The sequence below is a fragment of the Lissotriton helveticus genome, chromosome 11 (genome assembly GCF_964261635.1).
Source record: "Lissotriton helveticus chromosome 11, aLisHel1.1, whole genome shotgun sequence".
Taxonomy (NCBI): Eukaryota; Metazoa; Chordata; class Amphibia; order Caudata; family Salamandridae; genus Lissotriton; species Lissotriton helveticus.
The window spans coordinates 100,433,707-100,505,795 of NC_136072.1; positions in this window are offsets into that span (position 1 = coordinate 100,433,707).

Consider the following 72,089-nt stretch of genomic DNA (forward strand, 5'->3'; position numbering starts at 1 on the left):
AAGGTTACTGTTGGTTTTCAAACAATACAGTGGCTATGAAAAATTAGATGAAAAGGATATGAGCCATTTTATTTATAGATTTGTTTATGGTCTTAGACCAGAAGTTGGAGAAATGATCAGGAATAGTATTGTCGGATGGCAATCACTTTCAGTTGATGATATACTGAGAAAGGCAAAATACTGTAGTGATGAGTTAGAGGTCAAACAAAAGAAGTTAAAGGAGAAGGCGATGTGGGCTCAAGTGAAAGTAGCTGAGCAACAAATTGCCAGTCTTGAAAATAAAAATGCTAATTTTATTCAAAATCAGAATCAAAATCAAGGACAAGGAAAATTTAAATTTAATAATAATAAAAGGTATAATGCTAAAGTTGAAGATTTGAAACAGAAATTGCCTTGTTTTAATTGCGGCGAAATTGGACACTGGAAAAGTGAGTGTAAAAATCCACCTAGGAATTTTAAAAATCCATTGTTAAACCCACAGATGCAGAACGATGTTGATCTGCAGCAACAGCTACGATTACAGCGTAAACTGAATGACCTGAGTCTTCAACGACAGCTACAAAATCAATTGATTCAGCAGCAGAATCAAATTCCACAACCTCCCTTTCCTAATTCTGGGGGAAGTCAAAAATATAATCCAGGTGTGGGATTTGAAGGAGATGATCTGGTAATAAGGACTCAAAGACAAAATTTACAAAGTGCTTCAGGACAATTTTTTTTAACAGAAAATTAAGGAAGTGATTCCGATGACTATTTCTGACGGTGCCCGAGAGAGGGGGAAGAGTGTGTGATTGGAGCCACTCTTGAGGTTGACCAGTCTGGTCCATTTGTAAATGGGAAAGTTAATGATGTAGACATCACTTTTCTAGTGGACACTGGTGCTACCCGTTCTACTGTTAGATCAGTGGAAATTGAAAACCTACCTCTCTCTGGGGAAACCATCCAAGTAGTCGGAGTAAGTAATCAACAAATTAAAACTGACTTAACAGATCCAGTGCAAGTTGAGATTGGAAATTTTAAAGACAAGCACAGATTTGTGGTTTGTAATAGCAGTCCAGTGAATTTGCTAGGGAGAGATATATTGTGCAAGATGAATTGTAGAATATATTGTTCTCCTGAAGGAGTTGAATTACAAACAATGGAGGAAGATGGTTTATATAGAATGACAATGATGTTAGTGGAAACAGAAGAAACTAAATTGTTTCCTGCATTTGAAAAAGAAAAATTACCTGAAGAACTAAAAGATACAGTCAAAGCTGAGATTTGGGATTTGACTGGGAATGAGATGGGTCTGATGAAACATATCGATCCAGTCAAAGTTTCATTGAAACAGGGAATAGAATTTCCTAACATTCCTCAGTATAAAATGAAAGCAGAAACTATAGAGGGTTTTATTCCTGTGATTGAACAGTTCAATAAACAAGGTGTTTTAAAAGAAATTGAGAGCAGCGCTTGTAATTCACCGATTATGGGAATTAAAAAATCTAATGGAACATATAGAATAGTTCAGCATTTGAGAAAGATTAATCAAATTGTCGTTCCATGCTGTCCAGTTGTTCCAAACCCAGCAGTCATTTTATATCAGATTCCACATGATGCTGAGTGGTATACTGTCATTGATCTTTGCAATGCATTCTTTACTGTTCCATTACATCCAGAGAGTCAGGAAAGTTTTGCTTTCAGGTTCCAAAATAGGACCCTCGCATGGTGCAGAATTCCTCAAGGGTATACTGAGAGTCCTTCTATTTTTAATGAGTTGTTGAAAAGATCTTTAGAAAATCTAAATCTACCTGGCAGATCGACATTGGTGCAATACATTGACGATCTACTAGTTGCAGCAAAGACAAGAGAAAATTGTGTGTCAGACACAATTGTACTTTTAAATCATCTAGCAGATGAGGGACATAAAGTGTCTCCTGCAAAATTGCAGTTTTGTAAACAGGAAGTGAAATATCTTGGTCATAGAATTGCAAAAGGAATAAGACAGGTTACAATTGAGAGAATTAAAATGATTCAAGCAATGCAACCTCCAAGAACTCAAAGACAGGTCAGAATGTTTCTAGGAATGGTTGGTTACTGTCGAAAATGGATAAGTGGATTTTCAGTAATTGCGAAACTACTACAGAAATTGACTAAGTCAGATGTAAAAGATCCAATTGTCCTTAATGAATCTGAGTTGGAAGCTTTTGAAAATTTAAAGAGAAGCTTGTGTGAAGCTCCAGCTCTAGGCATGCTAAATTACAAAAAAGATTTTGAACTACATTGCAGTGAGAGAGAAGGATGTGCATTGTCTGTGTTAATTCAAAGACATGGGAATCTGAGAAAACCCATTGCATACTTCTCAGCAGTTCTTGATCCTGTTGCAAAAGCTTTACCAGGTTGCTTAAAAGCAGTTGCAGCAACAAGTGTTAGTTTAGAGCAGAGTGAAGGGATCATAATGGGGTTTCCTGTAAAAGTATATGTTCCCCATTCAGTTGAAATACTCCTAACAAGGAGTAAAACACAACATTTGACCAGTAATAGGTTGACAAAATACGAAAAAATCATTCTAGGAGCAGATAAGGTTTCTATTGCAAGATGTGTGAATTTGAATCCTTCTACATTATTACCTGATTCTAAAATTATTGATGAAAATGATGTGGAGCATGAATGCGTGGATGTTATGGAATACTGTACCAAGCCAAGGCAAGATATTAAGGATGAACCTTTGCCTGAATCAGATTTTGTCTACTTCGTAGATGGCTCCTGTTTAAGATCAGAGGGAGGTGTTTTAAAAGCAGCATATTCAGTCTTTACAGTTGCAGATGTTGAAGAAGCATCATGTCTTGAAGGAATTCATTCAGCACAGGTGGCTGAATTGATTGCTTTAATTCGTGCTTGCGAGATATCAAAAGATTTGAGAGTTACTATAATAACTGACAGCCAGTATGGGTACGGAGTTGTACATGATTATGGACAGCTCTGGTCTCAGAGAGGCTATTTAACTTCAGCAGGATCTCCAATTAAAAATGCAGTATTTATTAAAAGACTAATCGATGGCATACAGTTACCAAAAGAAATTGCTGTCGTGAAGTGCGCAGCTCACAAAAAAGGTGAGGATTATATTCACCAAAGGCAATGCTTATGCAGATGAGACGGCAAAGTATTGCGCAAGAAATGGTCATGCATTTAATCGGGAAAAGAGTAAAGAACGTGATTCGAATTCATTAATGCTAACAACAGTGGTTGAAACATGGCAGGAAATCAGAGATTTGCAAAATGAAGCTGATGATGAGGAGAAAGACACATGGTTAAAGGCAGAATGTAGACCACGAGATGAGGATGGAGTTTGGACTTACAAAGATGGCAGAGTAGTTTTACCTAACTGTATGATTGCTGATATGGCCAGATTGTATCATGGCCCTGGTCATATTGGAAGAGATTCTATGATCAGACTTTTTAAAGAGACATGGTTTAATACCAAATTCAGAACAATTGCAGAGTCTCTTTGTCAGAGGTGTTTAACTTGCCAACAAATGAACCCAAACAGGAAATCAGTTGTAGGTACAGGAATTATAGGTCGGGAGGGTGGCCCTTTCACCAGATTACAAATGGATTTCATTGAAATGCCCTTACACAATTGTTTAAAATATGTTTTGGTGATTGTGTGTTTGTTTTCTAGATGGGTAGAGGCATTTCCAACACGTCATTGTGATTCGATTACAGTGGCAAAATTGCTTCTTCGAGAAATTATCCCAAGATACGGTTTCCCTGTCACTATTGAGAGTGATGGAGGGGGACATTTTGATAATAAACTTTTGAAATTGATCTGTGAAGCTTTGCATATTGAGCAGAAAATACACTGTGCATGCAGACCAGAGGCATCTGGAGTAGTTGAGCAAATTAATGGAACAATCAAAAACAGGATTGGAAAAATGTGTTTAGATACAGGTATGAAGTGGACAGATGCTCTTCCACTTGTTTTAATGTCTCTGAGAAGTATACCTGATAAAAAGACAGGTCTGAGTCCTCATGAAATTCTTATGGGCAGAGTCATGAGACAAGCTTTTGTACCAGTGGGAAAATTGTTGAGCATTAATGACAGTGCTATTTTGGAATATTGCAAAAGACTATCTGACGTAGTGACTTCTGTGTCTAATCAGGTGGGAACAGAAGTACAATCGAATGACAAAGTACAGACACCTGATCTGAGGCCTGGAGATTGGGTCAGAACAAAAGTACACCGAAGAAGAAATTGTCTAGTTCCAAGGTGGCAGAAAGCTAGACAGATAATTCTGGTTACAACGAATGCAGTCAAGTGTAAAGGATTGAAAAGGTGGATACATGCCAGTCACACTATTCCAATTCCTACTCCTGAAAATTCTGATGAAGAGAGTGATTCTACGGATGATTCAGATTCTGAAGTAGAAGGTGAAAGAATTCCAGATTCTGAAGATCAACAAAGAGGTCGACATCTGGAAAATTTGCAAGTGAATGAAGACTTGAGTAGAAAAGATTTGGAAATCATTGAAATAGACTCTGAAAGTGATGAAGACCTGCTAAAAAGGAAATCAGCAGAAGAGTCTGTCAGAAAAGTAAATGGAATAGAGACTACTGAAAATTTTGAAGACAGAGAAGCTGAATCAATAGAAATTTCTGACCAGGAGAGTATCGAAAAGCAGAAAATAAACTCTGGAAGAAGGAACAGGGTACCAGAAACTGGGAAGCTGAAGGTAATTGAAGAGGAGAATGAAGATGAATTGCCAAGTACCAGTGATGGAAGACTGAGTATGGTTCCTAACAGAGTGAGACTGCCGATTAGAAAAGTTCCTGAGTCAAAGAATAGAAATTTCTGACAGCAATTCCGAAGAAAGTGATGTAGATGGTCAAGAAGGAAGAGTAAGAAAAAGATCTTGGAAAACTGAAACAAACGTAGCTGAACCGAAAAGAAAGATCTTGAGAAAAGGAGAATCTTGGCCAAGTGAAAATGGAGGATTGAGAGCCAGGTTAATTAAAAAGTCAAAGGAGCAGGTGAACGAAATCACTAGTCAAAAAGAACCTGAAAAGAAAGTTGAAAAAGGGAGGAAAATAGAAGTAGTGACTAGAAAGACTAAAAGAATTTTGAGACCTAATCAGAAATATAAATCTCCTGAGTGGACATATCTGATTATTCCTCCTGTTATCGAAATAAACAGCAGTAGTCAGGAGGAGGTTGAGGAAATTAGTGACAATGATTGAAGTACTAATCTGGTAAAAATTTATTGGTTTTTATTTTTTGGCATAAGGCTGAAGATATTGTGTTAGATGACACAAGGTCGAAGAAAATTTGTTTAGATGGAAATTGACTTGTGACATAAGGTCGAAGAAAAGTTGTTAGAGGATAATATAAAAAAAAAAGATTTTAAAAAGGGGGGTATATATTTTAGTCTGAAATTTAGATAATTTTAAAATGTTGTTTTCTTTTATTACCTCTTTGAGATAAGATTTTCTTTTCAAAGATGCCTTATGTTATGGAACGGAGTACTTCAAAATGTTCCATTTTCAAGAAATGCTGTAAGATGACTCTGGTGTGTGTGCTCATGTTAATTCTGCTCTGGTTAGTTTTGGCTGTTGTCATTCCTTTTGAAATTAGTAAAGATTTATATAAAGTTAACATGACAAGCAAAGCTTCAGTTAGTCAAAACAAACATAGTGCAACAGATATAGCTAACAAAGTAATTGTTCACAAACCTGAAATTCATCAAGATACATCTGTTAGTGACTTTTCAAGCAATTCATTCTCAAGGCTTTTAGGAGAATATGTTAAAGTAATGGGCGTCAAAGATTGCTACGTCTGTGTAAAATTACCTGCTTCTGTTTCTGAGGGAGTGACATACAATATGCTTCCTCTCACATATGGGATAACTTGTAGTGTGTTAGCTAGCTTATTTTATCAGACTGGTCGTTTAGAATATTACTATTCAAATTTCGATGAGATTTTTGCGAATTTAAAAATTGATAGTGCTTTGAATAAACATAAAAAAGCTAAACAGATGAGGGAATTCTTTTTAGTTACTAATGAACTTACTTATGAGTATGCTTACAAGAATAATTTAACCTGCAAATTAAGAGCTGAAGAAAAGTCTTTTCTGAATCTTGTTGAAGAGAGAAGAGCAATCTATAAGAGAAATGAAATAGTCAAACAGACTAAATCTAAATTCTGGCAAAAAGAGGATGAGAAGCTTAATGGCAAGACTTTTGATAATGTTGCAATTCACATAGACAAACCAATTAGTGGTAAGCTTTGCATTAGAAGGGATAATACACTTTTTGATAATTATTTTGTAGGAGCTAGCAATTGTGAGGACACTTATCAAATCATGGGAGGTTGGGGATTCAAAGGTGGCAAAGATCCAATTTTTCCTGGGATTTATTTTATTTGTGGTGACAAAGCTTATTATAATCTTCCAGATCATTGGTACGGGACATGTTTTGTTGGGCTTGTTTTTCCAAAAATATTTCCTGTTGACAGAAATGCGGAAGGATCATTTGAAATCAGTAACCATGCAAACAGATATAAAGGAGAAAGCTTTTCAGACATTTTGGGAGATATTTTTGAAGCAGTAATACCTTTAGTAGGTATAACCTTGAATGCAGGAAGGATCAGAAAATTATCCACAATTGTTGACAGATTGTCAACTGACACAGCAGATGGTTTTCAATTAGTGAATGTTGAAGTCATTGCAATTAGATCTATGGTGATGCAAGATCGCCTTGCATTAGACATACTCCTGGCAAAAGAGGGAGGAGTCTGTGGTATTTTACATGTTCAGCACTGCTGTACTTATATCCCTGATGAAAGTAAGAATATTGAGATGTATATCAAAAACATCACAGAAATGCATTCAGAAATAGTTCCATTCGAAGAAGATAATTTTTCAGAACGACTTTCAAAAAGATTTCAAGTTATTAAAACCTGGTTTCAAGAAATTGGTGGTTCAGTTCTTGGCAAGATTTTAAACACCTTTGTTTGTAATAATATTTATAGTAGTCTTGACAAAAATCAGTTGCATGTTACACAAGAGAAAGAAACACATGAAGGAAAAGAAACGAATTTATAAGATCAAAAAGGAACAGGAAAAGGAAATTGAGTTACCAGAATTACGTAGGGTTCAATATGACAGTTGCAAAGATTTTGCAGAGACAAACTTTTAGAAATACTAATACAAATGAATTCGAACCATTTTCGGTTAGTTAAATTTTTCTAAATTTTGGGTGTGGTGTGGTGATTTGTTAATCACCGGATGAGGGAGTTGATGGAGCGAGATTTAGAAATAATTTTATTTCAACTCGTGAAGTCACACTTCCATAATGAAAAATAATTCTACTAACGTTTAGTGCTGTGTTTGTATTAATTCAACCTAGATTAAAGTCACATTACACGCTGGATATTAACATGTGTGCTCATAAACGTGCATTAATGTTGCATCTTTTTGTTCGTGCAAAATAATAAATTAATACTGTCCATTTGTCATGTTATAACTAATTGCAGCCGTTTTAAAAGTAGCATGTGCTTGTTTTGATTTCCCTGTGTATGTGGTGTCATTCTATTCTCTATAGGTGCATAAAGAATTTCGATGGATTAATGAAGACTGGTAGATATAAAATGCTGCTTTATTTGTTCGCTTCAGCTAGGTAATTTAGACTAATGGGTTAATCATTAGCAATGGTGGGTGGCAACAGAACAAACTATATTTCTCGCATTAATTATTCTTTTGTGTTTGTTTATATAATAGTTACCGATAAATTGGCTGCTTTGGGCCTAGTTTACATGTGTCTGCTAAAATTCTGCACGGAGCAAGAAAAAGTCCATTCTGAGAAAAAGTTTCCATCACTGTATCAACGCTTGGCGAATGTTATGATGGCTCTGACAATTTCCTTGTCGGACAAGGCCAAGGCCAGGAACCGGCAGGAGGAACATTTGATAACTTTGCATCCGAGGAAGCCAAACATGATGACAATTTTATGCAAGAAAATGTTGCAATTCGAGGAAGCATCGTTGTGCGAATGTTAGAGACAATGGACTCTAAGAAAGTTACGGAACTGATATTTTGAATAATGAGGTGACACGTCGCCTGTCACTTCTAATCCAATGGGACTCCGAGTTTGCAGAAAAGTATTTCTTTTACTAAGATTAGTTAGCTTAGAAAGGTATAAAAACCCATTCCCCGTGGAAGGGTTATGTTTGCTGCTACTTTTGCTGACCTTTGGATGAGGGTGTCGTGCTGACGGACTTCTCTTGGAGCACGTAAGAGCCCTTAAAGACTTTACCTTTTTTTTTTTCATTTATTTAGCATAGTTAGGGACTTAGGTTTTTTAAAATGCCAAACTAATAATTTCAAATTGCAAATAATAAATTTCTAAATATCATGATGCTATCGATTTTCTTGCAGTGATTCTAATAAAATGCATTAATAAAGATTTTTAAATACAAATCCAAAATAAATAGCTAATAAAAATCTTACTTCTGAAATCAAGCCGGTCTTGTAATTTCATGAGTTCAGGTTATCATTAGTTAGATTCTATCGCCATAAGTGGCTTAATAGTTAGTGAGGTTTGTTGAATAATGATTTTCATTTACCGCGGTTGTATATAAATGTATATAATTTGTGAATAGGTTTATTAGGCCACATGATTCAGTTGGTCAAAATATGTCATGTATGATTAATAGGGCCTTGGGTTTGATTTATAATTCATTGGGTATACTACGGAGTTGGGTAGTGTAGTTTATGACATATTTCCTATAGGCCGCTGGATCAGTGTCAGTTGTAACTTGTTTGGTGATCGAGTGATACCCTCGAGAGGCTAATATACAGAAGTACACGCAACAGTGTCCTGGCATTAAAGCACAAGTACTAAGGTCTGTACTGTGCCTCCTTCATCTGCCTTGATCCTACAAGCTACTGCTCCCAATCTAGTGGCTGCTGCCTGCCTTAGTGGTTACCTAAATACATTTTAATCATGCAAGATTTCCATGAGAGATGACCCTTCTGATCAGTCATCACCGCCTCATGGTGTTTAGGTGTAGTCACAGAAGTTAGTGCTGGCATCTCCTAGTGAGAAAACAAAATGGCGGCCGAGGCCGGAATCACAATTTGAAAAATTCTAGCTTAGGACACTGCATACCACTGCAAAATGTACTGCATGGAGTAAAAGTAAAATAAATTTTTGCTCTCATACCTGCTACCATTTCTGAAAGAAAAGTTGGGTGAACTCAAAATAATAGTCAGGCCCGTCTCGTAACACCAATCTCGTAATGCGGAGGCTCACTCCACCGGCCTACTCTCCTCATTCTGCATCATTTCATAGTGGTTCTAACTCAAACACAACTATAGCATCATAGCGACTGATGATACCACCAACAAACATCTCAGTCCTCTAGGCTTACTTGCGAAACCCAACAGCATATCACCACAGTCTTCAGCGAACTGCAGAATGGATGATTACAGTAGTAAAGACTCTAAACACACCACATAAAACAAATCCTTTCTAAAGCGCACTAAGGAGGATCCCTCACTCCCAGATTCCCCTATCAAACCAAAAACAGACCCAGGTGCCTGCATGGATATGATCTTACAATGCCTTAATGCCCTACATGGCCTAGCACAAGACACTAACGGGAACACGGATGCTATGTTCCTTGACATTCAAGCTCTAAGGAATGACTTGCAGAACATGTCAAGCAAGATCTCCGAAACAGAAACTAGGATAGGTATGCCTGAGGACGCCACATGAAATTAAAAAACTAAAATGGACATGGTTATCAGCAAGATCAGATCCCTTATGAAAGAAGTTCCTGAGCTGGAAGATCACAAACATGGAGCCAATCTGCACATTTTTGGAATACCATGAAAAGTAGAGATGTCGCCAATTCATGTGTTGAATTTTTGAAGGCCTGATTACCACGCACCCTGGGAATCAAATTTGTCAGAATGGTTTACCTATGGGTAAACCACTCTCCAATACACATAACCAGCATCCCAGGGCGATGATATTTAGGCCACTGCAATATCATCACTAGGAAATCATACTTGCTCATATGAGAAAGGCTTAACATATCCTTTGGAATGACTCCAAAATTACCATTGCGCAAGACTACTCAAAAGATACCAGGAAAGGCTTTTTAGCCCTCCGTCAAACTTTGTAGGAACATAACCTCCTGTATGGATTCTCAGGACCCTCAAAGTTTCAGATCGTCTTTAATGGGAAAACTTTAATCTTCACAAAACCAAGTGACCTTCAAAAATTTCTAGACTACTCAGCCCTGTCGGATATGAACTTTTAATTTCCTTCTTATATCTAAATATACTGTGGTGATCTCTAATCTACCACTGCCCCATTGTCCTCAGTTTATGATTCATCGGTGAGCTCTCAGGGCTACTACAATATTTATCACCATGTCAGGGTTCAGCTCACATGATCCACTACTTAGGACCCTGCCTGCTTTTATTGTGCCTGACATACCAATGTGATCCTGTTGCCGGATCGTCCACAATGGTTACTTATGGTCGCTATGCTCATTTGATTGCTTTTTTATTACACTTCCAATTGACACAAAAGAAAGGTTTTTGTAACTATCATTAATGTTCAGTGCTAGCTGTTTACCTTTAGACCGTCCTGTCTATTTCTGCGCTGCGACCCTCCTGACTCGCTCAGAAGCGGTCGCTCCCCTCGCTCCCAAGGATATTGGTATCGTAGCGCTTCAAGCTCATCCTGATCTCCGCTGCTGATAGTTGATCTGCGCTTCACTCGCTTTGCTGCCATTATCATTTGCGCTATTTCATTGTTATTGTTTCTGATTTCGTAGCACTATAGTGCCTTTGCATTGCTCTCATTGTCATTTGTATTGCTCGCATTGTCATTTGTATTGCTCGCATTGTCATTTGTAGCAGCCTGGTAGCGCGAACTCACATGTTATTGCACTGCTCGCATTGCTTTTAAAGTTATTTGTGCCCGATTGCGCCTCTGCCCATATCTAGGAGTCACCACAGATTGTGCCCCAGTCTCGCCCTGTTTCGCTTTCTTTTTTGCTGCCATTTTGTTGTTGTTGTGCCCCATAGCCCGTCTCTCCACCCCGCTCCCGCCTCCCAGCTGCTCCTCCCTCCCACAGATAGCTGTAGACCGTCCTGTCTATTCCTGCGCTGTGACCCTCCTGACTCGCTCAGAAGCGGTCGCTCCCCTCGCTCCCAAGGATTTTGGTATCGTAGCGCTTCAAGCTCATCCTGATCTCCGCTGCTGATAGTTGATCTGCGCTTCGCTCGCTTTGCTGCCATTATCATTTGTGCTATTTCATTGTTATTGTTTCTGATTTCATAGCACTATAGTGCCTTTGCATTGCTCTCATTGTCATTTGTATTGCTCGCATTGTCATTTGTAGCAGCCTGGTAGCGCGAACCCACATGTTATTGCACTGCTCGCATTGCTTTAAAGTTATTTGTGCCCGATTGCGCCTCTGCCCATATCTAGGAGTCACCACAGGTTATGCCCCAGTCTCGCCCTGTTTCGCTTTCTTTTTTGCTGCCATTTTGTTGTTGTTGTGCCCCATAGCCCGTCTCTCCACCCCGCTCCCGCCTCCCAGTTGCTCCTCCCTCCCACAGATAGCTGTAGACCGTCCTGTCTATTCCTGCGCTGTGACCCTCCTGACTTGCTCAGAAGCGGTCGCTCCCCTCGCTCCCAAGGATTTTGGTATCGTAGCGCTTCAAGCTCATCCTGATCTCCGCTGCTGATAGTTGATCTGCGCTTCCCTCGCTTTGCTGCCATTATCATTTGCCCTATTTCATTGTTATTGTTTCTGATTTCGTAGCACTATAGTGCCTTTGCATTGCTCTCATTGTCATTTGTATTGCTCGCATTGTCATTTGTAGCAGCCTGGTAGCGCGAACCCACATGTTATTGCACTGCTCGAATTGCTTTTAAAGTTATTTGTGCCCGATTGCGCCTCTGCCCATATCTAGGAGTCACCACAGATTGTGCCCCAGTCTCGCCCTGTTTCGCTTCTTTTTTTGCTGCCATTTTGTTGTTGTTGTGCCCCATAGCCCATCTCTCCACCCCGCTCCTGCCTCCCAGCTGCTCCTTCCTCGCCCCGCCCCCCTCCACTATCCACTTATGACAGATGCTTTTGCGCGCAGCGTTCACACGCAGCGGTCGCGCCCCATGCGCGCCGAAGGCGCGCCAAAGGTAAGCCCGTCTACGCCCGTTCGCCACTGGACAGTGCCCAGCGCCAGACCCCCTGGCCCCCACAAAATCCTCTCCACCCACGTAAAATACGACGGCGCTACCCTCTTAGCACTTAACCCCGGCCGACTCCCAAACTGCTACCAAGCCGCCCCAGGACACACCAATGGATCCTTCACCTGCCACTCCTGCAAGTTCGACTGCATAAGGACCCACACCAAATCCACAGACTCCAAACAGAGATCCGACACTAACCACCTGAAGTGCATCCTACTCAACACCCGCTCGATCCACAGACACGCCATTGAACTTTGGAACCTACTCGACACCACATCGCCGGACGTCGCCTTTCTTACAGAAACCTGGATGAACGCCTCATCAGCGCCCGACATCGCCATAGCCATCCCGGACAGCTACAAGATCATCCGAAAGGACCGCATCAACCAAACAGGAGGAGGAATCGCCATCGTTCATAAGAACACCATCCGCATCACTACCAGTTCCGATGACAACCTCACAACCGCCGAACACCTTCACTTCCAGATTCACACCAACCCTAAGACCACACTCAGAGTCACCCTCATCTATAGACCACCCGGACCCCGTACACAATTCAGCGAAGACCTCACAGACTTCATCAGCCCTCATGCCCTCCCCTCCGAGGACTACATTCTACTGGGAGACCTCAACTTCCACCTGGAAAAGATCAATGACAACAACACCACCACCCTTTTAGACAACCTCGCCAATCTCGGACTCAAACAACTTGTTGACACCCCCACCCACTTCGCCGGGCACGCGCTCGACCCAATCTTCACCTCCAGCAAGCACATCTCCTTTAATCACACCACAGCTCTACATTGGACGGACCACAGCTGCGTGCACTTCAACTACAAAAAGACCACGACCCACAACCACCCACAAACATTTCCCCGGAGAAACTGGAATAAAATTACCACCGACCAGCTCTTCACATCGCTTCACCAAAACCCTCCTGCAAAATCATCGGACCCAAACCAAGCAGCCACCAACCTCACACAATGGATCACCCACAGCGCTGACGAATTAGCACCCTTGAAAAACCATCAAATCAAGCAAGGCAGCAAAAAAGCCCCTGGTTCAATGATGACATTAAGAAATCCAAGAAGATCTGTCGCACCCTCGAGAAAGCCTGGCGAAACAACCCAACCACTGACAACCTGACCACCCTCAAGAACGCCACCCGCAAACACCACCAACTGATCTGATCCACCAAGAAATCAGCATTCAAGGATCTACTCGACAACAACGCCCACAACAGCAAAGAACTATTCAACATTGTCAAAGAGTTTACGAACCCCACCGCCGGCACCAACGACATCACTCCCTCCCAAGACCTCTGCGACTCTCTAGCCTCGTTCTTCCACAACAAAATCGCTGACATTCATAACAGCTTTGGAAACCAGCCCACCCCATCTACCTCCGAACTAAAACCCCCCTCCAACAACCTTTGCGCCTGGAACCCAATCACCACTGAAGACACCATCCGCCTAATGAACACCATCCACTCAGGATCGCCAACCGACCCATTTCCCCACCACATTTTCAACAAAGCAGACTCCATTATCGCACCCCATCTCCGAGACGTCATCAACTGCTCCCTCAACTCCGCCACCTTCCCGGAAAGCTGGAAACACGCCAAACTCAGCGCCCTCCTGAAGAAACCTACAGCAGACCCCACCGAACTTAAGAACTACCGCCCCATTTCGCTCCTCCCATTCCCTGCCAAAGTCACTGAGAAAGCCGTCAACAGTCAACTCGCCGCCTTCCTCGAATCCAACAAATCCCTCAACCCTTCACAGTCCGGCTTCCGAGCCAAACACAGCACCAAGACCGCCCTCATCGCAGCAACAGACGACATTCGAACTCTACTGGACAACGGAGAAACAGCTGCCCCCATCCTACTTGACCTCTCCGCAGCCTTCGACACAGCCTGTCATAGCACCCTTTTACAACGCCTCAGCAACGTTGGAATACAAGGAAAAGCCTTGGACTGGATAATCTGGTTCCTCTCCGGAAGAACCCAGAGAGTCCGCCTCCCCCCTTTTAGATCAGAGGCCACCGAAGTCATCTGCGGCGTACCCCAAGGATCTTCACTCAGTCCCACCCTCTTCAACGCATACATGAGTCCCCTCGCATCCATTGCGCGCCAACAGAACCTCAACATTATCTCTTACGCAGACGACACTCAGCTGCTCCTATCCCTCACCAAAGACCCAAACACCGCCAAAACCAACCTACACGAAGGGATGAAAGAAGTAGCCGAGTGGATGAAGAACAGCCGTTTAAAACTAAACTCGGACAAAACGGAAGTCCTCATCTTAGGATCATCCCCCTCCGCCTGGGACGACTCATGGTGGCCACCGGCCCTGGGAACCGCACCCATACCAATGAACCACGCACGTAACCTGGGCTTCATCCTGGACTCCTCCCTATCAATGACCAGACAAGTCAACGCCGTCTCATCATCATGCTTCAACATCCTACGTATGCTCAAAAAAATCTTCCGCTGGATCCCCACCGAAACAAGAAAGACGGTCACCCATGCACTGGTCACAAGCCGCCTGGACTACGGAAACACCCTTTACGCCGGCACCACAGCCAAACTACAAAAAAAACTCCAACGCATCCAAAACGCCTCAGCCAGACTCATCCTAGACATCCCCCGCCAAGCTCACATTTCCGATCACCTGAAAGACCTCCACTGGCTCCCCATCAACAAGAGAATAACATTCCGCCTCCTCACCCACGCACACAAAGCCCTCTACGACCTAGGACCCGAATACCTCAACACGCGCCTGTCCTTCTACACCCCCACCCACCAACTTCGATCGTCCAACCAAGCCCTCGCCGCAATTCCACGCATCCAAAGATCCACCATGGGAGGAAGATCCTTCTCCTACTAAGCGGCCAAGACCTGGAATTCCCTCCCCACCCACCTCCGCCTCACACAGAACCACCTCTCCTTCAGAAAACAACTAAAAACTTGGATATTTGATAAGTAAAGCTCCCCCCCCCTCCCTCAAGCACCTTGAGACCCTCTGGGTGAGTAGTGCGCTATACAAATTTTAACTTGACTTGACTTGACTTGACTTGCTTATAACAGCTTTACTGCACTTCTCTCTCTATTAATATCAACTGACTTATTTGTTGCTAAATTTCACCTGGTTAGGTTATGCTTAATAACACATAAATCAACATCCTGATTACCTTAGGTACAACGCACCGTATATAGTTTGCTTATATTACATGATGCTAAACAATGTTCATCATGACATTGAATCTGTTTTTTTCGAATGCTGTTTAAGACACTTCCAACAATATGTCTTTGAATATACTGGTGTTCTTGTTTTTATGGTAGTTATGTTGCTTATTTCCTCCCACAGGAAACACCTACTGTAATGAGTACTATGTTGGATGCATCTTATTTAGGGTTCTGGTATCTTATTTGAGTTGATATCTAAGAGAATAGCTGTAGATTCCCCATAGACACCAACTACTGTCTTCTTCCGCACATCCATCAAACCATCTCCCAAGATCAGAGAGCATACCCTAGCTTATCCCCACAATATATCTCATCACTAACATAACAGCAGCTCTACATAGCCAACCGAATGGTCAGACTCACAGAGGACCTCTCTTGTGGGATACTGGACCCCTCTTTTTTCTTTTCTGTTACCACTTACCTTGCAGGGCTGGATAGCTTCCCAGTCAGATTAGGACAAGACAACTTGTGGCTCAGTGTGTCCCGGATAGAACATGGGTGGAATGCATCTAATACACATTACCTGGGTGGGGTGGAGGGTGACGACTGAGGTTTTTTTTTGGTTTTGCTGATTGTGGTGCAGTTTTAATGGTAAATCCTGTTCTGCTGGTCCTTTCTGCTCCCTCTGTCACTGTAGATTCTTCTATCCTTTCCCTTTCCCTTGACACTTTTGGCTCTCAAATTTGGCTACCGGTGCTGTTCCCTCACTCACATCATATTGCTGCTTCTACTAGTACACTTTGGAACTACGGTCTTATCCTGGTCCCAAGACCAACATGGGTAAACACACACCCACCAAACAATCCTACAGGCCGCATGTCCACTGTGCAGAACAGACTCTGCTAACCTGATTCCATCCACTTGACCTGAGCAACAATAAATGCTCCCAATGACACATGCCCTAAACATACTCTTACTAAACAGAAAGGGGCTTAACCAGCCCGTCAAACATAGAGTTGTGGCTGATTACTGCAATAAACTGAAAGGAGACATCATCCTACTTCAGGAGACACACCCGAAATTCATTCATGATGCAAAATTTTACAGCCCGTGGATTGCTGGTACTGGTGTCTCCCCAACCTCTCAGAAGAAAAATGGTGTGGTCAAGCTATTCTCTCAAAAATTGGGTATATCCGTTTTTTCACTTACCCATGATCAGTTGAGTAAGTGGCTTATTTCTAAAATTAAGAGGAGTGAGTTGAAGTTTTTCGATTCAAACATTTATGCACCAAATGGTAATGCATTCTAATTTTGGAGGGATTTGGTCAACAACTATCGGACCTCCTGGATACCTCTGGCATCATATTGGGCAGTAATTTTAACATGCCTATGGATGTTAATTTGGGCAGAATGACTACTCACACATTTATAGGCAATAAAGTGCATACAAAATGAGAATATGTTGTAATAATAATGATCTGATAGATGTCTGGCTTCTTTGTAATCCCACTGGGAACAACTAGACTTTCAATTCCTCACCACATCACTCATTCTCAAGAATAGATCACATCTTGGTGAGTTAATCGAAGCTCCACCTTTCCCAATCACCTAAAATTGAGCACATCCTGGTCTCCGATCATGCATGTGTGTCAATCCAATAAATCTGTAACGTCACTGCCATGACGTTAATGGAATCTAAATGACGACCTCCTCGATGACCCCAATAACAGCAGAGATCAAGATAGCCATAGAAAACTTTCGCAATGACCATCTCCCAAATGACACATCTCCCACTATTCATTGGGATACCCTTAAAGCAACATTGAGAGGGAAACTGAATAAGATTGCCTCCCTAAAAAACAAGGACATTGCTAGCCGACTCAAGGAACTCGAATGTTCCAATCAAAATCTCAAAAACCAACTCAGACAATCCAAGGGCTCCTTGTGGCTTCCCAAACAACACTCTGTACAATATGGATACAATCAAATCATGAGTCAGAGAGCCCAAAAATGGATTGACGTAGTCAAGCAGGTGGGCTCAGTAACAACAACAAACCGGGTAAAGTGCTAGATAATTATGTAAAATATGCCAAAAAATAATTGCTATAGTGGCCATAAAAAACAGAATGAAGAGATTACCACATCCACCACAGACATTCTTGATTCATTTAAGTGCTTCTATGAGGAACTATACTACTTAAATGCCTACACTCCTCTCACCAACATCAACCAATACCTCAATTTCATTAACCTTCCTACACTATCACTGCAAGCTTCTTAGCTAGCAACAAACCCATCACTGTAGAAGTGTTTGTTGCGGCTATATGCTCCCTCAAAATGGGGAAAGCCCCCAGGTCAGATGGCTACATAGCTACATTTTATAAAACCTTTACAAAACCTTTGCCCACAAAGTGACAGGGCCCCCACATGCAACTTTCCACTAATATTCCTCCAAAGGCCTCATATCTGGGTCTGCCACGGAAACTACCGTCATAGTGATATCTAAAGAAGGGAAAGACCATCTAAATGTTAAAAATACAACACCAATCTCCCTTATTAATATTGATTGCAAATTTAGGTGAAAATTACTGCGCATAGACTTGATGCAGTTATCCAACAACTGATTCCAAACCATCAAACGGACTTCCTTATGGGCAGACTTGATGCAGTTAACATCAGGACCTTCTGCTACATTCTAGAAAAAGCCAAACTAGTCCACTCCCCAACTGCAGCCTTAGCTCTTGATGCAGAGAATGCCTTTGACAAGGTCTCTTGACCCTTTCCTCATGCCACCCTACACAAATATCACCTTGGTAAGAATTTTATATAGATGTCTAGGGCCATCTACTCAGGTCCATCTGCTAGAATAAGCGTTAATGGCAATTTATCCCAACCATTCACTTTCTCAAAAGGCACTTGCCAAGGATGCCCGTTATCTCCCTTACTCTTTCTCTTAGTAATTGAGCCACTAATCTCCACATTCAGAGAAACCCAGCAATGACAGGTATTCACTTTAACACAAGTAAGCATATTGTAGCCGCCTATGCTGATGATATCTTATTATTCACACAGAATGCTCCCCAGGCCACTCCAATTTTCATGTTCAAAATAGACAGATATTTGCAAGTGGCGGGCTATTCCCTAAATAAAGATAAAACCAAGCCATTCCTATTAAATTTACAGTGCACAGCTGCTGTCATTGGCAATCTTGGATCAAAATGGCAACCGCCAGCCATTAAATACTTGGAAATCCGGTTCTCTTCAGACATTAAACAATCTGTTGATCTCAATGAACAAAAAACTTTTCTAAAGTGTATAGACATTTTTTCAACGTGGTCTCCAAAGCATACCATATGGTGGAGTTGTGTGAGCATACTAAAAATGATGATAGATACCTTGATTAATTTAATTTCAGGCATGATCCCGATATTCATTTCCATTTCCACTACCTTTTTCAAATCAGTGGATACTGCTATTTCAGAATTCATTTTGAACAAAATAAAAAAGCAAGAATCTCCATAAAAGTTCAGAAAAGGAATACATGTTTTGGTGGTATATATACCCCAGATAACCCCCCCCCACACACACAAAAAGGTTTTTCTAATTTCCCAGGACTCTTTGTGGCTGAGACCACATGAACCCAACCCCCCTCCATGGCTCAACTTCGAGACTGGCTTCACTGCACCTTTACCCCTTAGCTCCATTCTCACTATTCCCAACTTATCAAAATTCTCGTTGGAACACTACAGGCAACTTTATTGGACACTACATCCTCACTCCTTCTGCTTGGCAGGCGGCTACAACAATGAATACAGGGTTAAACTGTCAGATTAAACTTGATGGGAAAACACAATTTTGGTCTACCTGGGCCCATAAGGGAACTAATACCATACGCAATGTGGGCTCCCAAGCCAACCCTACCCCCTTTGTTTTAACCCTACAAACAAAATTTGACCTAACGAATATTGACTTCTATAAATGTTCATGTCTCAAACGTGTTCCGGGTAAACTACCCCTCCCTCAAAAAACCCACCAGACCTGCAAACCTTGTTAAATGCCCTTAAAATGAGAGGTCATACTGACTCCCTCCAGTATAAAGTCCTCGATACATACAAAGGTCCATCTTTGAGATTATTAATTAAAAATTGGGAATCACACATCCAATCATCCAACAAACTACACCTTAATATAACAACCTGGCAGCAGAACTTGAAATGACCCCCGCCATAACACAAGCCAGGCTCTGGTCTATTCATAAAACATATTGGACCCCAGCTAGACTCCAGAAGCTAGGGATGAGGGACTCTCCCTTATGCTGGAGGAGTAGAGAAGCGAGCAAAGCAAACACAAGGTGATGATGGACAGAGCGCTGAAACTTTTCAGACACTCACCCCCAGTCACAGATCTGGGTTGAATCCATCATCATTCTTTAGCTCACTTTGTCACCCCAGTTCAGACAGAGCTATATGCAAATCAGTCTTGACCCTGTGCCTCATGGGAACAGTCCAGACCGAACTGTCAAGCCAGGGGCTCTTCCTCACATGTAAAATGACACATTCATTCTGAAAAATCCAAGAAATGCTACTTATTTGTTATTAATTATGAAAAACATTTGTCAAAACCAGTGAACCTTTGACAGTTTGTTATCACATTGTGTTACAGGTATTTTTTGGTACATGTAATCTCATATATTATGCTAGGTGACCATAGTTCGGCATTAGCCAGCACCCACCAACCACTGTAACAAACACTGAGCTTTTCAATGTGATTATTCTTGTCCTGTAGAGAGGAGTTTACATACTTTTTTGCAAGCAGTAATTTACTACAAAATTGTAATTTTAAAATTGTATGAATAATTGCTGCTAGTGTACATGAGTTTAAATAGGCAAGTATTTGTTAGGGTGTATTGACAATTGTAAATGGGAAAGTCTTCCATTGTTCACTGAGAAAGGTCATGCCAGATTTCATAGGTATTATCTGTTTTTTATGGAACCCTATGCTTTTACTGACTGATTGTTGTTACACTGAAGTAAAGCATGTAGGCAGGTATTTTGTTTCTTGAAATCTCACAGATTACTATAGTGGGCAAGGGTTTTGGTATTGGTGTTTCACCCGAATAAACCATGGGGATAGATGTTTAGCACAATGGTATTCATTAAGATAGATTTTATAGTGTTTTCAGACATGTATTTTGTACATATTTGTAATTGTTTGCATATATCTGATGGTTGCCTTGTGGGGGGCCTGACAAATGGTGTAGTAGGTATGCCTTGGTGATGGTGACAATGCATTGATACAGGATATAGACTTAATTATTTATAATGCAAAATTACAGAGAAGGATTTGTGTTGCTTACTGCCTTTTACAAACAATAGGGGGAGAAGATTGCACTGTAATTCTTCTTGCTGGAATCTTTTTGTTGTGATCTTAACGGATCTTGTAATAAAAGATAATTAAATAATACATACATCCATGTATATAAATGTATATCTAAATGGAGACATAGAAAGCCTTTGGATCAGTTCTGTTTTGCAATTGGTGTTTCGGTAATGGATGGGGTTATGGTTCAGTCCACATCAGTCTTTGGCTCTTTTTTTTCCTGCGAATGATGCCATTTTCTGATCAGATGTGTACATTCATTTGAAAATGAGCATGCTTCAGTGTTTGAACTGGTTGGACAGTCTTTTTGTTTTGATTGTACTCGTTTTATAGTTTCTTCTTTTGTTTCTTCTGTTTATTTGATTGTTCCTTCAGAGGATACAACAGCACTTCAGGAGGTGTTAATGGGCCGCTTGATTGCTGCTCATTTCATCTGCCATGTGGCACATTCCATGTGGCCCCTTCCTCTAAACAAGGAGACCATTATTGAATTCTGCTATCCGCAGTGTCTCGTTTTATTAATCAAAGATGTCCCAACCTTTTTGGCTCTAAATGTGATTTCCATATTGGAACTTTAAAACAACAAAGGCTACTCACAATACCTTTGCAAGGTGGACACATTCAGCTATGTTTAGTTTCACTTTGATCTAGTTGGCAACATGTTTATTTTTTCAACTCAAATTCTTTTAATCTATCTTTCATATGTTGTTGAGTTTGTCTGTGTTTTACTGTGGTTGTGTCAGAGAGTGAATGCAAAAATTAGTCAATGGAAGAATCAATAGAACCATGGGTGCAAAGATGACTGACTGAGCGCATGTATAAACACTTATTGAGTGCCTAAAACAATCATTGACACTAAATGCACTTTCAATCATAAGTCAGATCTATTGGCACTGCAAATGCTTGTTAAACAATAATTGCTGGTGAAAGAGCAAGACAAAGTGAACGATTTACTAAAACAATGTAATTTTCTTAAAGTAATTGGACATACATTCAATATGTCCCTAGACTTATTGTGGAACAGAGTTTGGGTTCTGGCCTTCTGTCACCCAAACCACCAAAGAAAACATCGAGCAATCAGAAAAGTGTATGTAAACAAGTGGAAAACAATACTCTCTTCATGATTAAATCATCTTTGAGGCCTACTTTTTAGATCACCTGAAGCAAATTTCTTCACACACTAAAACCTCAAATCAATCCATGTTAATAATGCAAAATAAATACAACTAATACATGGTGGAAGCCCTTTGTTCTGACCCTTTGTTTCAAGTGTAAGTATGATAATACAGAAGGTGACCTGCATTCTGCTTTGACAAAGTTCTGGGAGAACAGATCCCGCTGCATTTTGTTGCCCCATGACCATAGCATAATAAGGTATGGTTCCTGCCTTCTGTTGCAGTAGTGATTAGACAACATGTTGTGGTTGGCACACATCCCAAAGAAAAGGACATTTTACATCTACCCTGGGTGTGGATTGAAATTTGAGATCCCTAAGGGAATAACAAACAAAGAATACTCATCTTCTTCACTGCATAGAATATAATTCAGTGTAGGAGATGAGCAAAACTATCAATAGGTCATGGAATTACAGACCATTGAGGTACTTCCTGACATCAATCAATACTTGAAACATTACTCAAAGAATGACAATCATACTTAACTGAAGGTCACAAGGATTGAGTACTTTAGAATAAATGGCTTTTCTGGTTATGAATATAGGGAATATCTGTTTAAATTCCCGACATATATATATGGGAACTCTTCCATTTAGCAGTCATTTTAAATTCAGGTAGGCAAAAATGTTATTCAAAATCTGGCAAGGACAGTGCACTTGATCTTAAACGCCACCTGAGTGTTTCCGCTGCAACCTGCCTTATTTGAAAGTCAATGCAAGCTCATGAACTGCAAGCCAAACAGTCTACAGAAGATGTACAAATAATATCTGGGGAGTGTATTAAATAAACAGATATCTTTATAGAATTCAGATATTTATTTGTTTAACGCATCACAATTCAATCAAATGGAGAGAGGCACGGATTTCAAAATGAAACCTAACTTCATAAAACACACTATTGCATTTGATCTCTGTAAGGAATGGTAGTATTAATTGAGGATGGTAACTATTGACCTCGAGCAGTAATAACAGTCCTTGTCAGGGTGACCCACTAAAGTCAGCAAATAAACCGCAACTCCCTGGAAGCTATAGTACAGAGCAGACAGGGTTAACTTAGAGGCAACTTATGAAGTATTAATGAAGTAATAGTAATAAAGTAAAAATACAAGACAAAAAATATCTCAAGCCAATAAAAAAAAAAATACACTTAATAGATAAAATGCCACCAATATGACATAACACAAATAAGTGGAACTGGAGATATGTATGTTTAGTATTTTAAATAAAAAAAACCAAAAAGCATGAATGACCAAGTGCGGTCAACTGTTCGTGGTAAACTGACACATAGGCGAAATGTGAGGCCAACTTTGATGAATTGCAGGTTTGCTAAATAAACCAGGTTTTGCATTGATTCTTAGGGCCATATGTAGGTAGCTAAATACTGGTCGGTAACGGACGAAATTCTGTAGATTTCCCGTTACCGACCGGTATTTAGGCAATTGAGATGTAGGAGGCCAAAAATAAGGATTCGGTAATTATGAATTGGTAAATACAAATTCATCATTACCGAATTCTAAATTACAGAATCGGTATTTACCAAATTCTTATGTACCGAATCAGTAAATAAGAAACAGTAAAAACAGTTGGTAATTAACACTGACTGAAAGCAGGTGGTACTCATCAACAGTGTATATAAGCAATCCCAAAATGCAACAGTGGGATCACCATGGCGGCTTACTATGTGATTGCAAGGTGGCTACATCTACAGGCAGCAGGAGTGAGGATCTGGAGACAGGAGGAGCGCATTTATAGACAGCGCATCACACTCTTCCAACAGACTGAGGCTGAGATACATGAAAGGAACCGGCTACACCCCACACCATCCTGGACTTGATAAGGGACCTGCACTCACTCCTTGAGCACCCAACACCAAGGGCGCACGCCATACCACCACATGTGCAGGTGCTCTGTAGCCTACATCTACTTGCATCTGGCAGTTACCAGGGGGTGATAGCTGCGGTAGGCGGGGTGTCTCAGAGTTGCCTGTCCCATTTCTTTAGAAAGTTCCTGGAGGCCATTATGCAGAGAATGTATCACTACATTAGCTTCCCAAACACACAGGCGGAACGGCAGAAAAGACAGACTTTTACCAGATGGCACAGTTCCCGCACGCCATAGGCTGTCTTGATGGGACACACATTCCAATCTGCCCACCTGCAGCCACTGAGTACATCTACAGGAACAGAAAGTCCACCCACTCCATAAATGTGCAGGTAATTTGCGATGCTGGCAACATATTCACTGACATTGTGGCCACATTTCCTGGGAGCACCCACGACTCCTACATCTTCGAGAAGAGTGGGATCTACACACGCCTGGCTGTGGGAGAATTTGGGGAAGGATACCTGCTAGGTAAATCACTGTGACACACCCTGATAGATACTGCAGCTGAATGTGTTTTGGTGTATGTAACTAATGGCACTCTCTTTCTTACATAGGTGAAAGCGCATATGCTGTGCGGTCATTTGTCCTCAATCCCTACCTAAACCCATCAACCTGATGTGAGAAACGTTACAATGTGGTACACGAATCAACACGCAACATTGTGGAGCGCACCTTTGGACTATTGAAACGCAGGTTCCGCTGCCTCCACAAAAGCGGAGGCGCACGTCAGTACACACCCCTCATCTGCTGCAAAATCATTGCTACCTGTGCTATGCTGCACAACCTTGCCACAAAGAAAGGTACAGAAGTAGAATTAACTTATTTTGAGGACAATGATGATGAACTTGCACAGCCAGATCCCAATGCAGCAGGAGTAGTGCCAGCAACAGATGGGAGACTAAGACAGGCAGAGATCACAAGCAACTATTTTTAAGTAAGTAACGAGACACAGCCTGTTGTTGTATGTAGATGACGTAGTTTTAATATCTGGGCACTACGCCACAACTCAAACTGCCAAACTTGCAAGCCCAATATGTGACATCCCTTGATGGAAGTCATGGGTTACTTCACCCAATTCAGTTATGAACATCAGCGTCTGCGGCCACGCACAACAGTGCTGGATGCCATCAGCTGGCTGTCCTCACTGGCTGTGGATCCAGTGCCAGTTTCGTGCCGTCTGCTGCTCCTCTGGGTGTCTTTTACGGGGGGAGGGGGGTAATGATGCTCCGACTGGCCATCTCCAAGCTGTCCACAACTTCCACAGCACCAGTAGTGGCCGACTGTGCTGTCAGCAGCACTTCAAGCGCACTGGTTACCCTCACCAGCCCCCTTGAGACATCAGTGCTGCACTGTGCCAGCCCCTCCTGCATGAACACGGAGCGCCTGCATAGCAGAGATGTGGCAGTAGCTAAGCGGTTCAATGCCCTTGTATGGCGTTCAAACTACTGCCTCTCCCTGCGCCGTGTTTGCCTGTCCTCGTCCATCTTGCTGCACAGCAGCATCACTGAATGGGACATGTCCAGCATGCCCTCCGCCATCTCCTTCATTCCCTCAGCCATTGAGCTAATACCCTTACCAATGTTGCTCATGTTTAGGCGCTTCATCTGTCGCTGGACTGACTGAATTGCCTTTCCTTGTAGGCGCTGAACCTTTACTGTGGTCGACTCCAGCCCTCTGAAGACACCATGGCTATCATCCTGTGGAGGTGCACTGCTCTCACGAGCCCTGCGGCAGTGTCTGGCACCTGTGGGTGCTCCCTCAGCAGTGGACAGCAAACCAGCATTGCTGCCATCCAGTGGCACAGTAGATGTTCCCCCCCCGGAGTCTTCTGAGGAGGACTCAAACTCCTGCGGTCTGACAGCTGCACGCCTCCTAGGTCAAACCACTGCAGGTGGTTTTGCGGATGGTGAGGCTGATACACTTGAAACAGCTTGGGACTTGCCACCCATTATAGGACATGCTAAATGTGGAAGGTGAAATGTTTGCGACTTCACGGTGGAGGGCACAAAATTCACTCACCAGCACATCACATTTGAAAGACGATCTTTTTCAAATTGTAACACATCAAATGTGATTTATGTTATTGAATGCCCCTGTCCCAAACTCTACGTGGGACAAACGACGCAGAAGTAAAGACCAGAATCTGCCAACACAGGAGCCGCATTAGATGCAGGACTGCAAATGCCCCCCTGGTGGACCACTACAATGCGGTGGGACACACTGAAAATGACATCAAATGGTCCATCCTTAAAGTCGTGAAACTTCCTCCAAGAGGTGGTAATCTGTGTCAGCTACTGAATAAGGAAGAATTAAGAACAATGATTCAATTTGATACCATTCGGAATGGCCTAAATCGGCTAGAAGATTGGACAAGTCTCCTCTGAATGACTTAAATAATTACTGCACTTTTCTAAATTCGCCGTCTGACCAATATTGATAATGAATCGTTTACTGCTCTAACAAATTATGTAGTGTTCAAACACAATGAGAAGTTTTTCTAAAGAATGTCACCAAATATATTGGCACTCGCACAATAACTAAGCACCTGTTCACCTTGTAAATATCGTTATTTGCACAAATGTCACTGTTTGTCTTGACCCCTCAATATGGCGCTCATACTTAGCCCACGGGATCCCATCTTATAGATGGCGCTCCGTCATTCCCCTGCCCACCTTCGTAGGACAGGGCTGCCAAATTGCCTTGCCGCGCACTGACCCACCCAACATGGCGCTTAGCTCCTGCCATCCACTCCCATTCCAAGATGGCGCCCATTGGTGCCGTCTCCCCACCGACGCCTTGCACGCCTACTTTAGTGCAATGGCTCCCATTGAGTATCCAGCGGTGTACCGGACATTGTCTTCCACTCGCCTCCACTATGCCGATCGCGACATAGGGATAAAACCTCGCCTTAAGGTAAGAATCCGCCCAGACCCGCAGTGCGAGAGTTCCTTTTCACTTAACTTATAGTGTGTTTAATTTTTGGTAGAACAATCTCCTGACCACAACCCGTTTCCCTACAGGGAACGATAATAATTAAAGCAGTCCAAGGCTACCCAACGCGGAGCACGGACCTGACTAGCCCTTCAAGGTAATTCGCGTCCCTGAGCCTGGGCTCCACTCAGCCCCGTCTTTAGCAGCAATTCATTCTAAATTCCCCGTTTTATTCTAGGTGGACGACCCACATCTCTCCCCCCCACCACCCCGTACAGGGTCGGTATTGTCCGCCGACTCAGGGTAAGCGCATTCCCTCCACACTGTCCGCCCCTCCGATCACCCCACAACGGATGCCGACTGCATGTGTTAAACACGGAGAGTTTTTTCATAATAACTGCTCGCGTCAATGTTTATTTTTACGACCAGAAACATTCTTAATTAGGCATTGTTTTATAAAAGTACATAAAGCTTTTCACAAGTCACTACCACGTCGGTTTACCTAAAAAAAAAAACCCACGAGTGTATCACATGTGTAAGCACTAGTAAGTCGAATCCGAGTACATGAGTTTGTTATCTCAGGTGATCCAACAACCTTCAGGTCTAATGAACACTCTTTTATTGTCAAAAATTGTTTATTTTCTAAAAACAGTTTTCTTCTCGCTTTTTCCTCCTTTTATTTCTACAGGCGGTCAAAAAATTGTCAAAAAATTGTAAATATTTTATTCTGACAGGCAAATACTGTAAATTTGTCAGTCCTGATGATGGTCCCAATTAATTGAGCACTAGGGATCGAAACGTCGACTTTGTAGATTGCCTTCACAACCTAAACCATTGTGTTGAATCCTGTTGTGTTTTGGCAGTTGTTTGGCATACCTTGAATGTAACACTGATTTGAAAAGTGGCCAACATTTGCTCTTTCTTTTGCCTGTTTTCCAACTCTCTGGAAATTCTTCTTTGCTCTTTGTGTTCTTTTCTTTCTTGGTACAGGATTGTGCCTTGTTATTTTCTGAACCACAAGACTTACATTGTTGAAAATAAACGTCCTGTCCGGCTGGACAATGACAAAATATAGTTCCCGATTATGGCCTATATTTCATCATTTTTTTGTGTTATCTAAAAAGCTAAGGACCCATGGTTCTTGAATAATAGTCCACAACTTCCACAGCACCAGTAGTGGCCGAATGTGCTGTCAGCAGCACTTCAAGCGCACTGGTTACCCTCACCAGCCCCCTTGAGACATCAGTGCTGCACTGTGCCAGCCCCTCCTGCATGAACACGGAGCGCCTGCATAGCAGAGATGTGGCAGTAGCTAAGCGGTTCACTGCCCTTGTATGGCGTTCAAACTACTGCCTCTCCCTGCACCGTGTTTGCCTGTCCTCGTCCATCTTGCTGCACAGCAGCATCACTGAATGGGACATGTCCAGCATGCCCTCCGCCATCTCCTTCATTCCCTCAGCCATTGAGCTAATACCCTTACCAATGTTGCTCATGTTTAGGCGCTTCATCTGTCGCTGGACTGACTGAATTGCCTTTCCTTGTAGGCGCTGAACCTTTACTGTGGTCGACTCCAGCCCTCTGAAGACACCATGGCTATCATCCTGTGGAGGTGCACTGCTCTCACGAGCCCTGCGGCAGTGTCTGGCACCTGTGGGTGCTCCCTCAGCAGTGGACAGCAAACCAGCATTGCTGCCATCCAGTGGCACAGTAGATGTTCCCCCCCGGAGTCTTCTGAGGAGGACTCAAACTCCTGTGGTCTGACAGCTGCACGCCTCCTAGGTCAAACCACTGCAGGTGGTTTTGCGGATGGTGAGGCTGGCTTTAGTGGTGAAGCTGGCTGTGGTGGTGAGGCTGTCTGTGGTGGTAAGACTGGCTGTGGTGGTGAGGCTGGCTGTGGTGGTGTTGTGTGCCCTGCACTCGTACTGGCCTTCTCAGTGATGTCCTTCCGGGGTGCCCTCTCTCCCTTGTCCTGAGCTGTCCTGTGCGATGTTTCACCTGTGGACAGAAAATGTACATTAGCTCAGTGTTCCAGCTGGCCTGCATTGCAATAATTAAAAATTACATTTGTGGCACACTTTCTCATTGTCCTCTGCCTGCTTATAGCTGATGTGTCTCACATGCCTTGTTGTTCAGTGTAATTCCTGGCATGATAGGGGTTTCACTGACTACATCTCCCATAATGCATTGCTGGTCTGAACCAAAACCTGTACTGGAGTGGGATACACATAGCCCAATGGGGGATTTTGGATAGAGGAAGGGGGTTGCACAATGCTATGCATGCTTCTTACCTTGTTTGAAAGCAGCTCTGGCAGAGCTGTCTGCATCACCAATTCCACAGACACTTTCCGGCTCTAACGTGGATTCCACGAGCTGCACCAGTTCAGTCAGGGCAGGTGCCATGTTCCTTCCTCCTCCTGTCTGGCTGGATTGTTTTCTCTGATCAGCCATCTTCTTTTTGGTGATGATCCTGAGATCATACCACCGCTTCTTCAGCACATCAATGTCCCGGGGGGTCACTCCGATGGCATTTACCTGAGACTGGATTCCGGGCCACATTTCTCTTTTTTCTGACTCTGCAACTTGCAGGGACTGCATTCCAAACAGCTTTGTCTACTGCTTCACTACCTCCTCCACAAGGACCTGCAGTTCCTTTGGACTGAATTTAAGTTTCCTTTTGCTTTCCCCTCCTTCTCTTTCTGTGTCCTGGCTGGCTATTGTGAAAGATTTTCAGGGAAAAGTTCAGTCAGTGGCTCTGTTTCTCTCCTCTGCACTCACAGCCTCTCCAGAAGGATCTGATTGTGTGCACCTGCCTGGGTGTGGCCACTTCCTGGTTGGGAGGGGTGGTGGTTGCACAGGATTGGTTGATCCCTCAATTGCTGTTCTTTTAAAATTCCGAATCGGTATTTACCGATTCGGAAAAACCGATCCGTGTTGTCGAATCAGTAAATATTTACCGAATTCTGCCGATTCGGTAATATTTACCGAATTATTACGTACATAGGAAATACCAATTCCTAAATACCGATTCGGTAAAATTCCTTATTTAGGAATCTGTATTTTGAAATTACCTACTTATGACCCATGGTCTCTAAAATGAAAGTCCAAAATCTTCAGCGGGGCAAGGCTGCAGGCTGTGAACGAGAAGGGGCCTGCAAGATCGGATAGCCATTGAACGAGGTCCCATTGACTTTTGGCAGGAAAGCTCTGAGTGGGAGACAATCAAATTTCACACCCAAGGAAGATTCCTCGCATGTAGGATATTTTTGGCAACTTGGTCTGGTGAAGATTTCTATGTTTGAACTTAGTCACTTTTTTAGAGCTCGGATTCCTCCAGCAGGTGAAGGAAGCAGGCTGTAGCCACCTACGGAACTAGGTGGCTAGATTCCTTCTCTGTGAGGTCCAGCTGAATCAGATGTGATGATGTTAAACTTTTCAGAGCAAAGGAAACCTGAATTTTTAGCCCTGCAGAAAGACATATTTTTTTGGATTGCCTTGACAGGTTTGCCTGGCCCTCCCTAGTTCTTTGGAGCCAAAGGGTTTTTAAGTCCCGGTTTCTGAGAATGTCTGGAGGAGTACTTTGTCATAGACCAGGGTTCCAAGCAAACTAGAAAAATGGAAAAGGAGGAATAGATACATAAATAATTAAATAATAGGGGACTGTTAATTCTCCTATATTAGGGACACTTGTCCACTCGTCCGCTACGCTATAAATATAGACACCATCACGATTATTTGAAGACGTGATTACATATTTTATTTATCGTAATCACAAGGAATTATTGTCCGTTAATTTCTGTAGATTTCAAATTTGTATTATAAACAAATATACATACATATGTACGCAGATATATATAAAAAAAAAAATACACCAGATTTGTACAAAAAACACGTAATCAAAAAAGAATTCCTTTTTCACCCAGAAAAAATTAAGGCAAAAGCTAAGTGCCCTCCTATTTGTTCTAGGAAGTACCCATCGAGGTAGTCAGACATAATTGGTTCAACAAAAAGGAATATAGAACCGAAATGTAAGGAACGTGTCAATGAATATAATTCCACTTTCATTTAAAGATTAGATCAGACTCCTCTTTATGGAAAGCGTTGACGCGGTCGCGTTTCGGCCTTCCAACCAATCTTTGCCTCCTCAGGACAGGGTGATATTAGAACTAATGATGATCCAATCAGGCAAAACCCTTCGTGTGATCTAATAAGATGGAGAACTTCTTAGAAATGACGAAATAACACCTGTATGAAGGTAGCTCTATGTGGGTAACAAATATCCTAAAATCGAAACTTCAAAGCAATACACCATGGGTCGCCGAGTCACTCCGCGGGGTCTCCAATCGACACAGCGCTTCCAAGAACAGCACTTAGAGGTCAATACTCTCTCCAGTAGAAGTCACCAGCAGGGTTCAGGGTCCAGGGTATTTCGAGTTAGAACTAGTCAGCTGGGCAGTTGCAGGAAAGGCCTCTTTTAGCATGTTGTGTTCCTGTAGCTTGAACAGGAAGTCAGCCTTGTGACCCTTGTAACCATTTTATTGCCTTGGGTACAAGAGGAAGAGCAGGTCCAGACAACAGATTTTCTGCTCTTGCACAGGCCCAGTAGTCTGCTGAGGAAAGAACTGGGGATGCCCCATTTATGCCGGGCATCAGCTTGCAGGGCCGGACTGACTACCGGTAGTTTTGGAATTCTGCTGAGCTGGGGCTGATTTCACTGCGGTGGGGAGTAATTTTGTTCATGGAAACCTGCGTGTATTTCGAAATAATTAAAGCAAATCAAATTTCGTTCAGTGCACACACGTCCTCATTAAATAAATCGGCCCCCAGCACAGCAGCATTCCAAAACACTCGGTAGCCAGCCCGGCCCTGCTTGTGGGTGTGGTTTACTACTATCCCAAAACAATGTATTACAGTCACTTTTTCTTCTTTGTCCTGCCTACCTGTGTAGTATGTCAAGTGCCTAGGAACAAGGTCAGTTGTAATGTGTTTGAAAAAGTAAACTTAGTTATCCAAATGTTGGATTTGGAATTATTGCCTACAGTGATGTGGGTTTCATTCAGGATGCTATGTTTTTGGGATTTACCACTTAACTCAACTGTATTCACTTTACCGACATCTGAAGAATGAACTCATGCTAGAACACCAACTTATGCAACAGATGGCATGCAGATGTTTATAGCAGGTGCAGAGCACACTGAAGGATTTCTCAAAATTGGAACTTGTATCCTGAAGGTTACACAAGGATCTCTACAATAACTGCATGAACCAAATGAGCTATTAAAATAGGAGGTATAACTTGGGCCTATAGGATGCTGGCATTTCTGTTCCAGAGGCACCTTTATATTGCTACTGAATGGCATTGATGGCGTTGCAGCATCTGCATTCAGTCAATAGTGAACTAAAGTGCCAGTGTGCTGGGGAACTGAGGGCGCTATGTCAGAGAAACACTTGTGAATCGAAGGCCAGGAAATATCTGTAACACATTTATAGCTCAGAAGTGTCATAATTGAGTGCTAACAGAGCATCTCTATTCTCAATTATGGAGGGTGCCTTCAGAAATGCTTCAAATTAAAACATGTACACAAAATATGTCTTCTTGTTCACCTACTGATATAAGAGGCTTGAAAATGCTACATTTGGCACTATTTGTTTATATTTTGTCCTCATAGGAGAAGCTTCTCTCTACCCTATGGGAGAGTTAAGTAAGGTTAAATACAGAAGCAGCTTGAGCAAGACACAATTTGACAAGTGTAGATATGTGTCAGACCTGGCCTTCCCTTTTGGGTCATCCCAAAAGGTTTTCCCTTTCACAATTTCAATTTTGCTGAATTAGTTTTTGTTGCCTTTAGGACTCTATGCACTTCACCACTGCTATCCAGTTTTAATGTGCTTGTGCTCTTTCCTTTAACAATGGTAAAACTGGGTTACACCCAATGAGCACATTTATTTTACTTAAATGCTACTAGTAGGCCTGCAGCACTGATTGTGCCAGCCTCTTAAGTAGCCTTTTGAAACATGTGCCGCTCGCTGAGAGGAGTTGGACTTTTGTGTTTGCCTGCCACCTTTGGACCCTGCTGTTGAGGTGAAACTGCGTTAGGGGAAGAGGTTGCTTCACGGAGGACGGGACTGCGAGGCCCACCAGGCTGTGCGTGAGTCACCCGGCACACCTGCCGCCTCTTCCCGTGTCTCCGCCCCCCTTGCTCCGCGCACTTGAAAACTCCTCGCGGCCCCCGCTTCGCGGGAGCCGCTCGCTGAGAGGAGCTGGACTTTTGTGTTTGCCTGCCACCTTTGGACCCTGCTGTTGAGGTGAAACTGCATTAGGGGAAGAGGTTGCTTCACGGAGGACGGGACTGCGAGGCCCACCAGGCTGTGCATGAGTCACCTGGCACACCTGCCGCCTCTTCCCATGTCTCCGCCCCCCTTGCTCCGCGCACTTGAAAACTCCTCGCGGCCCCCGCTTCGCGGGAGCCGCTCGCTGAGAGGAGTTGGACTTTTGTGTTTGCCTGCCACCTTTGGACCCTGCTGTTGAGGTGAAACTGCGTTAGGGGAAGAGGTTGCTTCATGGAGGACGGGACTGCGAGGCCCACCAGGCTGTGCGTGAGTCACCCAACACACCTGCCGCCTCTTCCCGTGTCTCCGCCCCCCTTGCTCCGCGCACTTGAAAACTCCTCGCGGCCCCCGCTTCGCGGGAGCCGCTCGCTGAGAGGAGCTGGACTTTTGTGTTTGCCTGCCACCTTTGGACCCTGCTGTTGAGGTGAAACTGCGTTAGGGGAAGAGGTTGCTTCACGGAGGACGGGACTGCGAGGCCCACCAGGCTGTGCGTGAGTCACCTGGCACACCTGCCGCCTCTTCCCGTGTCTCCGCCCCCTAATTAACGTTCCGTGTAAGAACTGCTGAAACAACGCGTGAGCGGAACGCGTGTGCGGGACAAATCCCGGGACAAAGCCCGGACTAAGGGCGGACCCTCTGAGACCCTCCGAGAACCGAGGAAACTGGACTGGGCACATCTCCTTGTCCTACAGGTACTGATTGCTCTGCCATTGCCCACTACTGCCTTGACCTTTTTGCTTCGTCAAATTCTGTTTTGTAAATGTCTTCTTTAAACATAGACCAGCCTACGTTTGACAAACAGGGTGTGTTGTTAAATGGAACCTTGGATAATTACTTTTCCAAATCATCCCCTGATATTGCAAGAGAGATCATCTTGGCGGAGCGGCGGGCGGACCGACGCCGTTCCGTGGAAAGTATAAAAAATGGGTCAGTTTTATTGTCATTATCTCCCGTCACTGGTTTGACCGATACTGACATTGAATTAATACCTAATGAGTCGATTAATTTACCAGATAACCAGCCCTTGGAAGCAAATGTGGTTGTGTTCACACCAAATATGTTATCCAAGGTAGACGCGAACGGGTTATCCTCTACTTCTCAAGTAAACAGTCCAAGTACACTGAAGGGAGATGTGTTGCTACCAGTGAAAATACTCCGCAATAGGGCTACAAAACAGATACCCTCGCAAAAAATCTATGGACCACCACCGATTAAAAAACAGCGAAAAAAGGGGGGACCCGTTACAACCTAAGTTGAGTTGTCGTGATTTTGGCAAAAAGGCGATTAACGTTGTGAAGGAATCCTGTACTCTACAAGTAGAATCCGAGGAGATCCCTATATTACCTTCATCCTCAACCCAGTCAAATCTGCTGACAGACAAGGAGGACAGTATGGACACTAGTGGGGTTGTCAACGTACCAACTGAGATCAAGGGTTCTGTGACACTATTTGATATAGAGAGTTTAATTAAATCTTACTCTGTAAGTATTTTGGAGAGGTTGATGGAAGTGGAATGTAGGTTGTGTAAAATTGAGCATGCACTAGGAAGTAAGGACGTTGTAATTGACTCCGGTCCAAACGACGTAGTTAATACAACTTCAAACAACGTATTACAAAACACACTAATTCCAGCTCAAAAACCCAAACTTATTCCAAATCCCATACCTATTCCTCCCTCAACTGCACCTACCTTCAAACCTATGGGGAATACGGTGATAGCGACAGTCCAACAACACCCACCTCCTAAACCTCCACAACAAAAAATTGCTAACCAACAACCTTTAAATGTTACAAACAAAACCCATGGTAACACATCTAATATACTTTTGGGGAAAACAACAAGGGAGGTGGGGGAAAACAGACATACCTGGGGGAAGCCTAGAAGGACTCCTCTGCCCGAACTTCCACCAGAGGCTGTACCCTATGTGGTAGTTCTAACAGGGGTGCCTGTGCTTGGTCACAATAAGAGGGAGGGTTTCGCCCAATTAAAAAATAAGATTATGCATTGGCTGAGTATTTATAGGCCAATTGCAAATCATATTAATGGAGAAATTGCCCACGTTCGTCGTCTCCAATGGTTGGGGGGCAGAACCAAAGACATTGAAGGTGACATAGTGGTGGTGAATTTTAGAGACCCTAATGCTGTCCAATTCATATTGAATTGGCAGACAGGAAGCACCAATAATACAATAATCCCTAAACCACTAACATACTTTTACCCTAGGTCAGTGGTGTTTCCATCTCAGCACCACCCGCCCCAGTACCATCCCTTACAGCATACACTTCAAACTCAGTCAAATAACCATTTTAGTGTACAGAATGCTGGGAGCAATCAATATGCTCTGTATTCCTCTTCACTACAGAATGCTAACAATATGCGTTATGCACCTTACCCTGTGGAAGCCCCAGACTCTATGGGATGGAATTACGCAATGGCTAGCGCATACAATCCCCAGAAAGGAAGGATGGATCACCTAAAACCCTTCACCCCTCTAGAAACCTTTAATAGGTTTGACATCTTTAGCGGCTTAGATGATTGCGATTGATGCTATTTGATTCGGGGGGATGAGGGGCCAGATACAACGTTTTTTGGTGATGTGGGCATTGTTAATATGCCTGACGTACTGGTTAATACTGTGTCTTCTTGTTTGGATAAAACTGTACTTCACGATGTAAATGTATTCCATGATGTAAATATTCTAGAAGAGCAGGTATTACCCACAACCATCTTGAGTAACAACCCAACCGTAGAAGTACCTACCTTGGTAATTCAACCTGTGCTTCCCACTAACTATGAAGAGATGCCTAGGGCTCTTTCTGAGAGGCCACTAACTCCTAAGAAGTCGATCAAAATGGTCTGTTGGAATATAGCTGGAGTTGCAAAAAATTTGAGGGATCCGGAGTGGGCAAACTTTATAGAGTCTTTTGACCTCTGTTTCTTTCAGGAAACATGGGCAGTGGAGACGCCCCATAGGGTGGGTTACAAGACCTATGGAATTGGCGCGACACCCTCTAGAAGTGGAAGGCCGTCAGGGGGTCTTTTGATATGGGTGAAAATAAACTTAAAGGTAAAAATTGAGGAGATACCCACAAATTCTGTAGACATATTAGCTTTAAAAGCTACAGTATGTAACGGGAAGAACTTATTTCTTGTAAATGTCTATAACAGGCCTTTACCTTCTTCTGGAGAATCGCCAACTATTGCAAAATTAGATTGCTTCTTGAATAGATTAGATTCCAGGGATGATTTCGTTATCCTGGCTGGCGATTTAAATTGTAATTTTGAACCAGTTTCGGGTCTTAGCGAAATCTTTGATGAGGAAGACCAGGCAAACAAAATCCCTATTTTGGAGAATGTTAAATCGGTTAAATGCTCAACATTGGGACTACAACTGATTAGTTTATGTACGGAACACTCTCTTAGGGCTTGCAATGGAAGGTTACCATCCGATAGCTCTAAGAAACCAACATTTACCAGGAATAACTATAAAAGTAACTTAGATTTTGTTATTGCTTCTATTCCTCTCTGGCCAAATCTCCTGGACCTTGAAGTAATGGAACGGTTTGAAAGTGATCATTTCCCCCTAAAATTGACGTTAGATGTCTTACTTTTTAATAATATGGTTGAGCAATGTACAACTGAGGAAAGTGGCGTTAATAACCCTGAGATCCATATTAGTAACAACAGAAGATCTCTGAAATGGCCATTCATACTGGACCACAGTGACATCCTTAGTGAAATATATTCACTTCTGGCTGGGACCTTTGGACCCTATTTAGCGGCAATGGGTGAGGATGAAACCAAAACTTCATTCCTGCCAATACACCAACATTTTTTTGCTGATTTACGATTACTAGTTACCAAAATGCCCAAAAAAACCCAACAGAAGATCCAGAATCTGTCCCATAGTAAGCAATGGTATGACAGATCCTGTAGAGAGTTAAAGAGGGAATTATTAATCGCAATTAAGGCCAAATCTCCATTAGATGTAAAAAAAGCAAGGAATAATTATAAAGCTGTTCAAAGGGCCTCAAAGATAGCATGGGAGGAAGACAAATGGGCCGATTTGTTGCTAGCCGCCAGATCGCGCGATAATGTGGCTTTCTGGAGGCTGGTCGCAAACAGGAATCACGTAGGTAGGGTGGTCAAGGACGTTTTTTTGGACGAGCAAACTTGGGTCACTCATTATACGAATTTATACAAAAAATACGATGACCCAAATATGGACACGGATGTGGCAAACTACGAATCTCCAGTAGACCAGCTGGTTTTTACTTTAGGCGAAACAGAGCTGGCAATAACCCAAATTAAATCAGGAAAAGACCCAGGCTTGGATAAGATCCCGGGGGATTTATACAAGCATAACTTAGGAGTATGGGTACCCTATATTAATTATTTGTGCAATATATTTTCTTGCACTTTAGAATTTCCTGAAAGTTGGAAGGGAGCGGAAATTGTTTTAATCTTTAAAAAAGGAGATAGGATGGACCCATGTAATTATCGGCCAATAAGTTTAATGGATATCTTACAGAAAATTTACTCACGACATATTTTATTACGCGTGAGTAATTGGCTAGATGAAAATACAATTCTGACCAAATTCCAAGCTGGATTCAGATCTAAAGTCAGCACAATAGACCAGATTTTTAGATTCTGCTGCCTCTATTGGAAGTACGTGGTGATTAAAAGGTGTAATTTATATGTTGCCTTTGTTGATTTAAGGGCAGCATTTGATCTGGTGCCTCGCAATCTCTTATGGAAAACTTTGAGTGCAGCAGCCATGCCAAATAATCTTGTCACTCAGATTAAAGAGCTGCATGTAGGGAATTTCGCGAGAATTAGATGGGGCCCAAATGGTGAACTAAGTCAAAAGATACCCATCGAGCGTGGAGTCCGCCAGGGCTGCGTCCTGGCTCCTATGCTCTTCTCCCTCTTCGTAAATGATATTCCCTCCTTTTTAGAGAGATGCAAAAATGACTCTCCTAAATTGAACGGCGAAAAGGTGACATCGCTACTATTTGCTGATGATACCATTTTGATTTCCCAAACGAAAAATGGCTTACAGACATTATTAGATACTTTTAATGAATATTGTAGCCAAAAGGGGTTGGAAATCAATGGGAAGAAGACCAAATGTATGGCCCTAAATCCGATAAAACCAGATAAGGGCTGTTTAACATTAAATGGTGAAAAATTGGAATCAGTCCCCCATTTTTTATACCTGGGGGTGACTTTGGATTCAAACTTTACCTGGAAAGCCCAAATGGATAAAAGTAAATTAATCTTTGCTCAGAATGCTAAACCAATTCTTAGGGAGCAAAGTCTGAGCACTAGCAAAGCGGTGTCCCCAGTGATGGAATTATTTAAATCCAAGGTCCAATCATCAGTCCTTTACGGGGCAGAAATATGGGGTCCCGGTTCCAAGGAAACTTTTGGTGTCCTAGACAACAATTTTATGCGAAGTTTGGTAAGGGTTCCGAGAGGTACTCCATTAGTGCCCTTGGAATTGGACCTAAACTTCAAAAGAACCGATCACCAAGTCTTGATTCGACCCTTAATGCTGTGGGTTAGATTATGGCATGTTCCTGAACTTCAAGACTATAGAGACGGGCTAAAAGAAGTTATGATACTTGACAGCCAGGCTGCCACCCCATGGCTAAGGCATATTAAGACCTGGTTGAGTAATATAGGACTGAAACATTTTTGGGAGAACCCTGAGCAATTACCCGCCAACCCCAAATTAGTTTTAAAAAGGGCCTTTTGGAGCTTCATATTAAACAGGACTGTAAGCAATAGAACTAGTGGGACCTTAGTTTCAAAGTTCCTAAATTTTAAGGACGAACCTCTGTACGAGATTTTTATGGATGAAATAGAGCCCCCACTTGCCAAAACGTTATTTTTAAAGCTTAGATATGGAAACTTATTAATTAAAACTACTTTGGCTCGTTGGGCTAGGAAACGTGATGTAGCAACCCCAGTAATGGATGAAAATTGCTGTATGTGTGATCATAACTAGATTGAAAACGAGCAACATATCCTCCTTTTTTGCCCTTTTTACGCTCAGGCAAGAAAGAGATGGATTAAACCTATTTGCCTACTTTTAGGCTTGAGGTCATGTTCACAGGCTCTGAGAATCCTAACAACAAACACATCTCAACAGATAATATTTAGTGTCAGTAGATTCTTACTTTCTATTTTTTATCTAAGGAAAGAAATGGGGCATCAATTGTAACTGAACTATTTGCTTGGAATTGATAAAGTGGTCCATTCTATGACTTGTGAATGTATTGTTTCCGCTCCAATTATTTCCCAACTGGAATTGCATTTTTTAACTAAAGTTTTTTATGTAATGATACGTTTTAGCTCAATGAAATGTAATGTAAAGTATGCATTGCTCTTTTATGGCATTTATGCCGAAATAAAGAATTTAAAGAAAGAAAGAAACATGTCTCAGGGCTGTCATTGCAGCCTTAGTGTGCCATTTCGACACTGCAATTTGTTGTATTGTCATGCCTCAATCTTCCTTTTTAATACATATATGTCACCCTTAGTATACACACTACTGTACTTACAATACACCTTTGAAATTTAAGATCTCTGGTTCTACTGATTGGATTTTTGCAATTTGGATCTCAAATAATTTATTGAAATTTACTCTATTTACCAAGATTAGTGTGTGATTGTTCTTGTGTTGTGTTTTCACTTTATTACTGTTGTTGTGCTGCATTAATACTTAACACATTGCCTCTAATTTAAGCCTGACTGCTTATGTGTCAAGCTTCCAGAGGGTCAAGCACAGGTTAATTTTGTGACTGTTGTGGCTCACCCTGACAAGGATTGTGGCTGTTGCTTGAGAAGGGTCCACATGTCCCTCAAACAACGACCTAATTTCTCACAATAAGCCAATACTGAGGGAAATATGCTTTGGTAATCCAATCACTTTTTAAACCTCCATATTTAATGAAATCAATATGTTTTCCAAAATTATTCATTCATAATCAGCCTGTGGTCATGATGTAAACATCTGGGTTTTCTTATATTGTTCTCAATCCTTAATCATTGGGTCTTCATCTTTCTACACCTCAATCTTGAGTGATGTTTGAGACTTATGGCCTTATTGTCAGAAGCTGCCCGGGTAACCGCACCTTGCCTCACCACAGCAACCAGTGGCGCACATTAACATTGCACCCTAGCCTCGATGCATACCTCTGCCGGTTGGCACAGATCTCCGCGTAGTGCATGTGGCCAGAAGTTGTGAACTCTTGCATCTTCCTTCAAGTGTTGGACTAAGAGTGGGGTCCTGTGACATCGGTGGGCATCTTAGGCGTGGTGAGGCAATATATGGCCACCCCAACAAGCATTTATTTATTTTATTTTATTTTAGCAAATTTTAAAGCGCGCAAATACCCATACGGGTGTCTCGGCGCTATTGTTACAGAACTCACTAATGATATAACGGAGGGGTTAGGAGGAGGAGAACAGCCATGTTTTAAGGCTTTTTCTGAATTTAAGAAGTGTGGGGGCAGTTTTAATGTGAAGTGGAAGAGTGTTCCACAATTTGGCCGTGGCGGTGGTGAAACATCTGTCTCCCCAACTGGCCTTTCTTGTCCGAGGGACATTTAACAAGTAGGCTGAGGAAGATCGTAGGGTCCTACGTTGTTCCAGTGGGCGGAGGGCTTCTTTTAGAAACTGTGGTCCTGCATTGTTCAGGGTTTTGTAGGCTATGCATAGAGCTTTAAATTTGATTCGGCTCCTAATAGGTAGCCAGTGTAGTTCTTTGATGTAAGGGGAAGTCGAAGTAAATTTAGGGATGAATAGTAGGGTTCTGGCGGCAGTGTTTTGCACTGATTGGAGTTTATTGAGAACCTTTTCCTGAGCATTCAGTAGAAGGGAGTTGCAATAGTCGGTTTTTGAAAACACTAAGGTGCTGATAAGTGTTTTGCCCGCCGATTGTGGTAGGTAAGGAAGTATTTTTTTTATTTTTTTTAGTGTGTAGAAGGCAGATGAAACAACAGTGTTGGCGTGATGGAGGAAAGTCAGTTTGTTGTCAAAAGTGACTCCCAGATTGCGGACCTTGACCACCGGTTGGGGGGGAGGTCCCAACTGAGGAGGCCACCATTGAGGAGACCATGCTGGCTGCAAGCTCCCGAATGTCATCACCTCGTTTTATCGGAGTTAAGTTTGAGGCAATTTGATGACATCCAGGAGCTTATCGCCTTCATTCCCTCCTGAAAGTTGGCTGCGACTAATGCTCCATTGTTGTGCACAGATAACACTAGTTGGGTATCATCGGCGTACATTGTAAGGGCAATTCCATAAGATTTTATCACCCTCGCTAAGTCCGATACATAGATATTAAAAAGCGTCGGACTTAGCAAGGAGCCCTGTGGAACACCGCATGGGAGGGAGAAGGTCTGGGAGGTAAAATTGCCCATCTTGACAGTCTGAGGGCGATTGTCTAGAAATGATGCGATCAGATCTTTAGCCTTGCCTCTTATTCCCAGAGCTGAGACACGGTCGATCAGAGTGACATGATCGACCGTGTCAAATGCTGCGGAGAGGTCCAGGAGTATTAGGACCGCCGCTCCTCCCATATCCATAGTTACTCTGATTGCATCTGCTGCCTTTAGCAGTGCTGTTTCCGTCCCATGCCCCTGTCTGAAGCCAAACTGAAGGTCGTCAAGTAGGTTGTTGTTATTGATGAATTTCGAAAGTTGGATGTTCATAGTTTTTTCGAAAATCTTGGCTGGGAAAGGGAGACAGGCGATAGGTCTGTAACTGGCGGGGAGGAGGGGGTCCAGAGTTGGCTTTTTTAGAAGTGGCTTGATGATAGCCTCCTTCCAGACTGAAGGGTATATGCCTGTTGAGAACATGGCATTACAAATGGTAGATAACGCGGGAGAGATTGCTTCTGGGATGAGGTTGAGGATGGCAGGGGGACATGGGTCAAGGGGGGATCCCGATTTAATGCTGGTTGCCAGACGTTGAATATGGTCCTGGTCAATGGTGTCGAAGGATGAGAAGGCGGGCGAGGTATTATTAGAAGGTGACGTAGGAGAGGGTGATAAGGAGGAATGCGAGAAGGCCGTGAAAATGGAAGTAACCTTTTCCTCAAAGCAATTGGCCAGAGCGTCCGCTAGAGACTGAGAGCCTTCTAGGCGCGGGGCAGGGGGGTTGGACAGCATAGTGACCACCCCAAATAGTTCTCCTGCCGAGTTTTTCGCCTGATCGATTTGAGAAGTATAGTAGAGGCTTTTTTCGGTAACTATCAGTCTTTTGTAGATGGAAAGGGCATTTTTATAAGTTGTTTTGTCTGTATGGCTGTAATTGCGACGCCACTGCCTTTCAAGGTTCCTACAATATTGTCTCTGAGTCCGAAGGGATTCAGTAAACCATGGGGCTGATGGTATTTGCCTGTTTCGATGGGATGTTTTAATTGGGGCTAGTGTGTTACAGGCCATGTCTAAAGTCATCATGTAATTGGAGGACGCTATAATGGGATCTAATTCCTCGGGAATATGATTATCCTGCATCATCTCTGCCAACTGAGCTAAATCGATGTTTTTCCAATCTCGGTAGGAAGATTGAAAGGGGGCAGTGCGGGTGGGTTTGATAGAGTTAGTATCAACAGTGAAGCAAATCGCGGCATGGTCTGTCCAAATGAGGGGAATAATTTGGGTAATGGTTACTAGGGGACTGTTGGTAAAAAGACCATCTAAAGTGTGGCCTGCCTGGTGCATTGGAGAAGTTATCAGTTGTAGCAGTTAAACAATTAAAGGAGCACAGAGGGATGCTGGAGCGGGTCAGTTGTAGCAGGCCAGCAGCTGCTAGGTCTGTGAGTAGCTGCGTTGTGTCATGGTTGTTGAGGGCTTCTAGGTGAAAGTTAAAATCACCTAGTATGGTGAAATAAGGGGAATCTGCAGCTGCTTCAATTAAGTTGCCTATATTGGCTAGAAATTTGGATCTTGACCCAGGTGGGAGATAAATTAACATTCACTTAAAGGAAGATTTGGCCGAAAGGCCCAGTGTAAAAATGAGAGACTCATATTCAGGGCAGATAAATTGTTTCGTCATTAGTTTGAAGTGGTCTTTATAGATTATAGCAATGCCACCACCTTTCTTTTTTTGCCTATCTAGTCTACATACATTGTAGTTAATGGGCGTTGCTGCTCTAAAATCTGGTCCGGAGGCTTCATCACCCCAAGTTTCTGTGATAAATAAAAGATCCAGTTTATGCGCGTCGATCAAGTCGGCGATTTCTAGTTTGTGTTTCGGAAGGGACCTGGCATTTAGTAGCGCTGCATGAACCAATTGAGGGTCATATGTGGGGGGTTTCGCGGTTGCTTTTACGCAAGTAGGACATGGGACTGGGCCCATGATGGGGTTGGAGTACCCTATATGAGGAGGAACATGGGGCAGAACTGTTATATGCCTGAGTTCTAGTAGTTCGGCAGAGGTGTATTTAATTCTCACCGTGTTGGTAGGAGGACGTGGGACTGGAGTAGCAGGGGAGGTGGCCCTTGGCCCGTCCTCGGCGCGGACGAGCGCAGACGAGCTTGCCTTATGCGCGCCTTCGGCGCGCATTCGTCGCGCCCGCTGCGCTCGTCCGCTGCGCTTCCGGTTACAGCACATGATTTATCGAGCCAACATTCACCTGGGAAGGGGGTGTGGTCAGCGCGTGTGGGCGTGTCCGCAGTTTAAGGAGGCGGCGTTGCCCTGGCAGCAGTGTGCCGCGTCAGCCCTGAATCGGCTGGGCGGTCTGCTGCTTGCTCGAGTGGTAAGGTGGAAATTAGCAGTAAAAACAGATTATACACAATTTAAAATAGGATGCTAACTCCCGGCTTTCCGCCTCAGGAGTGAAGTTCTGTGAACGCTTGCTCTTGCTCAGCGCGCGCTCATATAGCGAAAGGGGGCGTGGTCAGCGTGTGTGGGCGTGTCCGCAGTTTAAGGAGGCGGCGTTGCCCTGGCAGCAGTGTGCCGCGTCAGCCCTGAATCGGCTGGGCGGTCTGCTGCTTGCTCGAGTGGTAAGGTGGAAATTAGCGGTAAAAACAGATTATACACAATTTAAAATAGGATGCTAACTCCCGGCTTTCCGCCTCAGGAGTGAAGTTCTGTGAACGCTTGCTCTTGCTCAGCGCGCGCTCATATAGCGAAAGGGGGCGTGGTCAGCGCGTGTGGGCGTGTCCGCAGTTTAAGGAGGCGGCGTTGCCCTGGCAGCAGTGTGCCGCGTCAGCCCTGAATCGGCTGGGCGGTCTGCTGCTTGCTCGAGTGGTAAGGTGGAAATTAGTAGTAAAAACAGATTATACACAATTTAAAATAGGATGCTAACTCCCGGCTTTCCGCCTCAGGAGTGAAGTTCTGTGAACGCTTGCTCTTGCTCAGCGCGCGCTCATATAGCGAAAGGGGGCGTGGTCAGCGCGTGTGGCCGTGTCCGCAGTTTAAGGAGGCGGCGTTGCCCTGGCAGCAGTGTGCCGCGTCAGCCCTGAATCGGCTGGGTGGTCTGCTGCTTGCTCGAGTGGTAAGGTGGAAATTAGCAGTAAAAACAGATTATACACAATTTAAAATAGGATGCTAACTCCCGGCTTTCCGCCTCAGGAGTGAAGTTCTGTGAACGCTTGCTCTTGCTCAGCGCGCGCTCATATAGCGAAAGGGGGCGTGGTCAGCGCGTGTGGGCGTGTCCGCAGTTTAAGGAGGCGGCGTTGCCCTGGCAGCAGTGTGCCGCGTCAGCCCTGAATCGGCTGGGCGGTCTGCTGCTTGCTCGAGTGGTAAGGTGGAAATTAGCAGTAAAAACAGATTATACACAATTTAAAATAGGATGCTAACTCCCGGCTTTCCGCCTCAGGAGTGAAGTTCTGTGAACGCTTGCTCTTGCTCAGCGCGCGCTCATATAGCGAAAGGGGGCGTGGTCAGCGCGTGTGGGCGTGTCCGCAGTTTAAGGAGGCGGTGTTGCCCTGGCAGCAGTGTGCCGCGTCAGCCCTGAATCGGCTGGGCGGTCTGCTGCTTGCTCGAGTGGTAAGGTGGAAATTAGCAGTAAAAACAGATTATACACAATTTAAAATAGGATGCTAACTCCCGGCTTTCCGCCTCAGGAGTGAAGTTCTGTGAATGCTTGCTCTTGCTCAGCACGCGCTCATATAGTGAAAGGGGGCGTGGTCAGCGTGTGTGGGCGTGTCCGCAGTTTAAGGAGGCGGCGTTGCCCTGGCAGCAGTGTGCCGCGTCAGCCCTGAATCGGCTGGGCGGTCTGCTGCTTGCTCGAGTGGTAAGGTGGAAATTAGCAGTAAAAACAGATTATACACAATTTAAAATAAGATGCTAACTCCCGGCTTTCCGCCTCAGGAGTGAAGTTCTGTGAACGCTTGCTCTTGCTCAGCGCGCACTCATATAGCGAAAGGGGGCGTGGTCAGCGCGTGTGGGTGTGTCCGCAGTTTAAGGAGGCGGCGTTGCCCTGGCAGCAGTGTGCCGCGTCAGCCCTGAATCGGCTGGGCGGTCTGCTGCTTGCTCGAGTGGTAAGGTGGAAATTAGCAGTAAAAACAGATTATACACAATTTAAAATAGGATGCTAACTCCCGGCTTTCCGCCTCAGGAGTGAAGTTCTGTCACTTTCCGTCAAGCTCTGAAGGGGAACGTGGGTCTGATTCTGAATTCCTGCCCATGCACTGTATATAATGCCCACAGCCATCTACAACTTACCAGCTTTCTCTCCTGCTCCTCAGGTGCCACTCATTCCTCCAGTGAACCTGCAGCAGTGGTGATCCACCTAAGAAGAGACACTGGGCCCGATTCACAGAACTAACTTAAGACAAAATCCTAAACCTACCATTTTGGTATTCACAGATTGCACTTACTCATTTTGGTATTCACAGAAGGCACTTACTCATTTCGGTATTCACAGAAGTTAGGAGTCCTAACTTTAGGACTTCTAAATGCCTTCTGTGAATAACGAAAGTCTCAAATTAGGATTTTTCTCAGTTTAGTAGTAGTAAAGTTAGGAGTCCTAACTTTACTACTACTAAACTGAGAAAAATCCCAATTTTAAGACTTTCGGTGTTCACACAAGGCATTTAGGAGTCCTAAAGTCAGGAGTCCTAACTTTTCTACTACTAAATTGAGAAAAATCCTAATTTTAAGACTTTCTGTATACACAGAAGGCATTTAGGAGTCCTAAAGTTAGGACTCCTAACTTCTGTGAATACCGAAATGAGTAAGTGTCTTCTGTGATTACCAAAATGAGTAAGTGCCTTCTGTGAATACGAAAATGGTAGTAATTTTAGGAGTTAGTTCTGTGAATCGGACCCACTGTCTCCTAATCTGCATTTAAAACGCTGGCGGTTAGTGTACACTCTGCTAACCTGATCCATGCTTGCAACTGGCAAAAGCTACCTCAAGAGTAAAGAAATGTGATCTTTTTGAACAGGTTACAAATGGCAATGAGAGTGTGACAACAAACATAATTTTGGAAGAGCAGTTATACACATGCTGCAAGAAAGCATTTCAGATCAGCTCACTGTTTGTCATGGACTTTATTCTGAGAACTCGCTAGCAAGCAGAGTGTCTTGTGGTTTATTGAAGGAGGGACACAACTCACTCTCATGAACTATGAAAATATAAGTCTATACCCTATATGCATAAAAGAGTACAGTACTACCCAATAAGAAGAGCAGGTAAAGATCCTGAGAGCGAGTGAGAGACGCTTAAGAACTGAAAGGTAACCTGAGTTAACTCTGCGTGTGGTATTTTTTCTCTGAGTCTGAGACTTCCAACCAGTTTAATGTGGGAAAGGAGAAATGCTTAGGTTGGTATTATAGTTAGGCATGACAAGTGGAGACAATTGAAGGTCTGATTCAGAATTTACTTGACTGCCTTCTGTTACGACACCACTGTAGTATGTATGTAATAAATATTTGCAGGACGTACTGTTGTATAGCGTTTTAGGACCCTAGTGTAATTTTCCAGATTAATGCCCTTATATAGGTATAATTCACATTACCCTTATATAGGCATAGAAATCATACCCATATTTAGACATAGCCCATGCAGTCTAAATACAGGCATGGCTACTTTCACCAGTTCCAAAAAGCAACTCGGCTTCAGCAGTCAGGGACATCCCCTTTCTTGAATATTGATTTGTCCTAGAAATCATGGCGTTTTCAAAGAACTACTATTCCCTTGGGTTTCTGTGGTGAAGTTATTATGTCCGACTTTACGTCAAACCAGGCACCTTCCAGGTATAAATATGCCCACACTTGCTCTAGCAAACACACTGTGGCTTGGAGCAGTTTGACTATCCAGTTGCCCGACGCAGCTTGCTACAGCAAGTGCCGAAGGAAGCCGACCCTCCAGCTGACGCACTGACAGAGAGGCTGCCTTTCTCTCGCTGAGAATCCAGCTCCAGTGTTTCCAAGCTCCCCTTGCGGGTTGTTGGGAAATCGGGTCCGGAGACAGAGATACCAGACCTCCTTCATTCTAAAACCAAAGTACGGAGCTTATTAGACCCTAAGAGAAATCTTGGATAGATTCTTGGCAAAGAAACTAAACACATACTTACTTCTTCCCTCGTACTAGACTTAGGTTAGGTACACTGGGGTAGGCATATTTTAGAAGCACCAGTTGAGTATTTATAGTCTTTGTTATTTATGTATGTATTTTATGGCTTAGAAACCATACCATGCTTTTACAGTATTATTTTATAATACTCTTCTTGCTGTATGCATTATACTTTACAGCCAGTATTACGATTGTAGCAGTTCATTTCTTCTGCATGAGAAAGAAGACTGTTCAATAAATACTTTATTTGAAAACGCCCGTCTCTCTGTTTCTCTGCACCTCTGATGAAACGAAGCATGCACGATTGAATAAGTAAAATACCTATCTATTGTTTCCACGACTCTGAAGATACGTTTTATCTTGGGAAACAAAGTTGTCATGTTTATGCGGTTGTCAGAAACTAATCCCTTCTTGTTTATTCGTGAAAGTTTCTAGTGACCTCTGAGTTAGCTGGCACTCACAATTAAGTCTAATATATTCGATAGAGACCTAGTCGACTTAAGTCCTACATCACATCTATAGGATATTTTATTCCAATGTGCAGAGCCTATTGGGAATATAGGAACTACACTACAGTACTGTGACCAGAAATGGTATCCTGGCGCTAAGACACACTAAATAAGGAGACAGCATATCAAAAAGCTGAGAAGCAGATCGCTAAGGAGCGCATATCCAGGTTATCAGTGCCTTCCTAAATTTTATTAAGTCAGAGTGAGCACGTAGGGGGCTGGTAGTTTGTTCCATATATGGGCTGCATTTACAGTAAAGGTACGTCCTCCTTGTCTGACTTTTTTAAATATCGGTTCATGAACATAATTTCCTGTAGTGGATCAGAGATTTCTACCAGGCATGTATTTTTTAAATTCGCTTTGTAGGGGTATCAGTCCTTTTTTTTTAAGTGCCTTATGCACAATGCAGATCGATTTTAAGACTATTCTCTGAGTGATAGGCAACCAGTGGAGCTCCCTCAGAGCTTCTGTAGCAGACGAGTATCAAGGTTTTTTCAGCATAAGTTGGGCATTGATATCCTGAATACGTTGAAGTTTTTTAACAGGTAGTGAGGGGCTCCTAGCAGCAGGGCATTGCAGTATTCCAGCCTGCTTAATATTACCCCTCTCGAGATTAATGCTCTAGCTGGTTGGTCAAGCAATAGATATAACTTCCTAAGGGCCCGAATCAGTGCAAAACAGGTCATGGTAAGTCCATTGACTTGATTTTCCAGAGAAAGGTCTTGGTCGAATATTACACCCAGGTTTCGTACAGCTACGGTATTACCCAATGGGGTTTCCGAAGGTAGCGGCCAGAAATTGGATGGTAAAGGAACCAGAATTTTATTACATGGGCAGAAGAGGAGTTCCGTTTTATTTCGTTCATCTTAAGAGAATTTATGTTCATCCAATTAAAGATGTCCAGAATACAGCCTTGAAAATTGCTAATGGTGTCCTCTTGATTATTTTTCAATAACAGACTCAATTGTGTATCGTCTGCGTAGTTATTTAACTTAATATTATGAGTTTTTATAAGTGATATGAGAGGTTGCTATAAATGTTGAACAACATGGGGCTCAGGGAGGAGCCCTTAGGAACACCAGTGGTATTCTTTCTAAATTTGGATGAAAAAGGTGGAAGTGATACGGCTTGGCAACGCCCTGACAGGTAGGATTCTAGCCAGGTCAACATCTGTCCCCCCACACCCACTGCCATAGGTCTGGACAGTAGGGTGTTGTGGTTCACCGTATCAAATGCCGCTGATAGATCTAAGAGGACAACTGATTGTCCATTATCAGTAGTTCTCCGCAGTTCATCGATGGTACAGATTAGGGTGATCTCAATTCCATGACCAGGACGGAATCCAAATTGCTCTTCCTTAAGTTGTGTGGCATCCTTTAGAAAATGTGAGAGTAATGCACTTATGTGGCATTCTAGAATTTTTTCTGGAAAAGGAAAAAGAGAAATCGGCCTAAAGTTGGCTAAGTCAGCAGGGTCAGCTAAGGCTTTTTTAAGCAGTGATTTAACTTTGGCTTTATTCCAACAGTAAGGTACCTTCTCAGTTTCTAAAGAGTGGTTACAGAGTTGTAGGAGAGGGCCAGCGAGCTCGTCTTCCCATATTTGCCATTGCTTTGGCGGCAGAGGATCCATCACTGACCCTGATTTTATAGTCCTTTACAAGGATTTAAAGGTCTCGCCAGAGATAGGATCCAGCCTAGTGAGTGTCACAGAGGGTGGGTCTGACGGGGAGAAATCTAAAAGAGGAGACATTCCAGGTTGAGGTGGATGGGGGGATGTGTAATAGAATGTTAACCAGAACAGAATAGAACTAGAATAGAATCGCCCAGTGAATACCCATCATCGGAAACAAACACTAGAAGAACCAGTTTCATTCTATTCACAATCAGATGATCAGGACCCTCCTCATACTTTTCTCTTCTCCTTTCTTCCAACCCCCCTTTTCCCTACTCCTCTGGTACCAGCCATGGCATTGTTTTCTGCTCGATATAGCCCAGAGAAGTGCTGGAGAGATGGGCTTGGCAACCTGTAGAGGCTTGTTTCTCCCCCACTTAGTGCTTGTGACACTGACACTTATTTAAAGTTTGACATACGAATACTCAGTCACAAATGTGATGGATATCTATCTGCCTTAGTAAAAGTTATTTATATCCTTTGAAACGTGTAATATGGATGACAGAATGTCCATCATATTTGTGCAAAGTACTACATCTGAAAAACTATGGATCAGGCCCTGATTTTTAAAACTGTATAAACTCAGATCAAGGAAGATAGCAATATACCCCAATTTAGAGCAGCAGGTGAGTGTGTTACAATGTGCACAGTTTGTTTGTAAAATATTGCTTTCTAGATTTTTTGGCATTTTAGTAATGTAACATTAAGGAAATATACACATGGTCACTAATATCATTGTTTATCAAATAGGTTAATATAATATTATCTGGGTGATCACACATTTTTATAGGGACTCTTCAGTTCCTCATCACATTCCCAACACACACTCTATAGTATTGTTCATTATCATAGCTTGGAAAGGACATGTATGTTATTTCTTATTCAGCTTAAGTTAGGTCCAGGTGCAAGCCCATGGCAATCCATAGCAACCATAAGTAACAATGCAAGTTTGATTTGTAGGTCATGCTATATATTAACAGCTCCAAGAACTTTAATAGAAATTAGTATAAATGTTTTTTCTATACACTTTGATATACTATTTTGAAAGCCTTAATGATATCGACATGTAGAATGCAGATACACCAGGTACAACAATCTAACCTTTAGATGGATAATTCATGCAAAATGTATTGATGTGCTTAATGAATGAGCATGCATTCTAAGAAAATGGATTGAAAAAAGTTGAACATTCAGACAGATAATGTCTCAAAAGTCAATGACTGAAATAATAGGCCTGGGATTAATGAAGATTGTATTTACAATTTGCAAGGGTGAAGAGATCTGCAACTTAATGAGATATCTCACATAAAATTGCCCATTCCTATATTCATAATACCATAAATGTATTTCTTGAATCTTGCCCTGGGATTCTCTGTCACAGGGAATGTCAACATTTTGTCTACAAGATTTCATTCTTGTAATTTTAATCCTCCTCAATAATACGTGGACTTACCTTTTTGGTGATTTGATCATTTACATCATAGCAGCATGCCACGTTTCTGCTTTTGTCTTGTTTTACTCCTCCCTACACAAACACTACTCACTATATATTCATAGTTAGTTGCACTTCCTTATAACTTCCAAAAAAAGCACCAATCACACATATTGTTTACCACTGTTGGCTTGTGCACTGAGGACTAGGGGACCTGTTTAATGACATGTATTTATAGATTATATAGAACTTTAATGGCACTGATTGGCAACATACCTGTTACCTGTATATATTACGCATTGCATAGTTTATAAATATGCATTGTGTAGTCATACACTATACAGAGTACGTCTGGTAAATTATACCATTGTGTAGTACTGGATTTTTGATCGTCCCTCTGCAAAGGAAGTGACTTCACTAGTTTTCTCATCATCCCATCTACACACCACACCCATAAGCTAAAGAACACATACAAATACATGCTTATCAAGGATCACTCTGCAATACTTCATCTATCACAGGTTAGACACCTGCTTCATCACAGAATCACGGTTCACACTCACTTCTTCACACATCCTATGTGTCCTTTTGTCCACAGTCTACATCGTCCATTGTGTGAACTGCACACATAAAAGAAGGGAGGATGCATTGCTGTCATCCATAAGTCCTCCTGGTCCTGCAGATTTGCAAAGCAAGTAATGCTCAATTTCATGGAGTTGCTACCATGACATTTCCCTGTCTCCGCAACTTAGACTGCCAATATTTGGGCCTGGTAGGCAGAAGAAGAAATTAATTGATGAATATTTATATCCCCCCACCAGCTTATTCTTTCAGCATGTCCCATAACCCTTGTGTAGCCTCCCAGATAGTACAAGCCTAAAACAAAAGAAGAGTCATTGTCTTCAACCCCACCGATAGACTTAACATGGTACAGTATGTCACATAATCCAAACATTCTAAAGGCCACATCCTTGACCTTTTCTTCTCAACATCATAAAAATAGTTTAATGGAAACTTCCCATCTCCCTTTACTGGACTGACCACATTGCCATTCCTATCTCCAAGTTTAGCCTTTAGCTTCCTACCAACAAATCAGGGCCAGAGAAGATGAAACCCACAGATCTTTCAAAGAATTCTCCATAGACATTTCAATCCTTGAACTCATCCCTCACCCTATCCAGTCAATGTCGGATGCCACCATCCTCTTAAAGAACTTCAATCATTTTTTGGAATGCAATGTGAACATCAAAGACTGAACTCAAAAAGCAAGTGCATGCAAAAGCATTCAGCACCCTGGTACTTTAAAGATCTTGCAGACAATAAATGTTCTGCAGACAGGAAAGAAAATGGAATTCTAGAGAATCCTCTAATAGCGAAATCTCTCCGCTCAATGTGTAGATAGCTCATAAGATCAGCCAGAGCAAAGAAATATACCAACATAATCAATGAAGCCACCAACAGAAGTAGGACTCTGTTCAAGACAATCAAGCACGGAATCAACTCCCCGGCCGAACCAACCTATTCCTCACTCCACAAAAAAATGCAATACCATCAACCTATCTTTAGTGAAATACATACAGAAGAGCCAGCAGCACATTGATGATACCAAGTCTGCCTCATTTTTTACACACACCCCTTTCCATAGAATCCAGCAATGGTCAGTCTTTAAAGCCCTATCTCTCCCACATCTCGCTGAGATACTCAATTCCCTCAAAGCCACTTCTTATGAAGATGATGTCTTACCATCATCCTTCATCAAAGCTCTATCTAGGGATGATCTTTTAGCTCTACTTACCAATACTATTACCTCATTTATTTAAGGCATCCTTCTAGAAGCCTTAGAGACAAGCTATTAACTCCTAAATAAAACTACAATAGAATATAAGAAGTAGAATTTATAGAGTGCCTAGTTACTCCGAACAGAGTGTCGCCCGCAAAGCAGTAGCATCTTGTCAAAGTCAGGAACAGGTGGGCTTCTAGCTCTGTCTAAAGAGCCACATTTTCAGATTTCTGCGGAAAATTGCTTCCGACTGTTCGAGTCTTAGGTTCAGTGGCACAGAGTTCCACAGCTTGGCTGCATGAAGACCAAAGGAGCAACCCCCCAGTTGTGCCTGGCGTACTCTGGGAATCACTGTTAGCACTGCTTCTTCAGATCTGAGTACTCTGAGTACTCTGGAGTGAGTGAAGGCATTGATCAGGCGAAAGAGATAACTTGGACCCCTCTGATACATTATCCTGTAGTGAAACACAGAGCTTTGAAAAAGATTCTGTGTCTAACTGGAAGCCATTGAAGTTCAGCCAAACCTGACCTAATGGAGGTCCATTTTGAAATTCTTAATAGCTTCCCGTCTGCTGCATTTTTTTGCACTCTTTGGAGCAGTGCCTGTCTGCCTCTAGAGGTCTCCAAATATAGCACATTACAGTAGTCAAGTCGCGACACCAGCAGGACCTGCGTTACTGTTTTTTGTGCTGTGGCTGGTATTAGCCTCAGAAGCATCTTTAAGAGTCTCAGCACTCCAAAACAGGAGCCCACTGTGGCCCTGATCTGACTTTCAAATGATAGAAAGGGGTTGCCTAGGTTTTTCACTTCAGGTTTAGGGATAGGGGTGAGGCCCAGATCCGCCTGCCACCATGCTGAGGACCAGATAGAGGGCTCTTTCCCCACCTCCAGCACCTCGGCTTTATCTGCATTTAACTTCAAGCAGCTAGCCTGAATCCAAGTAGCTAGGTCAGCGAGACATGATTTAAAATTTGCTGCAGCCCTATCGTCATCATTAGCTAATGTGATAACAAGCTGAGTGTCGTCGGCCTATGACACCATTCTCGTACCATGTCCATCCATCAAGTCAGCTAGAGGGCACAGGTATAGGTTAAAAAGAGTCGAGCTCAGCGCCAATCCCTGGGGCACACCACAGTAAAGGGATATTATCCGAGGTGTATGGCTTCTGTGTTACCTGGAAAGAGCGCTTGTAGAGAAAGTCTGCAACCAGTCAAAAGTTCTGCCTTTTGTGCCATGTGTACACAATCGATCCAATAGCATAGCGTGCAATGTTTCGAACGCTGCAGTAAGATTCAGCAAGACAAGAGCCCCTGTTTTCCCTTCGCCAGCCACTTTATGTAGTGTGTCAGAGGCCAGAAACAGGGCCAATTTCCTACTATATTGTGCCCTGAAACCCGATTAGGTCTTGTGAAGGATATTATTCTATGTGATGAACTCTGAAAGTTTGAGTTGATGTGTTTCTCAGCTAGTTTTGCCAGGAAAGGAAGCAGTGAGATGGGGCAAAATTCAAACGTTCTGAGGAGTCAAGAGATGTTTTTTTGAGGAGTGGAATCACCATTGCGTGTTTCCACTCTGCCGGAAGTTGGGAGGCTTCAAATGACAGGTTAAGCACCAAGCATAAAGTGAAAGCCAGAACCAGTAGCCCAAGTTTCCAAATAGCTTGTGGCACCAGGTCTAGCGGTGAGCCATATTTTATTTTTGCCACTAGAGAGCATAGCTTATCCACTGAGATACTCTCAATCTTGAAAGCGCCATTTAGGAGGAGGTCAGAGGTCCTCACAGAGTAAAGGCCATCATTATTAGTGATCGTAGGAAAAGATGCATATATTGAGGAGATTTCTTCCAAGAAAATGGGCAATCTCATTGCAACTGCTCCTACTCGGAGCCCTGACCATTGATACTTATCCAGGGAAGTGAGAGATTGGACAATCCTGAACATCTCTCGAGGAGCATTCATAGCCTCGTAGATCTTCAGTTTATAGAATACCGTAGTAGACCCAAATAACCTCACCAACTACTGGTCCATTACTCATTGGTAAATTTTTACAAAAGCAGTCTATGTTTGCATCAAGATCACATCAATACTAACTATCTTCTGCATGACTACCAGATTACAACATTAGACATTGTGCACAATGCTTTCTTGAACAGAGATGAAGAAGACCCTTGCCTTGTGATAATGCTAGCTGCCTTCGAAACAGTCAAAAATCCCATCTGTATACACACTTTGAGGCTTGAAATGGGGTTTGACCTGCAGTGCCCTCTCCTGATTCTCCTCCTGCCTTTCAAACCAACACCAGTTTGTTCCTTTGGGTCCCTACAGGCCACACAATATCACTATCACATGGTGAGTACCACTGGGCTCCATACAGTCTCCTGTCATCTTCACCCTTTACATGGATCTGTTTGGTGCTCACAGATAACAGCATCAAGATTAATCAGTATGCCAATGACCCACAACTCTGCTTGAAAGTCTTCTCTGTTTCAGAGTTCTGCCACTTTTCGAAAGTTGGCATTTTCTTGTCCTGACCATTTGGTGCCTGCAGCTTGTCCCGGGGTCACAGGGCTATGTCTAGCTGGCAGTTTGTGTTTGTGTATCATTCCCAGACAGTAATAAAAAGGTAAGATAGTTGTTGGCAGGATGGCCACTTTGAGTAAATTTGGGGGAGGAGCCGTCACCTACCATACTTGAACATCACAAAGGCACTGCCAGAGTACTCAAGGGATTGTCACTTGTCTATTGTGACCCCAGTCAAGGTAGGGTCAGGGCCAGGAGGAAGGGGATGCCTGCCACATCAGGGGGGTGGAAACCTATAGAAGCTTCTCACACTTCAAAGGAGGCACCAGTTAAAAATATTGGACCTCAGGCACCAACTCTTCTGTACACTTCTGGACCTATGGGGACTCTGCTAAGAAGGAACAAGTTCTGCCACTCTGCACTCCATTTATTAGCATGGAGTTTGGCAAAACTCTGACTCCGCACCATAGCAGAGTTTTGTTACCACCACCCTCCCAAGTTCTGGCCAGGCCTGGTTGTACAGTGGGCTGCAGCGCTGTCACTGTTGCCTAGGAAACTGGGCACCGGCTGAGGACAAACACTTCAATTCCCACCATGTCACGTCACATCATCTCTGGTGCAGGACTCACAAGCTGCCGATGGAAACAGAGTGAAGCAGAGCAGCATGAAGAAAATGTGAGTGTTGACGGCAGACACGTCACTGAGCATCCTCTTACGGCTGCCACTGTTGGAGTCTGGACTTTCTCTGACCTGAGGGACCCTCAGGCACATCGTCGATGAACAGGAACAGAAAAGGCAAGGATCCCGAGCCTACTTCTGCCTCCTCTGAGTCCCGACAATGGAGCCTCCTAATGGATTTGGAATAGGCTAGCATTCTCCCCGCAGCAGTGCTTCCACCCCTGGGGCAGGAGACCCCACAGGACATACAGAGGCAACCCAGATCAGCAGTACACTGCTACATTCAGAGATCCCAGTGTCTCTGGATTAGGAGTTTCCTCTCTCCTCGCTATTGCTAGCCTTACAGGAGGAGCCAGGAACTCTGGTCACTAGCTGAACTCCGCGTAGTGCTGCTGAGTTTTTTTTTTCACTTCACGGAGTTACGTGTAACGTGGCGCAACCGACTCCACCTGGGCCGAACCCTTACCAAGAAAATAATGGAGTTATGAAAATATTATCCAATAGGAAATAATGTACACTAAATTACATTATTTAAAAAAGTTAAAAATATAAATATATCTATTTTAATGTTTAAAAAATATTTGAAAATAAAACAGTTTTTTCAATCGAACCATAATTTATGGACCCTTTTTATTTGTAAATTAATATAGCAATATTTTCTTAAAATATGCGTACAATATTTTCAAGTAATTATCGACACCTCTTTTATATAGTAATACATAATAAAAACCATACTTTTTTACTTAAGGTGTGAATTTAATATTTGTTTTAACTTGCGCAAAATAATTTATATTTAATTTAAGATATTAAAATTAATTAAATGTAATTTGATGTTAAGTTAATCTTGTTACAGCATTTTCCTTTTGTTCTATTTTTTAAACGAATATACTATTAATTGACCACACAATTTAACATTAAAATATTTGTATTCATTTTTGCAATAGATCACTGATATCCTACCACCATGGAGAATTTAAAGGGATGATAAAAGTAGAGCAGAATTAACTACTTGATATTGGCAGTGGTCAATCAATTCCAGGTTGCAACTTAGGCTTCTTGGACGGTTTCCTCAACCTAAACTTACATCTCCCATTGCTACTCCAGAAGAAGATCATCAATGGTGATTGTAACCTCTGGTCTTATAGAAAGGACTTGCAACTATAAGCCAATTCCATGTCACTATGTTCACCCATGACCCTAACCTGTTTATCAAGCAAGACATTGCCAATATGACAAAGGTACTTTAATTAGCCAGACACAGGACTGCCACCCAGAAAAAGGACAACCCAAGGACAACCCAAGCAACTGCTGACAAACATCAATCAATAAATATTATTATAAGGTATGACTGCTCACCTGTGTGGGTCTCAAGGCACTGGCTGGGGTGGCTGGGTCTGCAGTTCAGTTGAAGAGCCAGGTCTTGAGGGCCTTCCTGAATTTTGGCAGCGATGGTGATTGCCTAACGTGCAGAGGCAGGGTGTTCAGGTTGCGTTGCCAAAGTTGAGTCTACTGCTGACAATTGCATGGGTGACTGCTTTTCTGGACTCTGTGGGAATCCACGTGAGAAGTTTCTGAAGAAGGCGGAGCATGTGGTAGCAGGAGGACGAAATGCCGAAACATCCTGATGTTCATATATGATCTGGTCATACTCCAACAGCAGAGGAATTATATACTGATCACCAAATCAATGAATGTTGTGATATGGTCATTTAATTAAAAAGAATAGTCCACAATCTCAAATATCAATCAGATGAGAAGAAATCTGAGGCAGGATATCCATAGGTAAACAGAAGGCCATCACTTGAGAAAAGCTCAGACCTAGCCACATAACCAGCAAGCTTAAGAGACTATAACATTATAACAGTATTTTGAGGACATGTTGTCTTTCTTACAATCAATGATCTCCATGTATGGAGAGGCTAATATGAAAGAGACATAGTGCGTGATTATGAGTTTTGGCAGTGCTAGAGCAGGCAGCATGCCACGGCCACGCTCCTATACCGCCAAAACTGACCACCTCCTGCCCACCAGATTACAAGTATTTTTTGGGTCTATTGCAATTTGACGGTGTGGCGGTCCTGCAGCAGTGCAGTTTAAAGGCTCATAGTGAGCCCTAAACTCCACTGCTGCAGGACTGCAAGTGCATGTTCCTCCCCAGGAAGGAATGCACCCTGTCCTGCATTTCTTCCCTTGCACGAACTGGGAGTGGAAAACTACAGGGGGGCACAACATGTCCCCGTGCCCAGGGGCAGTAGGGGGCCCTGTTGGGACCTTTTTCTTTCCTCTCCACCAGCAGTTTTGAGGAGGAAGAACCTCCATGAGACTCCTGGTGGTGAGAAAGGTTTTAATAGGCTTGGGGGTGCCTCAGGCCCTCAAACCACTGCCAGGGAACCCTGATCCCCGGCGGTTGTGGTGGTGCAATGTCAGTCGACCGCCCAAGTTGTAATAGAGCGGTTGGATCACCAGTGCGGCAGTGACTGGACCGCCACCACCACACATGAGTTTGGCAATCCTCTGACCACCAAACTCATAATCAGCCCCATAGTCCTACCATTCTCTTCCTCCTTCCCTCATCTCCTATAAAACTAAATTAAAGGGCCTGTTTGTTATTGCCCCTTATTCAAAGCAACATCTATTGTAGCTGGAAAAAATTACCCAGGAGTGTTTAGAAATAAACTGGTGTAGTAGTTAACACAAATGGTGAGAGAATACTTCACCAAAACCCGTAGCATGAATATAGCTTTACTGGTGAAAGTGCACTTTACAAATACATATAACATGTCCCACTATATAATGGTCACGTATCCTCTATTAAATTCCAGCAAATCTAACCCTGCAAAATGTTTTGGAGGTTTCCTTCTTTATTAGAACCGGTAATTACCAAATGTTGTAAACAGTAAATCACTTACAAATACAACCCATGCATTTTAATAGGTCACTTGCAATCAAGTCCATTTTACGATATATTGACATTATTATAAATGGCATGACCAATGTATTTGGTTATTGAGCTAATTTCAAGGCACTGAATATTCTGCCACACTCATCCCCTTCATTGTGGAACAAGCACCCCATCCCCATAGTGGTGCCCAATATCAGAGGTCTGTTAGGCATGTCTCCTTCAAGGGTTCCCGTCTTCCCACTCTCCAATCTCAAGCCTATCATTCCTTAAGCAAAATCATGGAATGATAAGTCCCAAATCAGTCAATAAAGAAAAATAAAGTCAAAGAATTTAAATGGCCGCCACCTTCTGTTGAGTTCCAGTGAGTCCACCAAACGAGACAAAATCTATGCTAACGCAAGGAATGCCTCAGTTACCACTGTCAATATTAGTGGATCACCAGATCTTCCTGAGCCTATCTACAGACTACAAAACTATTGGTCTTTTAACACAGCTCAGAAAATTAGGAGAACACTGAAGTATCTGGCACAGCAATGGATAGGATAGTGTCCTTTCTTGCAAACAAAATAATGCAATTCTGCATTGATGAACGCCTATACGATAGCAAAACGATTTATCAACTAGCCACTTTGTGTTCATGTTTCTGTACAATGTGTGTAAGAGCATCGTAGGACAGATCATTGAGATAAGTTACCTTCAGCTTCAGGAATATGCTGACAACCCATAGATCTTCAGGTGGTAGGGGAGATTTTGAAAGCTGGAGCAACATAACCAAACTTCTAAAGCACATGTTATGGGGAAAAATGCTTCATCTGCTTTAATTGTCCAAAGAATAAAGCTCTAACCATAGTGAGTAGAAGAAGTAATTCCTGTCTTTTAAATGGCCTAAGGCTTTCAGATAGGGCATGTTTCCTATTATGTAATTCATAAACCTGGGCATTGTTTGATATTATGGAGTTTATACCCAACCCGCTGCTAGATAAATGCAATTGTTAAGCGAACAAACTCGCAAGGGGCATGGAATGCCAATAAAAAGTATCATGAGGGGAAGGGAAAAGTGCATGAACTAGCAGGTCTTTGCAATTCTAATAACAACTTTATAATGTCGAAATTGGTTTCTTCACAGTTCAAAAAGGGTATCTGAATGTGCAAACTAGGCTTCCACTAGCAAATAGGTTTCTCAACTGGTCCAAAATGTGGTCACATATGAATTGTCAGTCATAGATCATTATGAAATGTATATTAAGCCTGTTTTATCTTACCAACATTAAGAAAACCTTTTTGAAACGTCATGGGGAACATTTCTAAAGGAGTAGGCAACACTCTCCCACAATTACTATTCTATTTTGCAAGTTTTTTTCTCTCTTTTTTAAACTCTGCCAACCTGGTGAAGTTCAAAATATTGTTTTTAATAACTTAAAGTATGTTTTACTGGAGAGTTAATGTCAGAACCTCTTCCTCAAGTTGGAGAACTATGAAAACAAAAAAGGTTTTTCAACACGCTGAAACATTTTCTGACAGGAAAAGTTGAGGACAGCCAGCAAACTTCACAAAGTTTAAAAGTTTTGAACGTCACACACCTCCTCCTCCAGAAATGTACTTTCCTGCGAATATAGACAGACTTTTTTTTATACTTCGATTTCTAAAATGTTTTTTTATTCAGTTTCTTACCCCATCGAATGGAATATAAATGAAATAAAGTGTCATATACATATTCTAAAGTTTTATTGGATCACCTATCCATAAATTCACATCACAATGCTTTGCATGAAGTTCTATCTGCTTAGCTACTGTCATTTTGGATAATATGACATTTGAAACACTGTAACATTCTCTTTTATTCTGCCCATTATATACTTTATTACTAGAGACATTGATATCGTATATTTTAGGACAATGTGAATACAGAATTTTGAATAATGTAATTCTCATCCGTTTTGAATGGAAAATGAATCAATGACATTTACAGTACAAACCTTGAGGCTAAAGTTATTCTACACAGAGGAAATAAATATAAAATAAGTAACTGAAAAGGAATATCTCTATTAAGATTTTAAAATAATAAATGTTATTCTCATTTGTTTCTGGGTTGTAGAATGTCAACATAGCGATGAATTTCTTTGATATATTGATTGTTTCAAAACAATCGTACAAGTTAATGGCAATTATGTCGTGCTACAATATTTGTATCCACAGTAATACTGTATCTGGAATTTAAATAAAGTAAGTGTAGTTATTTCTGGGCGTCTCTAGTTATGGAGATTTATTCTGCGAACCAAGCTTCCTGCAAAAGTTTTCAATAGAAATACCTAAAGTGGAGAGTTACAAAATGTTCTGTAATCCCACATTTGACTGCTACCTCATGTTACTGGCTAAATCATGATCATTTTGACATTTGTATTAAGGGTCAGACCATTTCTAATACATACAATAATGATGATGTACTATCATCCATAAAAATGCAAGTTAATTCTTTATTAAATGCCTTTGACATCCGATTACCATAATGGACATAATGAGGCCTATTCCTAAAGGAACATTTGATTGTAAATGTAAGTAAATGACCAGATTCAAGCAGGCGATCACTCGTCCTGCACCTCACAACTCATAGCCAACATAATATGAGTTTGCCTCTCCTACCTTAAATGAACATTTTCAAAGACCTTTTATATTTAATTGTTTTAATTGGAAAGTGACACAACAGAGCATATCATGATGAGCTATGCTGGCTCAGCGCGAAGCTGTACACTTTTTTTTCTAGCTCTTGTGGTGTCTAAGCTTCATGCATATTACTTAGAAACTGTGGTTACTCTTTAGACAGAATAGGTTGGAAATAGAGAGAGATAATCATTCCTCACAGCAGCACTGCTCATGATGATATGGCCCTAGACAATGAATAGAAGAACATCGTGTTACAGGAGTGATTTGTCATGACATGAAAAGAGGGTGCAGTTTGAAGGTTGTAGACATCTCCTAAAGCAAGAATCATACAGTAATCCGGAAATCCCCCAATCAGACCCTCTAGGGCAATCATTACATGAAACAAGGGGAAAACAAATTATGGAATTGTAAAAAAAAAACAAGCTGTTCAAATTGCCTTACCTTTGAAAGAGAGAGGAAATGCATTTAAAGTCACTATTCCCCCATTTTTAGCAAGTGACACAGTGGGACAAGTATACACAAGATTCTAAAGGGTTGTGTTATATTACCTGACAAAGAAAACGTATTTTATAGACATTGCAAATTGGATCTTTTATTATTCTAGATTAATATTATTAATGATAATGCAATAGTACAGCACATGAAAGAATGAACTTCTTCTTTTGTTTTGTCCTCATTTGCCTCGTTCACACCATTCCATTTGGGTTTTCAACTGGAGTGTCCACAACCTCATTTGCTGAGACAGGAGTAAAAGAAAAAGAGGGTTCACATGTTATTTTCGTGACTTGGGTTGTGACTGCCCCTTTCCCTTCTTCTCCCAAACACACAATTTCCCTCACGGAAGCCTGCTCTGTTAGAAAAAAGTGCCAGACGAGGCAGAAGGAAGGCTTAATCATTGGACCACTGATCTAACGGTCTTACTTGTTGCTCAAACCAACATAAGATGGGTGTCCAAAACTCATACCTTCTTTGCCCCGTGTCTGAAATATCCAACTTGACCACAGTCCTCAAGGAATTTAACCAGTCCTCATAACTGGGAGGGGCCTGTTACACCCACTGTCTGCAGATCTCTCTGTGGGCCAATAGAATAGCAAAGAATACCAACTTTGCGTCTTTATTGTTGCTCGTAAGTTGCGGCCCCACAACTCCAAAAATAACTGGTAAAACGCTTACCTTTATTTGTAACTTCAAGGAATTTGACAGGACATTATTCACAGCCTCCCAAGATTGCCTGGATCTTTGGGCAGTATAAGAACATATGCAGATCATCTTCCCTCATGCTGCCACATTTCGGACACGTAACATCTCCTCCTTTCCCAAATTTGAATAGATTTTTGGGTGTCCAGTAGGCCCTGTGAATGTTGAAAAGATGATTCTTCCTCAGGTATGCAGGTTTTCCTATTTTGTACAACAAAGACATAGATACTTGCCATTCATCTTCCAGTGTGGTCTCCGGCACGCATCTTCCCCATAGGTCCTCCGGCAGGGTAAAATCACTGTCTTCCATCTCTATCATCAGCGAATACCACAACGCAATTTCTTTTTTCTGTACGACCCCAGACAGTAGCCTTTCGTCAAATTCATTGTATTTCCTTATTTTAGTATCTGTGGACAGAAACCAACTCTGCACCTGAAGAAACGTAGATCACGAGATCCTTTGGCCCAATTCCTGATTACACCATTCCCACGTGATCAACCTCCTTCATACAACAAGTGCTTCCACCTTAATATGCCGGCCTCCCTTAGTGGGATTGCCAGTGCATCCTTTCTACATTCTGGTGATCCTGGGGTGTCCGAGATGGGGGCAAACTGACTGAAACATGGCAATTTTACCACCTTCTTGACTTATATCACGTCACAGCTATGCCCCCTAGAATCTTTAACCTGACTTTTTAAAAGTATTTTGGATCCACATACTTGAACTTAAAACCAAGGGGCATATTATCAAGGGGGTTTAACTCCGCTTTTTTGGCTTTAAAAGCCAAGAAAGCGGAGATAAAATGATCTCCCTATTACCTAGCTGTCGCTAACACCAGTTAGCGACAGCTAGTAGGAGATAGTGACCATCTTGGGCCCCACTTTGAATGTCAGTGATATTTATCACTAATGACATGCAAAGTGGGCGTGCCAAGATGTTAGCGACTGGAAACAGTCGCTAACATCGCTATCTCCTATTACCAACTTTTGGAGATATTCGCGCTAAGCGCGAATATCTCCAAAAGCTAACACCTGCCCCTGAGCAGTTCTTAGCCACGTTATCCAATGGGAGGTGGATAACATGGCTAAGAGCATTAGCTCGGGAATGCATGAATATCGCTGACTTTTCAGTGATATTCATGCATTGCGGCCGTTTTTTATCGCATTTGCGATAAACCTTGGTAATACCAAGGTTTATCTGCGGTAAAAATCGCCGCAGCTTAGCGGTAAAATTTTCTCTCTAACCAAGCAATAGCGATAATTATCGCTATTGCTTGGTAATATGCCCCCAAATTCCCCTCTGTGGGTAATAAAGGACTTGAAAAATGTAAATGTATGGATAACCTTGCAGATGTACATTAACAATGAAAAAAAGCAATAAAATATGTTTAGAAATATAAAAAAAATCCAAAAAAAATCCCCTCCATTCTCTTTCTTTAACATCACCTCAAACATCTTGCCTACCTCTGATTTTGTGGGTCAGTCCAAAAGCATTCTCCCTTTCTTTAATAAGAAATTCCAAGAGTAAAAAGGCAGATCTGATAATGATAATCCACCTTTCTCCAACTTCCTTCTCAGCTTTTTCCAAGCTATCCGTGGCCCTTTGGATGACCAAATAAAAGAACTTATCTGACTTTGCATCTTAACAAACCATTCCTTCTTAAAAGGTAGGGAGATGGAATCAAAAAGGAAAGTGAACTTCGGGAGAATTACCATCTTTATAAGGTTAACTCGACAAAACAGGGTAACGGGAAATATACAACCAGTTCTTCAACAAGCCACCCATCTCTTTCCTACCTGTGTCAAGATTTTCTTTGGTAAGTTTTGCAATATCCTGGGTGATCTTAACCCCTAAATATCTCATATCTTTTTTTACTCTTAACTTCGCCTACCTCTGTATTCCAGGCCTTAACCTCCGTTTTCTAGTTATTGATATCGTAACCACACATTTTCCCGAAATCTTCTGTTGGTGTTAAAATGCAACTCAGTGTTCTTTGTAAATCAGTAGTAAAGATTAAGATATCATAAGCATTTAAGCTTACTTTCTTGCGTCAGTCATTATATTGAAAGGGAAAATATCTGTATTGCTCCTGATTTGTCTAGCTAACGGTTTAAACCTTTTATATTTAATTTTTTTCATTGGGAAATGACACAACGGAGCATATTATGATGAGCTATGCTGGCTCAGCGGAAAGCTGTACACTTTTTTGCCAGCTCTTCAGGTGTCTAAACTTCATGCATATTACTTAGAAACTGTACTTACTCTTTAGACAGAACACGTTGGAAATAGAGGGAGATAATCTTTCCTCACAGCTGCACTGCTCATGATGATATGGCCCTAGACAATACTGTGTGTTATAGGAGTGATTTGTCATGATAAGATAAGAGGGTGCAGTTTAAAGGTCATAGACATCTCCTAAAAGCAAGAATCTCAGAGTGATCCAGGAACCCCCAAAACCGACCATCTAGGGCAATGGGAAGCAAGGGGAAAACAAGTTATGAAATTGTAAAAAAAAAAACAGGCTGTTCAAATTGCCTTAGTTGTGAAAGAGATCGGAAATGCATTTGAAGTCACTGTCCTCCCATTTTTAACAACTATTTAAAAAGTGACACAGTACTACAAATATACACAAGATTATAAAGGGTTGTGTTATTTTACCTGGCAAAGAAAACATATTTTATAGTCATTGAAAATTGGATCTTTTATTATTCTAGATTAATAATATTAATGATAATGCAATAGTACAGCAAATGGAAGAATACATTTCAACCATGTTCTAGCATATTTTGTCTATACATTTCGGGATTACCATGCTGAAACATTAGTCTGGTGCATGCTAGCTGCAGGATGTAGTATGTGTCTTTCCCACCATTCCTTCAGAGCTGCACTTTTAAACAGTTAGAAGCACGTCTATAGGTTGCATTGTATTATATGGACATTTATTCAGAGCTTTCCATACCCTTTTTGAGGTATAAAATACTTTCAGATTGATGAGTAGGTAGGTAGGTAGGTAAATTTCTTTATTCAGCATTATACAAAACACCATAAAAGTACAGAAAAATGCTAATGATACACATATTCTTGTCATCTATACAAAAGGTTAAAAAGGAAAAAGGGCACAGGACTGTTCTTTACAATTTATAACAATTCATGGGTCCCCTGTCTACCCCCCACTCATTTCCACAGATCCTCTTGTCTCTCTTAATTTAAGGGCTAGCCTTAAAAACTTGTGATGGAGAGCAGGGTCAGGGAGTCTTGCACCATTTGTAAATGTAAAAGGGAAACCTTAGCATGCCTAAATTTCATTTTCATTAAGCAAATTAATTAGATACAGGCGCCTGGGCAGTGAATAAAAAGGGCATAATAATACAAAATGAAGGGTATCCTGCGGAGATCGTTGATCGCAGCCACAGGGGCCCTCTGGCTCTATGTAATTAGTGAACCCTGCTGGATCAGCTAATAAATAATGTAAAAGATTGAGCCTAAAACTTGTTATTAAAAATCTATCCTGAGCGTTGTGTATAAGGGCAAGGTACGGTTCCATTCCTTAGCTAGACCTCACTAGGCCATAGGCTCTAACTGACTGTTTGCCCCATTCCTTCTCCTCTCTGGAGGCAGTTTTGTAGATGGTAAACCTCTTCTTCACACTAGCCTTATCCCGGCCTACACCTCCGTTCGGGTTTAAGAAGAGATCCTTAAAGCCAATTCTTTATAAAGTGACCTTAAGAGACTTCAGCCAAGGAATGTCCATTCCCCTATCCCTGCCTAGGCAATCCGTAATTATTTGCCTAGTCAGTTCAGCCTCTGGATTGTGCCAGATCTTTAGCCATGCTAACAGGGGATCTAACCTGGATCCTGTCCTCTATAAAGGCCCCCCCAGCTCTTTGTGAACAATGTAAGCAGGAACACCCATTGGGACCTTAAGGAGCTTTCTCATGTATTTATTCTCCTCTACCTGCAGTTTCTCAGAATTAGCAAACCCCCAGAGATCCGCACCGCACGCCGCCTTAGAATAGCAGATAGAGTTATATAAATTCATCATTTGCTCCGGGGACCACCGTCCCAATCTCCGACCAAAATTCATTATTGCCCCTGTGCTTGACAATAACCTGTTACAGCGCTCCTCAAGTAATGCTTTAAAATTTAAGAGCCCATCAAATAAAATACCCAGGTAAGAAAAGGACTGCCACTTCTCTAATTTATGTTCGCCTATTCCATAATTAAGACACGTCCTTGGTTTTAGCCCTGCTTCCATTACATACGACTTGTTTAGGTTGGCAGATAGATCTAAATTATTCATAAAATCCACAAAGCCATCTATCAGTGTCTGTAGTCCCCATGGGGTACGTGCCAACAATACTGCGTCATCAGCGTAGAGCAAGACTGGGATTGCTCTTCTACCTACTCTTGGTGAGTCCACATTTAGGCTTAGTAGGGCTTGTTCTAAATTATTTATATACAACCAAAACAAAAATGGTGCCAGAATACTCCCTTGCCGCACACCACTAGTGCAAGTAAAGGGGTCAGTGCATTCACCCTCCAAATTATACCTTACATCGGCCGCCGTGTTCCAATGAGGTGCTTTTAAGATCTTTATAAGGTCCTTACCTGCCCCTAAATTACTCAATTGGTCCCACAGCTTCTCCCTATTTACACAGTCAAATGCTGCGCACAGATCCATAAAGGCTAAATAGACCTCTCCAGTACCAGCAATGGTATATTTAGCCACCAGTAAGTATAAATGTAGGCATTGATCTGTGGTTGATCTATTAGCCCTAAATCCATACTGGACATCAGTGATAATGTGTTGGTCCTCATCCCAATTCATCAGTCGATTTTGATGAGTAAGTAGCTTCTACATATATATCATTTGAATAATCTTTCAAGTCCCAGGGGGTCATTCAAGCACTTTTTTCTTTCATCACACTCTTCGGCACTGTTAGGTACATGGTTGAAAAAAAGGGTGTTGATTGCAGTTAGACCTATGTGGGGAATGTTGGGTGAAGTGCATGTGGATTGTAGGAAGAGTAAAAGTTTTCTTCATAGCATAAGCTAGATGTTGCAGACCAGGGTACGGATAGATGAAGGCATGCATGTGGGCACTCCCCATCTATCTATTATGGTTATAGAATAAGGAAGCTGCTTTGGTGTTAGATTTTCACAATGTGAATCCATTGGAATGAGACATGTCTGGGTGTGAGGAGAACATGGGCACCCGATCTGTAATTTTGGAACATCCAGGGCCATTTTGGATTATCCTTATCATGTTGAGGAAGCGCCAATAGTATTTTCACACATACAGTAAGGGTAGAACTAATCAGGTCCTCTTGCTGTACTGCAGGTCACGGTGCATTTTAAGCAATGTACATATGAATCATAATACTTTAATTTGCTTTAAAATATTTCTGAAACGTTTCTGAGTAGAAATGTGTCTGTGTGCTCATTTCATGTACACAATGTTAAATACCATTGTATGTTTCAGCACATCATGAATTATAGTCACATTTTAAAATCAAGACTGCAGTGGTTATAAGTCACCAGTCCTCCATGCTCAGCTTTTATCAGTCATCCTTTGAAAGGCATCTGTGTGTCATAGTTCAAGCTGATACTAGCTGACATCATTATCAAGAGTAGAAAGTGATTTGCAACCCACATTTATAGAATAAATGCTGAGCAAGAGAAGTGCTCTTTTTGAGAATAGAAATAATCGGTTCTATTGACCTATATGCCACTCTTTTCTATGCAAAGATCAACTACCAATTTGTTGAGATCTCCTCACATATATGGGAAATACTTGATTCAAAATGGGATTGCTTTGCGCAGGGGTAACAATATATTAATGGAGGGGTTTTGGGAGGCACGAATACCCACTCACAAAAAAGAAAGCATATTGCCGTTCACCCACTGTACTCCTAAAGTTGATGCAGCTGAAAAGGACCCAAAACAATAGTGATTGTACTCTAACTTATCTTTGGAGTATGTCCAGCACCAAACATGGCCTGCCACTGGTATTGCAATGCACTCCCATAAAAAATAATAGAGCCACCAAATATAGTAACAGATTTGAAAAGAAGGATTTTTTTTGTTTCATAAGATCCAATTATTGTGTAAGGTTGAATGATCCATAGAGTGGAGCGGAGGCTAAGATTTTGCAGTATCCTCTTTTTTTGCCACACACATAGCATCAACAACTAGAACTTTCAAATCTTTCAATTAGAAATTTAGCAACCATATTCCTTCTATTTTGCTGTGAATAAATCAAGTCCCTTTGTTGAACCAGAACCGACATGGACAACTTCTTCCTTTGTTGACAACTTTCCAGGAACTCTTCATATTCTTCATAAACACTTCCTTTAACCATAAACCACATGTTTAAGATTGGGGTTTATTTGGAAGGGATAATATTAGCCTCTGTGCCTTTAATAAAATCATGAATTTCTTCCCACCCCTGCTGTAGAAATTCTGAATATTATCGCAAGGCACAGAGGCCAATATAATTCCTGTTTAAAGCCTTGCCACAACATTCAAAGAAGCACATTCTATTGGATTAAAATAACATTTTCTAATCATAGAATCTGTTGGCCAATCTGCCAGAATGCTTGCAAGACTTCCACCATAAATGCTTTTGAAGCCCTAGCACCTCTTGCTGCAGGCCTTGACTTGTGGTAATACTCAAAAGAAATTAACAATTGTGCATCTCTTGAATTTCGTAAACTCTCAGTCCTTTTCTGATACTCTTTCAAGCATTTTTTTACAAACAATATCTAATTTTTTTCCATACTTAATTAAAAAATAGTGTAGTGTAGTTCCTATAGTCCCAATAGGCTCTGCGCATTGGAATAATATCTTCAGTAGTGTAGACGTACGACTGAGGTTAACTAGGTCTCTACTGACTATATTAGACTTAAGTTTTTTGCCAGCTAGCTCAGAGTTCACTAGAAACTTTCTCGAATAAGCGAGGAGGAGTTTAACCTCCCTAGATAGACAAGAAGGGATTTAGTTTCTGACAACCATAAAACATGAAAACTTTGCTCTCCCTGAATAAGAGTATATCTCTAGAGTCATGTGAAAACAAAAGACAGCTATTTCACTCAGTCAAAGGTGCATACTTAGTTTCACCAGATTGTAGAGAAAAAGAGAGACGGGCGTTTTCAATAAAAGGTGTTATTTATTGAGCAGTCTCTTTCCTCATACAAGAGAAATGAATTGCTACAATTGCAATACTTATAGTTAAGTAGAGTGCATACAGTAAAAGCAGGATTATGAAATAATACTGTAAAAGCATTGATATGGTTTCTTAGCCATATGATACTTTAAAATGGATAAAATAGATACATACATATATACATTGACTAATCGTACTCAACTGGTGCTTCTAACTACGCCTACCCCGGTGTACCTGACCTAAGCCTAATACATGGGAGGGAGTAAGTAAGTAGCAGTTTAAGTTAAGTTTGTTTTGCCAAGAATCTGACTCAAGAATTCTCTGTAAGGGTTTAGTCAGTTCAGTACCTGGGTATTAGAAGGCAGGAGGGCTGGTATCTCTCTCTCAGGACTCGGTATCCCAGTCACCCGCAAGGGTAGGCTGGAAACGCCGGAGGCTGGATTTCTCGGCAGGAGAAAAAGACAGCGTCTTTCTCAGCGCGTCAAAAGGGAGGGGCAGCATCCGTGGGCTCTCGCATCAGCTGGGCTCTCGGGCAAGTAGTAGCTGCTACAGATTCATCACCACCGTGTCTTTGCTTAAGGCAACGTTGGTATATTTATTCCTGAAAGGTGCCGGGTTTGACGTAAGGCTGGACATAAGACGTCAATAAAGATGCCACTAAGAACTGGTCGTTCTTACAGTGCTTTACAGGAGTTCTTCAGACGAAATCAAAACAAAGCAGCGGGGATTTCCCAGGTTGCTGGAGGCTTGGATTTGTTTAAGAACTCGGTGTGCTTTCTAGGGGGCTGGAGGAATAGGCTTGCTTAATGTGACAGCATGCGCTATGACTGAATTATGAAAAAGGGTTTCTATGCCGTTGCAGGGATATTATTGATTTATAACCGGACAAGGGCAAAGAATAGGATATTGATTCAGGTACCTAGATAAAACACACTACAATAGTTTATGACATACTTTTAGTTCTCTTTTTAATATAAAAGTAAATACACTTTGAACATTACAAAGTAACATAGTTACTTTTAAGGCAAATCCTTCGAAGACAAAAATTAATTGTCACTCCAGGAAGACAACTTCTTCAGGACTACATCAACATCCCAGAGAGAGGAGTACTTTGGACAGTGAGGTTTTTTCAACAGCACACTTATCACTAATCTCTTTAAAACTTCCAGTTGGCCTATAGGTAAATCCATCTTAAAACAGCAGCATATCCATCTCTTCCATGTCAACTGATATGCCTTCATTGTACCTGGAGCCCATTATCGTTTGATGCATTTTGTAGCCTCTGACAATAGCCCTGACACCCACCAACTCTCCTGAAATCATCCATGGCATCAACTACATTTGACCATTGTGCGCCAAATCGTGATCACCAACAACCTGGCACAACCAATAGTGTAGGAACGTCCATAAGCAAACTCATTAGATCTGGAAAACCCACCTGTGAGGGTCTAAACGGAGCTACCAACAACAGTTTTCCCTGTTCTTTCCTCACTTTCAACGATCGTTGCATCATAGAGAATGGAGGATACATAAAATTGCGTATCGGTCGACATTGTTGCAGGAATGTATCTACTGCACTTGCCTTTGGAATTTGTAAAACATTGGTAGCTGAGGATTCAGTCTGCTTACAAAGAGATCCATCTGTAATGGGCCCCATATGATCTCTATCTCCCTGAACGCCTCCCCGTTCAATCTCTCGATGTCCCAAAATTCCTTGTATTCCAATCTGCCACAGTATTGTTGACCCCTGGAATGTGTTGTGCCTGGACCATGATATTTTGATCTAGGCAAAAGTGCTAAAGCTCTTCACCAAGACTGTTAGGGCCTTTGATTGGGGACATCCCAACTAAATCACATACCTCACTGCTGAAACATTGTTCATTTTCAAAAACATACATT